This window comes from Danio aesculapii, chromosome 8 (genome assembly GCF_903798145.1).
Source record: "Danio aesculapii chromosome 8, fDanAes4.1, whole genome shotgun sequence".
In the NCBI taxonomy this organism is placed as follows: domain Eukaryota; kingdom Metazoa; phylum Chordata; class Actinopteri; order Cypriniformes; family Danionidae; genus Danio; species Danio aesculapii.
Genome location: NC_079442.1, coordinates 18,329,751 through 18,386,950, shown reverse-complemented (window position 1 = coordinate 18,386,950; position 57,200 = coordinate 18,329,751). Strand labels below are relative to the sequence as shown.

The 57,200-nt window shown below is 36.8% G+C and overlaps 4 protein-coding genes across 5 annotated transcripts; 2 read left to right on the top strand and 2 right to left on the bottom strand.

The window, feature by feature from the left end:
- Positions 1-4,597: 4,597 nt before the first annotated feature.
- On the top strand, positions 4,598-15,780 carry zgc:174931 (uncharacterized protein LOC569527 homolog). Of its 2 annotated transcripts, none has more exons than XM_056463348.1 (7): positions 4,598-4,679; positions 4,837-4,893; positions 5,002-5,061; positions 7,585-7,701; positions 7,777-7,866; positions 13,505-14,003; positions 14,314-15,780. In XM_056463348.1, the coding sequence occupies exons 2-7, from the start codon at positions 4,862-4,864 to the stop codon at positions 14,806-14,808; spliced, it is 1,293 nt and encodes a 430-aa protein (XP_056319323.1). In that variant the 5' UTR covers positions 4,598-4,679; positions 4,837-4,861; the 3' UTR covers positions 14,809-15,780. The 2 variants fall into 2 exon arrangements, with proteins under 2 accessions (XP_056319323.1, XP_056319322.1); XM_056463347.1 differs by having other exon boundaries at positions 4,990-5,061.
- An 11,762-nt stretch (positions 15,781-27,542) lies between these two features.
- Positions 27,543-28,834, bottom strand: LOC130234034 (H-2 class II histocompatibility antigen, A-U alpha chain). The gene is made up of 4 exons (XM_056464310.1): positions 28,757-28,834; positions 28,267-28,539; positions 27,807-28,088; positions 27,543-27,727 (listed from the first exon to the last, which is right to left on the bottom strand). Exons 1-4 carry the CDS (start codon positions 28,818-28,820, stop codon positions 27,606-27,608), a joined length of 741 nt encoding a protein of 246 aa, XP_056320285.1. The 5' UTR covers positions 28,821-28,834; the 3' UTR covers positions 27,543-27,605.
- Positions 28,835-36,676: 7,842 nt separating this feature from the next.
- LOC130233349 (rano class II histocompatibility antigen, A beta chain) lies at positions 36,677-38,078 on the top strand. The gene is made up of 5 exons (XM_056463346.1): positions 36,677-36,755; positions 36,889-37,164; positions 37,288-37,569; positions 37,655-37,768; positions 37,903-38,078. Exons 1-5 carry the CDS (start codon positions 36,698-36,700, stop codon positions 37,992-37,994), a joined length of 822 nt encoding a protein of 273 aa, XP_056319321.1. The 5' UTR covers positions 36,677-36,697; the 3' UTR covers positions 37,995-38,078.
- A 12,343-nt stretch (positions 38,079-50,421) lies between these two features.
- zmp:0000000884 (RLA class II histocompatibility antigen, DP alpha-1 chain) lies at positions 50,422-52,751 on the bottom strand. The gene is made up of 4 exons (XM_056463345.1): positions 52,657-52,751; positions 52,208-52,468; positions 51,248-51,529; positions 50,422-51,167 (listed from the first exon to the last, which is right to left on the bottom strand). Exons 1-4 carry the CDS (start codon positions 52,718-52,720, stop codon positions 51,046-51,048), a joined length of 729 nt encoding a protein of 242 aa, XP_056319320.1. The 5' UTR covers positions 52,721-52,751; the 3' UTR covers positions 50,422-51,045.
- Positions 52,752-57,200: the final 4,449 nt, after the last annotated feature.

The window sequence follows — 57,200 nt, the reverse complement described above, 5'->3', positions numbered from 1 at the left end:
TTGATGTTTACCTTTGATCTAATTCAACAGGATGTTTAACAGCGGATATGAGTTAGGCTAAGAAATTGTTTTTTAAAAATCTAAAAAGCTGCTGGAAGCCCATCAGAGACCCCTTAACTTTACATATTTAAATATTCTGAACTTGATTTGATGAGCTTGGGATCAAAGCGAATCGTCCGCCGGTAGGAAAACGGCTCTTGTTATTCATTCACAAGTCAGTTGTCAACTCCCAATCCATCTGCTTGTTAAGTTTTGATGTGTGGGATACTGTTTCTGGGTTCAAACTTCTACTCATTACAGGAAAAATTGGCTGCGTTTCATATGGCAATATTTTATTCACTTATAAAACATTATGATCATGCTTTTCAATATTAGTAGAGCACACTGAAAAAAAAAAATTCATTGGATTTACTCAGTTTTTTTTAAGGTAAGTGATTGCAAACAATTTCAACAGTTGAAGTCAGAATTATTAGCCCCCTGTTTATTTTTCCCCAATTTCTGTTTAACATAAAGAAGATTTTTTCAACACATTTCTAAACATAATCATTTTATTAACTCATTTCTAATAACTGATTTATTTTATATACTTGCCATGATGACAGTAAATAATACTGTACTAGATATTTTTCAAGACACTTCTATACAGCTTAAAGTGACATTTAAAGGCTTAACTAGGTTAATTAGGTTAACTAGGCAAGTTATTGTATAACGATGGTTTGTTCTGTAGACTATCGAAAAAAAATATAGGGCTAATAATTTTGTCCTTAAAATGGTGTTTAAAAAATATCAGACATGCTGTGAAAATGTCCTTGCTCTGTTATCATCATTTGTGAAATATTTTTAAAAGAAAAGAAATTTCAAAGGGGGCTAATAATTCTGCCATCAACTGTATAGGCTGAATGTAAACAAACAAATTAAGTTGAACATTACTAAATTTAATTAGTTTAAATTCAGCCCATATAAATTGTTTGCAACTACTTGGCTAAAAAAAAACGTAAATCCAATTAATCGTTTTTTTTTTTTCAGTGCGTATATATTGGTATATAATTTGTTGTTAGCTTTTAGCATTTACACCCAGAAACATGATGTCAGATTTAAAAAGCTGTCTGTTTAAGTGTCCTTAAAAAAAGAGAGAGATAGAGAGAAAAGGAAGGTGTAAAACGAGGCTGAAGGACCAATGTTTGTGTAGTATTGTGGATGATTGTGTGTCTGTCCGATGCCTTACTCATGCTGTTTACAGGTCCAGGTACCACCTATGTGATTTACCACACTGATTTGTCTGTGTATCATGACAGGCCAAACACAAGATAAAAGCTGCGTTCATGTCATATTGTGATGTCCAACTAGTAAAAAGCTTTCATGTCCTCGTACATCTTGTAAAGATTGAATCTTATTGAGAGCTACGACTTAAATCTCATGACTGCCATAGATTCAGTTTAGGTGCTGTGTTTGGGAGTTTATAGTGTTGCCATAGACCCAGCAAACACAGAACGTACTCCTGACGTTCCCATGGTTTATGACTGTTTTTTAAAAAGTGATAATTTTTTTTGTTATAACAAAAACTTAAGATGAAGAATGTTGCAGGGAGGTTTTCTAACAACTAAAGGAGAACTTGAGGGTTTTAACCTAGAGGGAACTGTCATGATCACCAGCGATCTAACGACTAGAGTTCGCTGGTAAACATTCACTTTCCATAATCCGGGAGGAAGTGACACTGACAACAGGGGTGAGGATCCAAATGCAGGGTTTTATTGACAGGATAGTCAAGCAAGCACTGATCAACACAGGAGCAAACAGATGTATAAGGGCAATCCAGAGTCGTCAAATTAGCAGGCAAATGGTCAGAAGGCAGGCAGCATACAGGAATGATCAAACACAGCAAAGGCTCAAAACACAGAAGGCAAGGAAAATGCGTTGTAATGTCACTTAACAGATAACAAGACTCAGCAATGAGTGTCTCAAAGTGAGCCGTATATATGCGTGTGTAATCAATACTTGAGCAGCATCAGCTGTGTGTTTGCAATCAGTCAGGATCAGGAACCAGTTGTGTGTGTATTGCATGACTGGGATCTGTAGTGTACAACATGGCGGATTTGTTGTTCGTGTGTAAGTAAGTGTTTACCAGTGAACTCTAGTGGTTAGATCACTGGTGATCATGACAGGAACGTTCTATTTACATGAAACGTTCCTGACAGAACGTTCTGAGAACCGTACACTAATATTTGCAGAATGTTCTGGGAGTTAAAAATGGTTTGCTGGATTAATGCATAATTTTGAGCTGAAGCTCTTGAGTTGAAACAACATGAAAAGTCATCTCAGATTGAACAATGCTAATTATGAGATTACACGAATGCTTCTGATATATTTCGGTTTAAAGCTTGATAATGCTCACTTTTCAGATAGGGAGGTGTGATATTGCAAATGAATATGACATCTCAGTACTTTTGGGTATGTTTTCAATAATCATTATTAATCTTTTGCTGTGTGTTATGATTCCTGGCTTGCTTATGTTTGACATGGATAAATGTGAGCGTAAAACTGCCAGTAGGTGGTGACAACTTCAGTGATTCAAAGAAACATTCATTCAAACGATTCATTCAAAATGGCCGATTCATTCGGAAACGACGAAAGCCACCCTTTTTGTTGTTCGCTATTAGTTTATCCTATTTCAGACCCTTGCATATGAGGAAATAATAAAAAATAAATTTAAAAAGATCCTCCATTTTTAGTAAACGATGGCCATGGTGAAGTTATGCATTTTCTTCTTCTTTTTTTAAAGGGGCGGTTTACCTAAAAACTGTTGAAAACTAATGATGATATTACAAAGATTGCTAGCCATTGACTTCCAAAGTAAAAATAACACTATAGATGTCAAATTTTTCCCAGCATTCTTCATAATATCGTCTTTTGTGTTGAACAGAAATAAAATAACTTAAAATGAGTTAATTAGCGAAATTATCTTGATAATGTCAGCTCCTCCGTCACAAAAACAATAATTACGATAATCATACAGACAATTATCACACACCTTTATTTTTGCTCTCCTGAAGTATTTTTTTAACTTTGTTTATGTCAAGAACGATAACTATTTTAAGGTCCACACCAACAAAGGATGTTTTGTTTACTATTACGCTGCAGTTCTGTGCTCTTAACACTTTAAACACTCCAGATCATTAATGCAGAATGAATTCTGATTGGCTGTAAATATTTTATCATTCATTGTTCCTTTTTTTTTTTTTTTTTTGTGGTGAAGAACTTTTCTTTTAAAAATTGTCCTAATTGCTGACTCTAATGTTTTTGATGTGAATGGGTCTTTCTATATGTGTTTACTGAGAGAGGTGTTAAGTGTCTTTATTAGTTTCTAAACCATGGGTCTCAAACTCAATTCCTGGAGGGCCACAGCTCTGCACAGTTTTGCAGGAGCAAAACTGTGCAGAGCTGTGGCCCTCCAGGGATTGAGCTTGAAACCTATGATCTAAACATTTCAGTTGACACCACAAGGATGTGATCTGTTCATCTTTGGTGTTTTTTATTTTGTCTTGCACTCTAATGTGTGGATTTAGAAATATCCGTTGCTTTAGGAATGCTGCTTGTGCTTTACATTTGTTGTGTACTAAGGTGTCAACTGGAATACATTTGTCCTTTTATTTAGACTTTCGTGATGTCAGATTTAATGACGCCTGTATCAGGACTTTTATTTTGAAATGTTTAATTTTACTACATTCTTTAACACTGACTGGTTAATACTTTAGCTGGTAAAACCGAGACTAGTTAAACCGGGTCTATTACAATAATTTGGTTAATTTGACTTTGATTTTCAGTACTGACAAGCTTGAGTGACACTGAAGGCTGAATGTTATATTTTAAAGACGAGATCAAGTTTCCCATATAGTGTTGATAACTTTTGAAAAATGAACCGTGGTTATATTATAATAAAAGTGTAGTAACCAATGATATGATTGGTCCATTGATAATTTATATAACCACATATTGGCTACAATTACAATGGTTAAGCTGTAGTTTGTGTTGCAAAACTACAGCTAAAGAAATCAGTTTTATTTTTATTTTAGTAAAGCCTTTTTCATAAGGGAAGATCGATTAAAGGTATGTTATATTAATTTAATTCATTTTCCTAATCACAATCTCTAGTCTATAATTCACATCCTGCCAATAGTTTCCAAGGTCAACTCTTTTGTCAGGATTATAGGGACATTGTATTATATTGTGTAAAATAGGACTTTTGTTAAGATGTGTAAGGGGTGTTTTATTTTGTTCAGAAAGGAAATAAATTTGTTTTATAATTTTGTCTTTTTTTCTGCTTTATCCTTTGCTTCACAGCAAACATCAGTATTGTACCACAAGGTGGCAGCAAATGCCCCTTTGAGATTTCATCAAATGATTTCAGACAGCATCTGAACTAGACCATAAATATTGTTTTGCTAATTTATGTTGATTTACACGTCGATTGTTGATGTTTTTTCTTTTCTTTTTTTCAGTAATAAGCTATTATGCCAAGATACATAATTTTATATATCCTAGATGTTCTCTTCATTTGTTTGGATGCAGGCGAGCCCAGCCCACATCCTGGAAGACTGATCTGTTTGGATCACGTGTTTACATAAATTTGATAGGAAGTGATCGACGGATCGTAAAGCAGATTAAGTCTTTTTTTATTAGTTGTAAGTGTTTTGGCTAACATAAATAGACATCAATACTTTGTTTACATTTTTAGACTTACTACAGCTGGTTTGCATCAGTGAAAACCAACAGGTTTAATTTCTGCTTAGTATCAAAATGAATTTGATATCTGTTCACGTTTGTGTTTCACTTTCTCAGGTCTCGGAAATTTACCCGGACAATAATGAGTCTGAAAGAAACGCGTGAATTTAAGGGGTGAGGTTACACGTTCAGAATTTCATCATATCTATTTTTAAATATCTTAAATGCTTTTTAAAAATTGCATTAATAACAAATTATGCTGTAATATAGGCCGTCAAAAAGGAGGAGATCAGAGTCTGATCGCGGCGCTGCAGAACGACGGGCTGGATGCACAAGTAAAAGGTGGAGAAATGTCTTTTTACTTCATGTACAAAGAACAACTTTATTGTATCGCTGAATTGTCTTAAAATGTCTTTTGTTCTCAAACAACCGCCAACTTACCACCTGCAAATTTTAAAATGTGTGCTTGTTTAGTGCCACTAAAAACCGCATGATATAAAGCATTTGTTAGTTCATTTAGCATTTATAAAAAGCGGTTTATAATTACAGCTATAAAAGCAATTTTTTCCACTTATTAACACATATTGATAATGGTATATTTTTAAAAAGACTATGCATTGTTGGTCTCTCGTAAAAATGTTAATAAATTGTTTGCTTTCAAAGAGAACAGAGTGTGCTGTTTAGAGACGTCACTCATATGTTGTCAGTATGCAAATGTGTCGCTTAGGGCCCTGTCCTGGCACCTTTTTTATATTTCTTGTATTTAAATAATTTATGTGATAACACTCCAAACAGAATCTGCACTCTTAAAAGAAATGGTTCTAAATAGAACTATTTTTTGGTAAAAAGGTTCTATTGGCCAAGTAACCCCAGGGTTCTGTATAGAACCTCAAGGAACCCTTTTTTTGCAGATGACACTGCTATTCACTGCTGTGCTTCATCAGCTTTACAAGCAATTTAATATTTAGAGTTTGTGATTATTATTGTTCAGTATTGAGTCATGTTTATTTCAACCAAAGCTGGATTTAAACACTGACAAACTGATAAACTTTTTATCGTTATTATTTAAGTTGAAGCATGTAATCTTGCTCACATTACCCGAGGGGAAAATGGTTAGGAAAGAAATCAATTTTATTTTTGGGCTGTATAGTCTAAATCTTCAGAATCTTCCACCTGTGAGGAACAGCACTCTTTACCTCACCTTCTCAGCACTTTAGTGATCATAAAATAGGCATTAAGTCATCATAACTTTCAAATCCCACAATCGCTACAAATTCAAAGCATGCTGCTTCAAGAGGCTTTACAATAGTTTGTACAGCAGGAAAACCAAATGTATATCGGCTCATGATTGGCTCTTACCTGCTTCGTCACAGTCAGGTTACGACATGTCATATTTTGGGTTGATGTGCATTGAAATCTGAAATGGCACCTTTGAGGAGCAGTATTTTGTTATGAGTTATCAAAGTAATGCAGTTTTCTGAGTAATATTTTTAGCGATTATCAACAAATTGAATCCAAACCTCTCTGTTCCTCTCACTAAACATCAACTACAACACATCGTCATTTGGATTACTTTTGGTACCTCTTGATATTTTTGCTATAAACAAATGACTGGGATTGCAGTCGTCTGCCTGTCATGCTTATATACTTTACATCTTTTTAAGAAATGGTTATGTTTAGGTGTAGAGATATGTGATTATTAAAAAAAAAAAAAGTCATCCATTTAGATGAGCTGAGCTCACAAAATTTGTTAGGATTACAACCTATAAATGGTTAATAGGTGCTTGAATTAATAAATAATAGTAGGAATGCGTTCATTATTTTTGACACACCAATTAAACAAATAATATATGCCTTTGAGGCGATGTGGTGGCGCAGTAGGTAGTGTTGTCGCCTCACAGCAAGAAGATCGCTGGTTTGAGCCTCGGCTGGGTCAGTTGGTGTTTCTGTGTGGAGTTGGCATGCTCTCCCCGGGTTTGTGTGGGTTTCCCCCGGGTTCTCCGGTTTCCCCCACAGTCCAAAGACATGTGGTAAATTGGGTTAGCTAAATTGTTCGTAGTGTATGTGTGTGAATGAGTGTGAATGGATGTTTCCCAGTGATGGGTTGCGGCTGGAAGGGTGTCCACCGCGTAAAAACATGCTGGATAAGTTGGCAGGTCTTTCCGCTGTGGCAACCCCGGATTAATAAAGGGACTAAGCTGAAAGGAAATAAATGAATGAATGAATGAATGAATATATGTCTTTGCAATAAGATGTATAATGTTCACTTAAATATTTTATTAATAATTTACCTATACATTCTATAGGATCTTATAAACCACTGAAAACTCTTTTCTACATTTATATGTAATTTAATACCTAATTTAGAAATGATAAATTGATTATTAATAAATTATTAAAAATACATATATAAAGCACATGCGATACCAACTTATAAGTGAAGATTAAAGCATTTACGGTTGTATTTATAAACCACTTTCTAATGTATTCATAGGGCTAATACTTAATAAATAAATTAGTTAACTATTTACTAAAGCTTAACAAATGCTTTATAGCATGTAGTTATTATAAAGAGTTTCTATCCAAATTTATCTAATAAAAAATGCCTTGCATTTGCAATATTTGCTTACTTTTTTAGAAATGAAATTGTAACATTGTATATCTTTCATACCATTGATAGTTTTGAGATCTAATTTTCTTATTCACTTCATAATTTTGAAAAATCTGTCCATTGCATTCAGTTTCCCTGTGTTTTAGGAATAGAAAGGTGTGTTAACCCAGCAAATTATATTACTCAGCGTCTTTTAAAAAAAATTATAAATAAAAAGTTGTATAGTTGAGTTTGACATGATCTTATCATTCTAGACTAAAGTCAACGAGAGCTTCTTCTCCAACACTCAGTTATATGTCAATGAGGACAGACTGGTCAATGGATCCACCTGCCAACTTCAAAGATGGAGAGACATTTCCTCTGCATTTAAGGTGAATTTAAATGAATAACTTGCTATAAAACACATGTTTGACAGAAGTAGTCATAAAGGCACTGTTTTCTCACAGAGTAAGAGCGGCTTCTCCTTCACCTACTATGAGGACTGACTGGTCAATGGATCCACCAGCCAACTTTAAAAGTGGGGAGATGAATGCCAGGTGATTCTGCCTTGAATATGTTACCTGTAGAAAATTTCACTTCATTATGTTTCCTTTAATATAATTTAAAACTGAGAAAGTGTTTTTGAGCCTTTAGTAGCCATAGATGAAAATGCTCGACCTCCTTTTGTGGACTTTGCTATTCTGGGTACTACCAGAAGCCCTGAGTTTTGAGATCTCAAAGAGTGGGTGGGATTGCAGCGAGACAGAAGGTTGGCTAGATAAACAGGAGCTAGACCATTTAGAGCCTTATAAAAAGCAATATTTTATATTAAATATGGAACTTAACAGGAAGCTAGTGTTAGGGAGATAAAATTGGGGTGATATGTTTGTATTTTCTTGATCTGATAAAGCTTTTAGTAGCTATATTTTGAAGATTATTAATAGTGGATGCATTACAACCAGCGAACAGAGCATTACAGTAATCTATCCTAGAGGTCATAAAAAACATAAGTTACCATTTCTGCATCTAAGATAGATAGCATGCTTCTTAGTTTAGCGATTTATGAAAAAAAAATATAAAGTATTTTAAACAAATCACAACTTTACTCTAACTCACACTGTGAAAATTAACAATGTAATGTTATTAATATCCCTATATGGGATTTAATTAATTTTAAGTCCACCCATATGCAAATTTATCAGCCAGTATGTCCTTAAATCTGCAACTTAACAGCACCCACCATGTCAATTATTGTACGTTTTTCTCGCAAGAGTATCTTCATTGGAACGACCAGCTAACTTCCAAAGATCTATTGAACTTCCATGGTCTAACAGGGTTGTGCTTATTCTCCTAATGAGTTATGGGTGTGTTTTGAGCACAATGTGCATTAAACGGGAGTCTCATCTCCCATTCCCTTTAAGAGTCAGTTGCGTCGCACCATGGCACATTTGCTATTTACTAGGGCTGCTCGATTAGGGTAAAAATATTTCGATCATAATTGTAATCACGATTATTCAAAACGATTATCAGTTGAAGTCAAAATTATTTGCCCTCCTGTGAAATAAAGGTTTTTTTTTTATATATATATATATTTTTTTCCCAAATTATATTAAACAGAGCAAGGAATTTTTCACTGTATTTCTTAAAATATTTTTTCTTCTGGAGAAAGTCTGATTTGTTTTATTTTGGCTAGAATAAAAGCAGTTTTAAATATTTTGAAACCTATTTTAAGGTCAAAATTACTTGCCTAATCACCCTAATTAAGCCTTTGAATCACATTTTAATCTGTTTGTATTTTGAAAAATATCTAGTAAAATTTTATGTACTGTCATCATGGTAAAGATAAAAGAAATCAGTTATTAGAAATGAGTTATTAAAACTATTATGCTTAGAAATGGGTTGAAAAAAAAATCTTTCCTTTAAACAGAAATTGGGGGGGAAAGAGTCGCTAATAATTCAGAAGGGCTAATAATTCTGTCTTCAACATACAGTTATTTTCCTCCCTGTCAATAAGGAAAGAGAAATAAATACAATAGAATAAAAATATGAAACAAGCTATGCTTTAAGTATAACTGTAAGGAAAAAAACTTTAGCTACAGCAGTCATTCAGTCAAGAGCAGTAAGGGATTTTCTCCTTTTGTTGTTTGATTTATGATAAAAACAGGCGGCAGCAGGAATATTGCGCGCTGTCATTTTAGTGGTTTCTCTTTCACTTGTCTTTTGAATCTCAACTCGTTTGTTTATTACACAAATGAGGATTAATATGAATAATCACTAAACACCGCGTTTTGACACCTATTTGACCATTAAAGCGCTCACATTGATGACTTTAGATGTGTGTGCTCTGCTCGTCTCTGAGGTGTGCGAATGAGACACCTCAGAGGCGAATGAGACCGAATGCTGACTGCATCCTGTGTGTTTGCGGCAGCATGCGGTCTCAATCGCGCTTTTAAAAACATGTATGATTTGTGTACATCAATAAATGATGCGCATCCCGTGCTGCAAACGTTACATTACAGTACATGCTTTTAGTCATTTTCATGTGAAATCGAGCATTGGGGAGCCACAAATGTGTACAACTGGAAAGGGGCGGTAAATGATCCAATAATCGTTTATCTCGATTAATGCTTTTTCATAATCGTTAGAAGCCAAAATTTGAATCGAAATCGAATTTTCGATTAATTGCACAGCCCTACTATTTACTTTGCGGACTTTGTAGGTGAAAAAACTGAACGCTTCACTAGCGAGAAAACAGTTAAACAGACCATTTGCAGTAAGAATATAGAGCGAGCCTCCTCCATTCGGCCTCTTTACTTTCTCTTTAGTTAACTTTTTACTCCTTTACATTTGTGGATGAGTGAACGGTGTTGTACACAATCCACTGAAGACATCCATTAGCCTACATATTTAATTTAGTTTGTTAAACGCAAAGATTTGTTTCAAAACCAAGTTCCAGCAAACAAATAAATGAACAATAGTAATGAAGTGTGGTCAAAAAACTGAATTATATCCAAACACACATCCTATTCTTATGCCCCATATGGTGAATCCTACGTCACCAAAACTTGACAAGTGGACAAATCTAAACTTATTTTCATTAAAACAATACGAATATGCATATAATAAATAATACAGCTAAAAATAATAACATTATACAAATGCTAAATTGTCGTGATAAACTGAAAAAAGCCCCCTGACAACAAGAAGGCATGGAGGTAGTGTTTTTATATTTATGTAGAAAACATTATTTTTTGTAACATTTTAATCCTTTCCTTTTTTCATCTGTAAAGATATTTGTGTATTGCTGTGCATCCTGTGTGTATTAAGCAATGTGTACGCATTTAAACCTGCATAGGCGCATAACTAATGCACTCTGCGCTGGACTTTAGACTAGCTTTTTGTTGGTCAATGACGCTGTCTATTTCAGTTTCTCAAAATAGCAAAGTGCCAACAATGTGCCTTAACACACCTCTTTTTTTTCACCGGAACACCCATAAGTCCACAAAGTGGTGCAAATGGATTTACTATTTAAACAACAAGTTTAAATAGTTTACAAAACATGTAAATCAGGGTTGCGCTGGTCTGAAAATAGCAACAAACCTGTACCTCTCCTTGGTGTACGTTTTAGTAACACAAACAACTAATATATAGCTGCGTCCCAAATGGCACACTATGCACTCATGCACTATGTACTTATGCACTTACACACTCAACAGTATAGTATACGTATGTAGTGTCGTCCCAAATGTAGCACTGTTTTTTTACTAAGCGGAAATTTAAACCGGTTCCCTGATGACGTTTGACGGTTGCCAAACCAGTGAAATAAATGACCAAACTATCAAATAATACCTGCCATGAGTAGCGTCGGGATGCACTATAATCACTCTCGTTGAGTGTGTGAAGTGTCATCATTACACACTACATTTTACCGGTTGAATGAGTGCATCATCCAGGTAATTAAAATGCACTTATTATTTTTAGAGTTTTTAGTGTGAACGCACTACTTACACTATTTATACTACAAAATGACGTAGAATACTGCAGAAGTATGTAATTTGGGAACGACCTAATAAAGCCATTACTGTTGTATTGTTCACTGGAAGTATTTTCAATCCAATCAGGTTGAGCAGTGTAGTCGAAAAATTTTGGCTATGTTAACTTCTCTCAATAAAGATTCTTGCATAATTAGAAGATAAAGACTTTATTTCTTCTTAGTTTGATTATTTGCTGTTTCAGTTTCCTTTCTTACTACTCTGTTTTCATCTCTAACTATCTCTATCTCTAACGTTTTTCACCATCTTTTTTTTCATGTTTTCACATAAAGTTCTGCGATCTCATGCTTGCATTTACCCTCATTTTAACCTCTGCTTTATCCACTGTGCACGCGTTCAACTTTCTTTCTTTTTCCTTCTTAAGTCTTGCTGAAATCTCAAAAGATTAAATGCCATCATTGGCTTTGTTAATGTAATATACTGTAATGTTATAATTCAATTCAATTCAATTCACCTTTATTTGTAATAGCACTTTTACAATGTAGATTGTGTCAAAGCAGCTTCACATAAAAGGTCATAGTAAATAGGAACAGTGTAGTTCAGTTCAGTTTAGCTCAGTTCAGTGTGGTTAATAATCACTACTGAGAGTCCAAATATTGAAGAGCAAATCCAACGATGCGCAGCTCTACAGATCCTGAACCATGCAAGCCAGTGGCGACAGCGGAGAGGGAAAAAAACTTCACCAATTGGCGAAAGTGAAGAAAAAAAACCTTGAGAGAAACATAATATAATATGATATAATATAATATAAAATAATATAATATAATATAATAATTATATAACCTTAAAAGGGTATAAATTTAAAAAATAAAAATTTTTATTACTGGTCTCTAGAGCAATGGTCTCAAACTCAATTCCTGGAGGGCCACAGCTCTGCTTAGTTTAGCTCCAACCACCTCCAGCTCACTCCTGCTTAATAGTCTCTAGTAGTCTTGAACACCTTGATTAGTTGGATCAGCTGTGCTGCGCTTTGATTAGGGCTGGAGCAAACATGAGCAGAGCTGCGGCCCTCCAGCAATCGAGTTTGAGTCCTATGCTCTAGAGGATCTGCTGAGTCCTTTTATCGGACTGATTATCAACTTGCTGATCTTTTAGAAGTCACACCGTTTGTTTTGGCCGTGTGACTGCACACACAATCTATCAATCAAGTCAATCATTGCTAGATTTAAAGATTTTTTTGTGAATTTGGTCACAATGTTCTTATTTGGAACATTTAAGAGTAAAATCCATACCTACAAAACACAGAATCTGGAGTGCATTAGAAATTTTTTTTTTTAAAGGATTTTAAAAGTCTTGTTTAAGGTGTTATAATGAGTTATGAACCCAATTAGCCAGATGTAATTATAGCATTACAAGCTTGAAGCAAATACAGAGTCATTGGATTTCTGAAATATCATGGAATTTTAAAAGAGCTGTTCCAGAAATGTAATCTTTTTTTTTGTCCAAGTCATGGAATATCTGGGATTTATGTTTGTCGCCGTTTACCAAAATCCATTCGCGCATTTTGCCTATTGGTATAGTTAGGCTTTTTTCACTGACTTTTTATTCCCTTTTCACTTGTCAACTGGCAATCAATGAAGTCATCTAGATAGCTGTACCTGTTGAAGTACTGTATGTGGCTGTTTTTTGTCAGCTCAGTGCTCAAATACCCTTCTGGATTTTCTGATTGTGTGTTTTTCTATTCATTATAGGTGATAGAAATTCAGATTTTTAGTCAGGGAATTTGACATTTGCCTAATTTGACATTTGCCTTAGAGTCAGAACCCTGAGTACAGCGTTTTCGCAACATTATATGATCCTATCACCCTTAATCTGCTAGTGTTTCAGGTAGGGCGGTTGAAGTTTTCTCAGGTCTGCATGTGAGTGGATCACTCAGATTTCACCACGAAATGGCTTGAGATTCATTTGGAGAACAGCTTATTTTAACAACTCTGAGACTTTTCTTTTGAGAGATAAATAATAACTGTATAAATGGTGCGCTTTCAGTTTTAAAACTCAGCAGGAGGATTTCATACTATTGGAGCTGAGTTATACACTGTATGAACGGGAATTCGCACAGATTCATAGTAGGGTCAATTTAATCAATGTTTCATTGTACTGGGAAGTTGAATTTAAGAATGACTTGAATTGTTATTGTTTTCAGACTGTGGGGAGAGCATCACTTAAAGTGTCCACTGTGTAAATCGATGTTGAAGGATCCAGTCTCCATCACATGTGGACACAGGTTCTGCAGAGACTGTATAAATGTCTGGGACGACTGTGCAGGAGATTTTGTTTGTCCGCAGTGTGATCGCACATCAGAAACGCATCCAGTGCTGAACACAAATCTGCAGAAAACCTTCAGTCCTGCTTCTCCTCCACTATCTTATGCCGGTCCTGATGACGTGGCCTGTGATTTCTGCACCGAGAACCGATTGAAAGCTGTAAAGTCTTGTTCAACGTGTGGTGTATTTCTCTGTGAGACTCACATCAGACAACATTACACAATACCAGCACTACAGAAACACTCACTGCGTGACGTGACCACAGAAAATCAGATGAAGATGAAACTCTTACTGGAGCAACAGAAAACTGTCAATATTTTCAGTAGTGTTACCAGTGGACAACAGAATCTGACAGACAAGACTCAAGACCCTATAAAGGTGTGGTATCCCAATGATATAATATAATACATTAAATAAAGCAGCAGATTTTGCATTTATTTACACTACAGCTGTGACCTGCTTGTCATTTTCCTTCAAAAAATACTAAAAAGTATTAATTCTCACATATTTAAAATAGTTTAGCTCCTGGCCAAGCCACAGTCGAGTTTTTTTTGGCAAATTGCATGGGCGATCAATCTGATCCATAACTAAGATCCAGTTTGTTTTTTTTATTTAATTTTAGCAAACCAGGCGGGTTAATCAATGAAATACTGAATCAATTGTCTTGATGTTTTTCCTTGTTTTGTAGGAGATTGCAGTCAAGAGCCTTTTTGAGTCTTTTTTGAAGAATGCCACGCTTCAGAAACGTCCAAAAAAATTCACCAAGACCTCCAGACCTAGAGCCAGAGATAATAAAGACGTTAGGCGTCTTACACGCGTGTGCTCGACACTTCAGCAAGATATTTCAGGGCTTAAAAAGAGCATCTCAAAGTTTTCAAAGGTAAAGCATACTAAAAAAGCAAACAATTATGAAGAGGAGTCTGGAGAGGATGAAGATGATGATGATGATGGAGATTCAGATGAAAGGAGTGATGATGAAGAGAGCTATGAAGATCACTCTGATGAGGAGCAAGAAGGTTCTGAAAATAGTTGTGATGAGGAGGAGGATGAAGATAGTCGTGAGGATGAGGAAGATGACTCTGAATACAGTGATGATGAGGGAACTGATGACGAGCGTTCGGAAAGTTCTGAGGATCGCAGTTCTGATGATTACTGCACTGAGGATGACGAGGAGGACTACTGATATGACAAATGTGTTAATCTTAGGTGGTGATTTATAATATATTGTTAATATAATGGGCCTTTTACTACTGCATTTTAATTATGGTGTCTTGAGAAAGCCATCATACTGTTATACTACTTAAACTTAATATTCTTCTTCTGAGACTAATTTCTATATGCATCTCCTCCTAGATCATTCATCCTACAACCACCAAACTAACACCAAACCTCCAAAGAGGTCTGATTCGAGTTGCTATATCTTTTCCAACTGATCCCACTTACGGTCCCATAAATTTTAGAAAAGTCCCATTGACTTAACTTTGGACCAAATTTTATGACCTCATAACGTTGCGCCAGACTGTCATACAGACTTAAGGTTGGGCTTGTTTAACTCAGACTACCAATCTGCCAATCACTGATGACTTTTCAACTTACTAGCCACACTGCAGCAAACACTTACGGCACCCTAGAAACTGTCCCATAGACTTCAATTGTAAAAAACTGCCATTGACTTTACATTGGACATACAAACAACATACCAATCCATACTAACAGTATACTAACAAACATACTAATCATACTAGCAACATGCTAATTCATACTATAAACATCCTAGCAACATGCTAATTCATACTAAATTCATGCTAACAACATGCTAGTTTATACTAGAAACATGCTAGATAATATATTGTTAACATAATGAACCTTTCACTAGTGCATTTTTAATCAAAATGTTGCTGTGCATTGTTTACAGCAGTGGTTCTCAAACTTTTAAACCAGCGACCCCCAATGTAAGATCGTCAAGAACTCGCGACCCCCCACTACCAAAGCACATACAAACAATAAAAATAACGTTTTTTTAAGCTGTTTACAATATTTTAACTATATTTACTATACATTATAGGGTTCGAAATTAACATTTTTGCTTGGTAGTACTGGTGCTCCTAACTTTAAAAATGTAGGTGCACCAGCCAAAATTTCAGCAAAATAATATATATATATATATGCATGCATGAGGAAATTTTTATAACATAACTGAGTGACCAAAAGATATCACGGACGGACCGCTCACTGGCCCTGCACGCACTGCTTGACAAGAATTCATTATTGAGTCTGTTAACGATAACTGTGCCGTGTTCTCACGCCTGGTGTCTGATATTGCACAGATGCTTTTGACATACCTTATTATGTGCATTTTAATAGCAATGACGGTCTTTTAATGAGCTGCAATATTAGTTTAATCTTAGTCAGTGCAAGCCCTTTTGCGATGGTGTACGTGATGTTAAATTTTACATATAGCTGCCACTTGTACGGCTGACAGCGTCTGGCGATTAACTGAAGGATTAAATAGAACCTATTGTGCTTAAAATGTGTAGATGTGGCAAACAGTTACCTGAAAATTCCGTCCCACATACTTTACAGTGAACGCTTTAGTTATTTTATAACATTCAGCACATGATCAGTAATCAGATGTGCCATTATTTGTAGCTTTAGGTGTTTCTAAGACAAAATCTGTCAGTGTTGTTTTCATTCTCATCTTCAGCGCTTTACATTTTCGCGGTTGTAGCTCCTCTTATCTGAAGACAGAAGGCGTTGACTGAGTGATTGACAGCTGATTTTAACCAATCATTTGTGTTCAGTTCTTAGAGCAGTGGGCCAATAAGAAGAGCGCGAAGGCGGGGCAAGCGTTGAAGTCTTTGCTTACTGCGGCAAGTTGACATGACAACTGTTTTAAACTGTTCCTGAGCGCTGCGTTTCAAGTACATAGATGCATTCTGCCGAAATGTGTCCTAAATACTTTATGAATCAGTAATGTCTTTTTAAAAATCTGAAAATATTAGCTTTCACTTGTAATACTGAAAAATATTTATTATAATCACTGAAAATTACACAATTTTTAAATCACTCTCGCGACCCCTTGAAATTATTCTGCGACCTCCAGTTTGAAAACCACTGGTTTACAGCACATAAACTAAGGGCTTTTCATACTTGAAATACTGTAGGAACATTTAGGTCTTATAACCGGGTGAAAGAAATCCATGGTTTGTTTTTTTGCTTCATGTTTCATGCTGTTTATAATTAACGCAAGTTAAAGCTCATCGCTGATTGTACTATCAAGTTTATAGCCACATTTTCTGTCCTACAATGCAAAAAGTATCAAGCTGAATTTTCTTGGCTAAATAACTTGTGGAAACTGATTGCCTCAAATTTAATAAGCAAATTAGTTCACCAACTTTGAGCAGATACAACTTACTATTGCTTTATGTAGTTGTTTACTTGTATTGGTCACTACAACACAAGACGAGTACTGGACGTTTGAATCCCATAAAAAGCGTGAATTCGCCTTTTGTCTGAGCGTGTGCAGATATTACCTGCTGACCAAAGTGCGATACTGCTGAAGCAACACAAAAAAAATCAAACAGCTCCAGCCTTTAGTCAAACTTACTTGTAAAAGTCAGTATAGCTAAGTTCTTTCCGTTTAACCACTGGATCCATCTTAAAGTTCACATAACACAGTAAAATCTAGAAAGATTTACAAATTTGCCCAAATTAGTTATGTTTACAAGCATTTTTCAAGTAGATTGTTTACTTTTTACTATGTATTTAGCGCTAAAGCCTTGAAACTTAATCTGCTCCGTTATTGCGCAAAGCATTATTGCTAAGCATCTAGTTGTATAAATCTAACACTACTATAGGCTACTACAACAATATTTGCCAACACAAATGTAAAGTGGTGCAAAACATGCTTTGGATTTCATAACTCATTCATTCCTTTATTAATCTGGGGGTCGCCACAGCAGAATGAACCGCCAACTTATCCAGCATGTTTTACGCAGCGGATGCCCTTCCAGCTGCAACCCATCACTGGGAAACATCCCTACACACACTCATTCACACACATACACTACGGACAAGTTTGTTTATTCAGTTCACCTATACCACATGTTATTGGACTTGTGGGGGAAACCGGAGCACCCAGAGGAACACGGCACTGTAGCATCATGCGAACACGGGGAGAACATGCAAACTCCACACAGATATGCAAACTGACCCAGCTGGGGCTCAAACCAGCGGCCTTCTTGCTGTGAGGTGATTTTGCTACCCTCTGAGAAACCATGCTGCCTGGATTTTATAACTATAAAATAAAATAATTCATTTATCTAGGGTTTAAAGCAGTGTTCAGAACAATGACAGGCAGGGTTATTCTCAATGTTAAAGATAACTTCTTTATTTTTAACATTGTATTACTTGCTTTTGTTTTGATATTACAATCATGAGGGCATTTGTCACATTTAAACTGTGGGGTATTCTGTCAGGGAGGGAAAATGCTGTATAGCAAAATGAACTTGGATGAGGTTTATTGTGATGGAATTATTCAATAAAACTCTGAATTGGCAAGAATTATGCGGACTCTGAGTTTCTTTATGTTCATAAAAACATTATATCAAAAACCTGCGTTTCCTCATGAGACCACAGTGCATGCCCGCGTGAATGAGTGAGTGAGACGTTCAGGGGGCGGGGTGGGGCAAAAGGTGACTGACGCAGGCTGCTGCTCCACACAGCAACAGAGAAGGCTTGGCAGAGCGAAAAATACTTTTCTGCATTACTATTTTTGTTAAATAAATTTTTGTATCTGAACTGGGTTCCAGAGGCAGTTTATAAACTTGTAGCGTACTTAAAGCGAAGTTTGATCGGTATATTATTCCATTACGCTGCATTATTGACGTCTGCAACCTGTTGCTCTCTATTTACGTAAGTTAGCTCTGTTAGCGCGGTAATTAAGACAATAGACTGTAAAAAAAAAAAACACACAATAGACTGTTGACAGAGTAACGTTAACGTTCGGTTATAAAGGTTAAAACGATGCTTATGTAGTTGTGTCGAATTGTATGCTCTAGGAGTTTTATGGTACGTTTAAATTACTGTCATTTGCAGACAGCAAGATATATGCTAAGCTAGTTAACCTTAGCATAGCTTCCCGTCAACTTTTAGGCACCCAAATAGATAAGAGTGAGGCTGCTGCTGAGTCATTCTTGGTCCTCCACCAGCCCCAAAAAAAACTTGCTCTAGTTCTTTGTGGAAGAATTTTACAGTCAGTGGTGCAGCAGATAAAACAGTGATACTGTATGTAACATGTGCAATAGTGAAATCAGCAGAGGCAGAGATATCAAACATCTGTCAGCATCTACTATGCATAATCATTCATTCATTTTTCGGCTGTCTCTTTATTAATCTGGGGTTGCCACAGTGGAATGAACCACCATTTATCCAGCATATGTTTTACGCAGTAAAGCACTGGGAAACATCCATACACTCTCATTCACACACATATACTATGGATAATTTAGCTTACCCAAATCACCTATATTGCATGTGTTTGAACTGTGGGGGAAACCGGAGCACCCAGAGGAAATCATGCCAACACGAGGAGAACATGCAAACTCCACACAGAAATCCCAACTGACCCAGCCGAGGCTCAAACCACAAGTTATTGTATAATGATGGTTTGTTCTGTAGACGAAAAAAAATAGCTTAAAGGGGCTAATAATTTTGAACTTAAAATGGTTTTTAAAAAAATTAAAATGCTTTTATTCTAGCCGAAATAAAACAAACAAGACTTTCTCCAGAAGAAAAAAATATTATCAGACTCTGTTAAACATTATCTGGGAAATATAAAAAATAATAATATTAATTCGGCTAATATATATATATATATATATATATATATATATATATATATATATATATATATATATATATATATATATATATATATATATATATAATTATTATTATTAAGTAGGATATTGTTTTTTTATTTTATTTCTCAATAAATAGCCCACTATAAATTTTAATTATTAATGTGACGATTTATATATAACATTAGAATATGAGTTAGAGTTTGCACAAAGAAATAAAGTTATGGGGATTTTCTTGAAAGTAGTTGTTACTCCATCCCATTTAGAGCATCATTATGGACATTTTACTTTACAACTAATGTAGTTCAAATGATTGATCTGCGACAGAGCAAGTAAAGTTTTGGGAAACACTCGTCACTATATCGTTCTTTTCCCAAATGATGCATTGTACTATGATAGTTCAGCCACGAGTTATGTTGTTGTTTTGGAAATGCACCCCTGTGCTGTTGTGTTGGCATTTTAGTTACTACAAACTCCCCATGCTACCTCATTGGAAAAAAATATTATAAATGTGTTAAATGTGTTTGTAGTTGTGTAAAATAATGTGTGTTTTAGAAATATAAAATTTGTTTTGTAAAGCAGACTGGCTTTTGATTTAGTTAATTACCTATCAGAAGTTAACCCCCGCTTTTGGGCAGCCCTCTTCCGACCTCTTTATGCAGCCCAAAGGACCAAGCCGTCCTGGGAGACGCCTGCAAATACCCAGATTTGGCCATATGGCCATTCAACGCCGGCGCAGAGCTGGAAAGTCTCGTCCAGCCTGGCACCTCTTTGTGCTGAAAAAGGGATCATTTGTCCCGATGGGCTATCAACCAAGGCTGAACCTGGACCCTGGCGTCCCATGCGACACTTTTAACACAGGAGACAGGGATCATTTGTCCCGATTGAAGCTATTTTTCACCACACAGATAGAGGAATAATAAAGACACTGAACACCGTATGACCTTTATCCATTCCCCATTGAAGGCTGCCATGGCAGCATCCTCCTGCTAGTTCCCTCCTGGAGAAGAGATACAGAAAGGCCAGTTAGCTAACACCACACGTCCCTCTGTTGAGGTCCATGTCAAAAAGGAACTGATTTACCAGGGGTGACCCGGGACTCTCTGTCCTCTTGCGCCCCTTCCTTGAGTGGCGTTCTCTGCCCGCTGCCTCCTCCTCCTCCACCAAGGCCCTCTCAAAGAGTCTGCGGCGCTCACGTGCTTGGAGAGGGCAGAGTTGAAGTGCATAGAACTTATGAGGTTGAAGTGTCATGGCACATGAATTGCGCCACCTTCCTGCGATCCTCGGAAGAATGAATTCTTTGCCTGTGTCAGAGACAGACAGACAGAAACTTTTTGGGGTGAAAGCCGCTGGCAGTCATGGGGGTCACAGGGGGGGGGGTTTGGGAGGGGGGGGGGGGGGGGGTACTGCATAGATACTCACGTGCGTCTTGATGGCAGTTCGGACGTCAGTGAAGGTGGGCTTTCCGGGAAGCCCCATGCTGGTCCACGCAGATTGAAAATATTTGTTCAGGGTTCGACAGGGACTGGGTCTAGAAGTACAAAAAAAATAGGAGGCCTGGCTCCCCCCGGGGAGGCTAGCCTGCAGCTGCAAGAAACTCCGGAACCAGCTGTATTCCTCCTTGTTTAGAGACAACTGGGCCGCGCTGAAGGCTCTGTTTGTCTTATCCGTGGTGATCTGGACAAGCTGAGAGAAGATGAGTGAGTGCCTACCACTGGTGGCCCCCACCCGCAAAGTTAAACTCACGTTAATGACATAGGCAGACTCGTCCGGGCTTCTGGAGGCCTACTCGACCTCCTGGATTGTCAGGTTCTGGAAGACCCCACAGCGATGGCCTGTGATGGAGGTCAGGTAGCCGGTCAGAAAACCATAGAAGCGCCACTGCTGTCTGGTGTCTGGGCTGGACTTGAGGCCATCTGATGGAAGGCAGTAAGGGATTAGACTTTTCCAACAAACCTTGTTACATCACGAATGGTTTAACTTAGCGATAGCCGCTGGTGCCCAAAGGCAAAAAGATACTCTGCTCCGGTGCGCCAGCAGCTCTCGGTCAAACGAGCCACGTCAGCAGCGTACCCCCCTTAACCCCCGTTCTCTGTTCGGGGGTTAAGGGGGGTACGCTGACGTGGCTCGTTTGACCAAGAGCTGCTGGCACCCCGGAGCAGAAGAGGGAAGAACAGAAAGGTCAGCGTTTCCACAAGTGGTGGTGGAAACGCCGACCGGCGAACCGAACACTCACCTAGAAGGGCAGGGATTTTTCTTCCAGCGGTCCGGTGACAGCGTAGCAGGGTGGCTTTGGAGATGAGTCGGCCTTCTTTTGCCTGCTTGTTTCTTACCTCGTGTACCACGACGCGGCGGCGTATGCCGCGAATGAGAGCTCAAAGCTCCCTGCGAACCAGCACCAGGGTGGTGCTGGAGAGGCGGCAGGAGGCCGGCGGGGTTTCAGAGAGATAATCTAGGAACTGTGTTACATTCTTCAGGTAGTGCTGCCTCGTGGGTTCGGCCATGCCCGTTTGGCCCAGCAGAGCAGACCAAGCTCGGATGCGCGCCGGTTGGTTGAGGAAAGACAAGGTTTCTGGGTCCGCGTGGCCTTTCGTCATGTAGCCTAGGAAGGCCTTGACCCTCGCCATTTTGGAGGCGACGTTGTTCTGCAGACGGCCAGTGGGCTCGCTTCCCAATTGGAAACCCTCAAACTCTTCCAAAAGCAGGTCTGCAGAACGGGGACGAAAGTCAAAAGTCAGCCTTGATGACATACCCCCAGCAGCCCAACAGAAAAGTGCCATAACCATACTCAACTCAGGGCGCAGGCCTGGTCCAGGTACAGATACTTTGTTGGATCGTAGGCTTCCAGAGGCCCGGAGGCTGACCCTCGCGCGGGGGCCGGGTCGGGGGATGGTGCTGGCGGTGCAGGAGACGAGCTTGCCCGCCTGCTCTTCCTCCCCTCTTCCCCCCTCCTCAACTCTCAATAATGGCAGGTGAATTCGAGCTGGGTGGACCTCACCTTGTCCACCTGCTTGCGGAGGTCTGAAAGCTGGGCCTGTATGCGCTCCGTAGCGAGCCTGCAGCGGGGGTCGGCGCACGGACACTCGGCTTCTGGGCCGTCTGGTACCCGTTCCTCTTCTGAGGACGATGCCAGCCGAGACACCACGGGTACCATCGGTTGAGTGGACTGCAATCACCGCAACTCTCGAGCCACTTTCCGACACTTCGCTCGCCCCATGGCCTCTTTCCTGGCCGAGACGGAGAGCTCGGCGTGCTGCTTTAGGTGTCTGTCTAGGCGGGCCGGCGTCCTTCGACAGCCGGCCACCGGGCACACCGTCTTCCACGTCTCCACGCAGTCAGCGGCGAGCCCCAGCAAAAGGTTCTTCTCATGCGCGTTTGACACCTTGTGGACCGCGGACAGGTGCGGTGAGAGCCGGCCGTAGACGTTGAAGTAGAGTGCACATTCGGCCATAACCGTTAAAGACCAAGGCTGGAGGGAAAGAGACCCACACGCCGCGTGGAGCAGCTTAAAAGATGGCGGACGAGGCGTCCACCACTTCCACGTCATTGATGCTGGTGATCCCTCCCTCTTAAAGGGGAAGAGCGATACCTTCAAGTCTTTTGGTGGATTTTTCTCCAAGGAACATCGCACCGTTTTAGGCAGCTTTACTGTGCCAGCAGTGGGGACTTTTTTGTGCTGCTTTTTATTTCCCTTTTTCCACTTGGCCACTGACCCCCTGCTTCTTTCGCATGACCCAAGGATGAGTGGCCGTAGGCATGCGGGAAATGGACGCAACAGTTCGGGCAGCCAGCCTGACCATTGACCCCCTGCTTCTTTCATATGACCCAAGGACGCCCGGCCGGAGGCATGCGGGAAGCGGATGCATCAGTTTGGATCAACGGCTTGGCTACTGACCCCCTGCTTCTTTCCCATGACCCAAGGACACTCGGGCAGAGGCATGCGGGAAATGGATGCATAAGTTTGGGCCAACGGCTTGGCCACTGACCCCCTGCTTCTTTCCCATGACCCAAGGACGCGCGGCTGGAGGCATGCGGGAAATGGACGCATCAGTTCGGTCAGCCAGCCTGACCATTGACCCCCTGCTTCTTTCCTATGATCCAAGGACGTGCGGCCGGAGGCATGTGGGAAACGGACGCATCAGTTCGGGCCAACGGCTTGGCTACTGACCCCCTGCTTCTTTCCCAAGACCCAAGGACGCGTGGCCGGAGGCATGCGGGGAACGGACGCATCAGTTCGGGCCAACGGCTTGGCTACTGAACCCCTGCTTCTTTCCCATGACCCAAGGACACTCGGCCAGATGCATGCGGGAAATGGACGCATCAGTTTGGGCCAACGGCTTGGCCACTGACCCCCTGCTTCTTTCCCATGACCCAAGGATGCGCGGCCGGAGGCATGCGGGAAACGGACGCATCAGTTCGGGTCAACGGCTTGGCCACTGACCCCCTGCTTCTTTCCCATGACCCAAGGATGCGCGGCCGGAGGCATGCGGGAAACGGACGCATCAGTTCGGGTCAACGGCTTGGCCACTGACCCCCTGGTTCGTTGAACCGCAAAGCCCTCTTTTTTTCACCTTCTCCAAAAACCTGATGGCAGGTCAGAGACAATCGTTGTCAGACAAGTACCTCCAGGCGCAGGACGTCCCGGAAAGGCAGTCTCCCGTCAGGCATGGCTTGGTGGGTTGGGGCCTGGGTCTAGTCAACTACACCGGTGAGCATCGCCACCGGCCGTCTGGACCTTAGAATGACCAACCATCCCCCAAATGGACTTGGTTTCAAAAGCTGGCTGGAAAGACCTACCATCATCCAAATGAGGGTTTGTTGTTCCAATCAATTTTTTTACTTCCTCAGATTTAGGCTTATTAATTCACATGTGATTTAAATGGTGTGAGACACAGAAGATAGACTCAAGCAATTTTGCCATGCTTGAAGCTTAGAGGTGGAAAATAATTAAAGTTAGTTTCTGTGTGCACAGGAGGAACCACAAACCATACCCGTGTCTGCCTGAAAACAGTGGTTGGTGTGCGGTTAACGCAAACTTCACAGTTCACTTAAAGTAATCTTATTTGCACCAAATCATGGAAATGGTGCACGTATGAGTTGGTCAAGCAGTGTATTTATGCATTTAAACACTCACTTTTCTGACACACATACTCTTAATGACCCTCAATAAGCATATCTAATTTCTTATTTAATTATGCAATTCCAAATAGTATTAAAATACAAGTTAATGTTTAAATTTCAAAGGTATACAAATATGTATATGTACATGCAACATATATTTCAAAATTTATCAAAAAACATTTCCAGGTTTTGATGAATAAGCTACTACATGTTAATATTTTACATTTAAGTACAGCAGTTCATTTTTTTGACTTTTCAAGTACAGAGCCATTTTTGATACATTTTTAAAAGCACATTTTAATTTAAACTTTAAATTTTTTATTTATTTTTTTTTTTTAAGTACAGTTAATATTCAAATTATTTCTAATGTTTAAAGTAGCTGACAATAATAACTATTCTTAATAATAGGAATTAATCTGCCTTGTTTTTGAACTGCGCAGTAATGTGGCAGCTTAATTAGGTCTGCTATGCTATGCTGACATTTATTTTTCTGAGGTGAAAAAAGTTTGAGAACCACTGGCCTAAACCCTTGAGCACTGGAATCTACACTGTTGTGATGTCACAATTGCATTGCATTCTGTGACATGCAGGTTCTGGAGTGTAGATTTTAAGCAGATTCGCTCGAGGGGTCGAGGGTATGTCCATGTAAGATTCCCTCATTCACTTGAAGTGGAATGCATTTCACAATGGCTGTGGAGATTCCTTTGAGGTGACATGGTTAGGAAACAATGAAACAAAATACTCTATGGGGAAAATAAATTATCATCTTTCTGATTGTCCTCCGTTCAAAACAGTATACAATTGCTGTACTTGTGGGCAATTGCTGATAAATAGTTGTAATATTATCATGTAATATTCAAAACAAGCACAGGGTACAAATGGAGCAGCATGATCAATATTGTTTTCAAAAAGAACTAAAATTATTCATTCATTCACTTTCCTTCGGCTTAGTCCCTGATTTATCAGGGGTTGCCACATCAGAATGAATTAACAGAATAAACTGGCTGTAGTGTATGGGCATGTGTGAGATTGAGAGAGTGTAGGGGTGTTTCCCAGTACTGAGTTGCGGCTGGAAGGGGATCTACTGTGTATAACATATGCCAGAGTAGTTGGTGGATCATTCCGCTGTGGCGACCCCTGATAAATCAGAAACTAAGAAAAGTTAATTAATTAATAAATAAATATAAATAAAGCTGCAAGTAGTGATGAAAAGGACCTCGCTGTGGCAATGATTTGCAATGAAAGGGTGGCGCTATGACTGACAGACATTGTGTGGCTGAATTATAAGTACTTCCTCCACAGTGGCGAAGCACTGAACATTGTCAGTCTGCCACGGACACGGCCTTTGGCTAAAACTCTAGATCTTCACAATTAATCATCACAAAGGCCTTTGGATTATACTAACAGAACTTGCTTGGAGGAGTTTGTTACAGTGTAAAACATTTCATTTAATGTTGCCAGCAGGTGGCGCTATAACTGTAACTGGATATTGGCATGTAAACGTGTTCAGGTCAGGACTGTTATCAAACAAGTGAATTTTGAGACAGATCAGACAATGCATGTCTGAGTTATAACAACTTCCTGTTTCGTGGTGAAACATCAAAGTTTGTGAGGTCACCACGGACACGCCCTTCTACGAAAACTCTAGATCTTTACAATTTATCATCGCTAAGGCCTTTAGATGACAAAAGCCAATTTTGGTGTCGATCTGATAAAATCCCTAGGAGGAGTTTGTTAAAATACAACGCCTGGAAATGGCAAAACCTGCACTTTTTTGAAAAGGAATTTAAAAATATCCCACTTCCTGTTCACTTTTGGATTTCGCTTCAAGACACTTTTTTGTAGGTTTTGGCATGTTTGATTTGTGTGTTAATTTTCATACGTGTGGGTGAAACGTAGCTCGGGGGCTACTCTGTCAAACGCACATAGGTAGCGCTGTTGAGCCATTTTGCCACACCCACTTCCGAAGCCCATATCAAACGTAAATGTTTGCCACTTTTGGTGTGTGTGCAAAGTTTTGTGAGTTTTCGAGCACGTTTAGACCCTTAAAAATGCTATTCATTAGAAAAGGGAAATTTCCCAGGAAATTGTAAACATCACATCATGGTTAATAGGGACAGTTGTAAAATTTCCTGGGAAATTGTATTGTATGAAAACATCACATCATGGTTTAAGGGGACAGTTGTAAAATTTATACACACGCACATCGTGGTATGTAGGGTCAATTTTTCAAATGCCTAAAAAACTAATAAGGGGCTTTATTAGGAGTCATAAAACAACATAGTGGGTCTCAGAATTACAGGGTCACGGATGTGTCCCTCTATACCATGGTTACCCTGTAAACCTGGTGTTTTACCCTGTAAACCATGTATACAAGAACACACACACACACACACACGGCACGTCCCGCCAATTAAATTGGATTGATTTCACCTGTGCTTCAGGAGTTTATAAGAGAGGGATTGTATCCCACAGCGTCTCCTAACAGACGCAGCGTTGAGTTCCCTGCGGGGGAGTTAATATTATTTCATAAAGCAGATATGACGCAGATTATGCAGAGAAACAGGTTTATTTATTTTTTTTCAATTTGCAATGCAAATATATATGCTATTTGTATATGACAACGGCACTGTAAAAATTCTTGCCACATTCCTTTTCCTTTAGTTTTTAGTTTTTCTAGCCATGTCAATATACGTCTGTCAAATTGACAAAAAAAAATCATATATATAATTACATATATCATATAACTTAAAAATAGTTGAAGCCTGATTAACTTTATTGAAATACCTTGAAGTAACAAAAATGCATGTGTCATGATTTTTGTCATCGCATTTTTTACAGTGTAAGTCCAGAAATACAGTACATGTGTTCTTACATCAATATTTAGTAATCAACATTTTAAGTGGATCAAAATATTTTTCAAAAATGGGTGTTGTTCAATAGTTTTAGGACAACTTTGATTAATGGTTTTGCATCTCTAATGTTGACTAATGTATAATTATATCCATTTTTTGCCTTTGGCAATAAAAATGACTCCAGTGGCAAAACCCAGCAGCCCAAGAGCAAGACCAACTCCACAGAACACTGATGGACCAATGCTGGGCTGCTTTACCTCCACATCTGCACACAAACATTTGGGAAATTCATCATGTGTCTCAGAACTTATGTGTGAAATTGTGATTGTTAAATAAACACTCACCCCATGTTCTGGTCTGAGGTTGTTGAAGAGCTTTGTGCTCTACAGAACAGCTATAAATGTCTCCTTCTTCAGGAATGACGCTCAGTCGAGAAAAGACATTCATTGTTGCATCTTTGTTAGGGTAATATCTGCTAATAGTGGATCCATCTGTCACATTCACATTGTTCTTGGTCCACAACACTCTGACTGGCGGAGGGAAAAATCCAGTCACATGACAGATCAGAGTGTTGTTGACATTTAACTTGACATCATTTCTGGGGTAAAGTGAGGTCCAGGGGGGTTCTGGAAGATAATATAATACTTTTTTGCATTTATTATTTTAGTTTCCTGTGTTTGAATTTTATATGAAAAAATATTTGGACATTACAGATTCTTCGTATTGAATTGGCAATGATAAATGTTCAGACCAGATGTCTTTTACAGTAGATATCAGCTGTGTGGAGTAAAAAAAAAATCTCACCAAGAGGTTCAGTTTCTTGAGATGCATCAAAAGAGAGTGTCTTGTGGTAAATCTCTGTGCAGAGAGCTGTTATTCCAACATCATCGAGGTTTAGATCATTCAAAAAATAATCCGAATTTGCATCCAAAAAGGTGTATACAATATCAGGTAGTGTGATAACTAGTTTCCCCTCTTCTATGTCAAAATACGCAGCCTCTTCAGTATCAACATTGAAGACAATTTTATCATACGATGATCCACTGCATGTTTCAATGAAGCCAAATTCAGGATAACCTAAAGGTTTCAGAATTTCAGAAATGCATAGTATCTACACAAAATTACATCTCTCTTTATGAAGCAATTGTATGAGAATAACTAAAAAGTAAAAAGTATACAAATACTGTCATTTTTAGTTAATATATTTAGAATAAAATATTCATAATAAATAAGTTGCTTTTTACATTGTTAATTACAAATAACACTACATGTTTCTCTCGAAGATTTCACTTACTTTGGCCTTCAGTGTATATCAAACATGAAATAAAAAATGTTATTCCACAGAATGTTTCAAGCATGTTTGTTGACAGAAGTCCAGTCAGAGCTGTTGGATCTTCACCTTTTTGCCACTGTGGTCATAAACTGGAAATTCTTGTTTGATCTAATCTGAAACTGTGACATGTTATGTGTGACATCACGTGTGTTATTTGTGTGTTACATCTTTTGTGTTGATAAGTTTTAATTTAGAATTCCTGAAATTATATAAAGTAGGTCACAACCCACATACTGTAGCAAAATTTCTGGCCCAGCTCTGGCCCACATGCTGCAGTGAATTACAGTACATGACTGGACCAAGTCTGGCTTTCAAACAAGGGCCAAACATGGACCATATCTGGGTCAAGTAAGCATTGCGCTTTAGGCACAATATGGGCATGCCTTTTCTCGAAGAAGACCTGATTGACAGATTTTTTTTCTTTACTCAAAACTACTTTTAATATATTTTTAATTTGGGTTAACACAGGCCAAACTTCTGTGGCCCACATATCAACTTTTAACATCTGGGCCAAATACTACATTTTAAATCTGGCCCAAATCTTGTGTGCCACCTTAAAGACAGTGCCACCTCTGCCAAACCCAGGCCATGTTTGACCCACATGCTGTATGCCAGTGCCTGGAAGAATGCCTGCTGTGAAAAATGTGGGCCAGCATTCTTTGCTCCCTAGGAAATGATCAAGATGATAATTATGGGACATTCTACCAGAAACTGTGACATTATATGTGTTATATGTGACATCACATGCGTTATTCCTTTGTGTTAATATGTTTACACTGTGACATGTTATGTGTTATGTGTGACATCACATGCGTTATTCCTTTGTGTTAATATGTTTACACTGTGATATGTTATGTGTTATATGTGACATCACATGCGTTATTCCTTTGTGTTAATATGTTTACACTGTGACATGTTATGTGTTATATGTGACGTCACATGCGTTATTCCTTTGTGTTAATATGTTTACACTGTGACATGTTATGTGTTATATCACATGCGTTATTCCTTTGTGTTAATATGTTTACACTGTGACATGTTATGTGTTATATCACATGCGTTATTCCTTTGTGTTAATATGTTTACACTGTGACATGTTATGTGTTATATGTGACATCACATGCGTTATTCCTTTGTGTTAATATGTTTACACTGTGACATGTTATGTGTTATATCACATGCGTTATTCCTTTGTGTTAATATGTTTACACTGTGACATGTTATGTGTTATATGTGACATCACATGCGTTATTCCTTTGTGTTAATATGTTTACACTGTGACATGTTATGTGTTATATCACATGCGTTATTCCTTTGTGTTAATATGTTTACACTGTGACATGTTATGTGTTATGTGTGACATCACATGCGTTATTCCTTTGTGTTAATATGTTTACACTGTGACATGTTATGTGTGACATCACATGCGTTATTCCTTTGTGTTAATATGTTTACACTGTGACATGTTATGTGTGACATCACATGCGTTATTCCTTTGTGTTAATATGTTTACACTGTGACATGTTATGTGTTATATGTGACGTCACATGGGTTATTCCTTTGTGTTAATATGTTTACACTGTGACATGTTATGTGTTATATGTGACGTCACATGGGTTATTCCTTTGTGTTAATATGTTTACACTGTGACATGTTATGTGTTATATGTGACGTCACATGCGTTATTCCTTTGTGTTAATATGTTTACACTGTGACATGTTATGTGTTATATCACATGCGTTATTCCTTTGTGTTAATATGTTTACACTGTGACATGTTATGTGTGACATCACATGCGTTATTCCTTTGTGTTAATATGTTTACACTGTGACATGTTATGTGTGACATCACATGCGTTATTCCTTTGTGTTAATATGTTTACACTGTGACATGTTATGTGTTATACGTGACATCACATGCGTTATTCCTTTGTGTTAATATGTTTACACTGTGACATGTTATGTGTTATATGTGACATCACATGCGTTATTCCTTTGTGTTAATATGTTTACACTGTGACATGTTATGTGTTATATGTGACATCACATGCGTTATTCCTTTGTGTTAATATGTTTACACTGTGACATGTTATGTGTTATATGTGACATCACATGCGTTATTCCTTTGTGTTAATATGTTTACACTGTGACATGTTATGTGTTATATCACATGCGTTATTCCTTTGTGTTAATATGTTTACACTGTGACATGTTATGTGTTATGTGTGACATCACATGCGTTATTCCTTTGTGTTAATATGTTTACACTGTGACATGTTATGTGTTATATGTGACATCACATGCGTTATTCCTTTGTGTTAATATGTTTACACTGTGACATGTTATGTGTTATATCACATGCGTTATTCCTTTGTGTTAATATGTTTACACTGTGACATGTTATGTGTTATGTGTGACATCACATGCGTTATTCCTTTGTGTTAATATGTTTACACTGTGACATGTTATGTGTGACATCACATGCGTTATTCCTTTGTGTTAATATGTTTACACTGTGACATGTTATGTGTTATGTGTGACATCACATGCGTTATTCCTTTGTGTTAATATGTTTACACTGTGATATGTTATGTGTTATATGTGACATCACATGCGTTATTCCTTTGTGTTAATATGTTTACACTGTGACATGTTATGTGTTATATGTGACGTCACATGCGTTATTCCTTTGTGTTAATATGTTTACACTGTGACATGTTATGTGTTATATCACATGCGTTATTCCTTTGTGTTAATATGTTTACACTGTGACATGTTATGTGTTATGTGTGACATCACATGCGTTATTCCTTTGTGTTAATATGTTTACACTGTGACATGTTATGTGTGACATCACATGCGTTATTCCTTTGTGTTAATATGTTTACACTGTGACATGTTATGTGTGACATCACATGCGTTATTCCTTTGTGTTAATATGTTTACACTGTGACATGTTATGTGTTATATGTGACGTCACATGGGTTATTCCTTTGTGTTAATATGTTTACACTGTGACATGTTATGTGTTATATGTGACGTCACATGCGTTATTCCTTTGTGTTAATATGTTTACACTGTGACATGTTATGTGTTATATCACATGCGTTATTCCTTTGTCTTAATATGTTTACACTGTGACATGTTATGTGTGACATCACATGCGTTATTCCTTTGTGTTAATATGTTTACACTGTGACATGTTATGTGTGACATCACATGCGTTATTCCTTTGTGTTAATATGTTTACACTGTGACATGTTATGTGTTATACGTGACATCACATGCGTTATTCCTTTGTGTTAATATGTTTACACTGTGACATGTTATGTGTTATATGTGACATCACATGCGTTATTCCTTTGTGTTAATATGTTTACACTGTGACATGTTATGTGTTATATGTGACATCACATGCGTTATTCCTTTGTGTTAATATGTTTACACTGTGACATGTTATGTGTTATATGTGACATCGCATGCGTTATTCCTTTGTGTTAATATGTTTACACTGTGACATGTTATGTGTTATATGTGACATCGCATGCGTTATTCCTTTGTGTTAATATGTTTAGGGTAATTTAGAATTCCTGAAAGTATATACAGTAAGGTCACAAATGATCATGATCAGTGGTGTAGTCCTAAAAAAAAAGGTGGTGTACTATTACCCAACCCACCCATGCTGTATTATAATTTTACCTGAACGTTTCAGCGAGACATCATTCAGTTGACTTCGAAAAACAAATTAAGATGAGAGTTAAAAAAACATTTGGTATACAGTTAAAGGGGATGCAAATACACGTAAATTAGGGAGGTCTAATCAGCAAAACAAGTGAGTATACTCAGGGTATACGCAATTATTGATCCTCAGAAATCGTAATACCCAAACAGACTACACCACTGATCATGATAATTATTGTCCCTGAAGTAAAAACATTTTATCTTTATTAAAAACACTTTAGAAATTGACAAACCCTGTCATTGTCCTTGTCCTCAGCCCAATTAACCTACGGCTTTAATAGGTTTGTTATGCTAAAAACTAAAAAAAAATTGCAAGTTGTTATCATTCACATCAATTGATTAAAAGCATGAAATTATAAATAAATTCTAGAAATAAATATATAGTACAAATAAACTGACAATTGTCCTCATGTTTCTGTCAGTTCTGTCACAATTACAATAAATTTAACATAAAATGAGTGGAATACACGTTTAAGGCTATGACATCATTTGACGGAGAAGCTGACAGTGATCAAAGATGCGTTCTATCATTGAACTGTGTGAATTTATGTTGTTGTTTTTTTTTGTATGATTTTGTGAGGACAGCAAGCTTTAAGGTCAGGTCGTGTCACGTTTTTTATAAGTGAAAATGTACGTTTCTGGTAAAATGTCCCATATCAACATGATAATTGTGCTTAAATGTGTTAAATGTTAATTTATTTAAAAAGTTCTACAGTATTTGTACTCTGTTAAAGTCATTTGTCAAATAGTAAATATTTATTTGTACACCGAAGAAAAAAATGATTAAACTCATCAGTAGAGGGCGCAAAGAGACCGTTTTTTGTGTATTGAAAGCACTACACTCAGAAAAAAGGTACACGGTGGTACAAAAAATTGTTCGAGGACTCGTTTTGTACCTTTGTAAAAAATGTACCTTGTATGGTACAGAAAGACCTCTTATGATACTGTATCTTGCCTTTTATGGTACAACTGAAATGAAGGTGCACAATTGTTCCAACATAAAAGGTACAAAAGTGTTGAACAACTCCAAGTCTTTTATTACAATATCTATGAAAATAAATATGGCTGGAAAGGCAAAGTGGTTTTATGAATATTTTCTATATTAAAACAAGAATCATCTTTTAAAAGCATGTTTTAAGAAACTCATAAACATTAATTATTCAGTTTTATAATACAATAATACAAAACAACTGGTAAAACATAAAGGTATTGTAGACTAAACATTTAAGGCACTTTAATAAATGTTTGGTAAGCATTATTGACACTGTTCAGGTAAAAAGTGTCTTGTCACTGTAGTGGTACCTTTATGGATCAGATACCTTTCATGAAGGTACAATACTGTGTCTGCAGGTTTTAAAAAACAGGTACATTTTGGTTTCCCATGGTACAAAGGTACTGCCCCAGTGACAACATTTCACCATTTCTTCTGAGAGTGTATGTTTAAATGTGCTGTGTATAATACTTATCTTTCATTTTAATTTCATCAAGTTTACACATTTGATCTCAGTAGGCTATGAAAAAAATTATTTACATTTCACAAAATATGTAAGACAAGCCGTTTTAGATGTTTCTTCATTTACACAAACACATTTGACCCCGTGGACTGTCAGATACTGAAATTATATTTATTTAATTTTATTTATTTGATTAGTTTCAAAACAACAAACATATTCATGGCAGACATAAGTTAGATTATTTGTTAAAAACCAAGGAGCTTGGATTTGATACAGCAGGTTTTGCAATGCAAATTTACTTGGAAGTGCATGATGACAGGAAAACAATTGCTAATAAAATTGCTAATAAAAACAGCCCCAGTGGCAAGCCGATTATACTTATGGGTTTAAATGTGAGTTTTTCTTTATCCTGTTGAAAAAATTGTTCCTTAAATTAGATGAACATAACAAAACTGTAAAAATTACAATAAATTGAACATTGGTTTTGTAATCCCAATCTAATTTTTTAAACAGCAAGACTCTCAAGAGAATCACTGTGTTTACTAATTAAAATGTTAAAAAAAGGTTTTAAAATTTAAATAAAATTGTTTTTGTTTACAAAATTAACTGATGACAAGAAGATTTGACTACTATACACTGCAAATGAGGTCAAGTTTTTCTTAAATTAATGCATACCATCCCCTTATTAATCTGTTGATTCTGTAAATGTTTATCCAATCACATTGCTGTAAGGATAAGCACACAGTGGGTCTGCTTAAAATAATTTATTCATCATATATGACTTCAGAACAAAAGGGAATTTCAGTTTGTCCTTTTACATGCAAATGTAGCCTTACTCAATTTTCATACAGAATCAGTACAAGCTAAATAAACTATCTCCACACCCCCACCCCCACCGTCCACCCTTTAAGTTCTCTTTCATATTGTTCTCTAAAATAATAAAACAAAGGTGAGGAAGTAACCAGTTATTTCAATTCAATTGATTCATTTCTGAATGACGCAGGTGACTATTGATGCTGCACCTGAAATCAAATACAGTATTTGAAAAACAGTATACATTCAACAGTCAAAATGAACAGCTCATATTCAAAGGCATTACATATGGGTAAATTTGACTTTACAATTCTTATCAATATACAGGTGCAGCAACAGAAAGTTGATTTATTTCAGTAATTCAATAAAAAAAAATGAAACTCAAACAGTATATTATATAGATTCATTTCATATTATACACTTTACACTTTATTACACTTTAATATATTTATTACAGCCCTTATTTTCAATTACCTTTTTTACTTATTTTTGAGTGCCTTGGACTAATTATTTTCATCAGTGAAAGAGTTTGTTGTTAAGTAACTTAACTGGCCCGCACAGAGTCCTGACCTCAACTTGACAAGACACCTTTTTACAATAAATCAGTGAATTACTGTAACAGCTGCTATATTTCAAATGTTTATGTCTTTTCATTTTTGATGATTATGGCTTACAGCTAATGAAAACCCAAAATTCAGTATCTCAGAAAATGTGTATATTATTTAAGACAAATAAAAAAAGATTTTCAAAACTACTGAACAGTATGAACATGTACAGCACTCAATACTTGGTCGGTAGCTCCATGTGCATGAATTACTCTAGCAATGCACTAGGGCAGTGTTTCCCAACCCTGTTCCTGAAGGCACACCAACAGTACACATTTTCAACCTCTCCCTAATCAAACACACCTGAATCAACTTATCATAACATTAGATGAGACTCCAACACCTGAAGTTAATGGGTCAGAAAAGGGAGACATCCAAAATATGTACTGTTGGTGTGCCTCCAGGAACAGAGTTGGGAAACACTGCACTAGGGCATGGTGGCAATCAGTTTGTGGCACTCTGAAGTCCAAGTTCCTCTGATGGCGGACTTCAGCTCTTCTGTGTTCTAGGTTCTGGTCTCTCCTGTCTTCCACTTCACAATATCCCATAAGGGGTTTATTCAACTTTTTGATGATGTTCTAATTTATTGAGATGCACCTTTAACCAGACTTGACCCATAAAATTATCAACATGGGTTGTAAATAACACCGGTTTAGTGAAAACCAATGACTGGGTGACTCGAATATATTGAAAATCTATTTTGCACAATTGAAAAACAGCCGTCGTGGGTACATTTTATCCCAAGTGGGTTGTGGTATTAATTTTGCATTTATCAATTTGAATAGTGTATATTGCAATTTTTTTGTTATAAAAGAAGTCACAGATATTTTTGCAACATACATGAATCACCTTATCCAATAAATATCTGTAAAGCTTAGTTATAACGATATCTTGAAATTTTTTGCTGACTGACTAGACTGATCTGTTCAGAATTTATTTTTTAATTCACAATTAATGTCTCAGTCACTGCACATGTACACTGTTGCTGGCCTTCAGAAAGCATTACATCTCTCTAAATAGGATTTTATATCTTCTCCAATTTATCATTTTGATTTATTTGTAAAGGCAGAGGAAAACCAGACATGTTTTACAATTATTTCTGATGGATCATGCAGACAAACAGTATGCTAAACAGAAGCAGGATTAAATAGTGTGCATGTGATCAACATCTTTTGTAAAGAAAATTTACATGCACACAATTGACCAACGACAAATGTGCCAGCATCGCATCAAGTTACTGTAGCCAGACAAAAGAAAGACAACGCTAGTATCAGTATACAGAACGACAAAATGCAGTTCAGTCGTCTTGCATGTCTGCCAATGATTTTGTCTGCTTTATTGGAAACAGGTAAGACAAAACACGTGTGTTTAAATTATTCACCTGAACAACACATTACTTCTTTAAAGTTCTCTTTAAAGGTGGTCTAATATTGGGCTGTTTTCTTTTTTACAAACACATTTTTGACTCTGTTATTTTTCAGCATGTGGAAATTACGGCTATCTTCAAAGTCAGTGTCGAGTACTGGGCTCTACTAAAAAAGTTGAGCTCATCTTCTCATTCATCTTCAACAAGATTGAATATATTAGATACAACAGTACCGATCAGAAGATTGTTGGCTACACTGAATTTGGAGAGAAATTGGTTGAAAACTATAAAAATAACACATTTGTACTAGTCCAGGCAGAGTTTGGGGTTGACAACTGTGAAAAAATTGCAAAGGCACTTATCTCTGATGGAACGCTGAATCATGTGACAGGTGAAAAACCTATCCATTTGTTCACCTCAAGTTACTCTTAGAACTTCATTTATAGACTGGTGTTATGGGTATTTGGTTAGATTTGATTTGTGTCTAATTCTTTTCCTTTCTTTCCTTCTACAGTGAAACCAGAAGTCATTATTCGGTCAGTTACTGAAGCTAAAGGAAATCAGAAAGCTGTTCTGTTGTGCAGTGCCTATGACTTTTACCCCAAAGCCATCAAACTGACGTGGATGAGAAATGATAAAAAGGTTACAGCTGATGTGACGTCCATTGAGGAGATGGCTGATGGAGACTGGTACTACCAGATTCACTCCCACCTGGAATATTTTCCTCAACCTGGAGAGAAGATCTCCTGTGTGGTGGATCACGCCAGCTCCCATAGACCCATGATCTATTACTGGGGTAAGAACACAGTTATGCTAAACGTGTCAAGAATCAGCCTGGACATATTTACATTACATAGTTTCAATCCTCATTCCTTTTACAGATCCCTCTCTCCCCGAGTCTGAAAGATCTAAAATCATTCTTGGAGCTTTGGGGCTGCTGATGGGGATCTTTACAGCAGCTGCAGGAGTGATCTATTATAAAAGAAAACAAACAGGTTAGTGTTTAATGACTTCAATCAAGACTTTGTTGCCTGGTCGTGCAAAAAAAACTGTAACTGTGCACTTTAAGGTATCTGTAACATAACTGAGATGTTTTTTTTTTTTTTTTTTTTTTTTTTGCTATCTACAGGCTTTTACAGACTTCCGGTTTATTTACTTCCACTGCAAACAATGAACGACACTGAACAGCACTATGCTGCAACATGTGACACTTTAACATAACATTCAGATCATCTGAGAGAACCAGTGATTCAATATGAAGAGTGCCCATCAATCATATATGCCTCATCTCCTGATTATTCATATTATCTCATATCATGTCATTGTTGTCAGTAACTGTTTAACTAAATGCATTTCTAAATTGTGTGTGTGTGTGTGTGTAAAGTTAACTTAGTGGACAGGTCAGAGTACATACAAAAGGGACAATAACAGTCAATAAATGAAGCAAGTATCATAGATATAAATAAAACAGATAGAAAGAAACCAGTCAGTGGTATGGAGTGACAACAATGCTAGTAATGTATGATAGTAATAATGACAGTAAAAAGAAAGAAAGGACCACAGTAATAATAACTGACAACAACAATAACAATAAATCACAAGTACTACACCAACTACTACTACTACTACAGAAAGTTACTAATGTTACAACCACTACTGCTGCTACTACATCCACAACGACTACTACAATGTCTACTACTACTGATACTACTACAACAATGACTACTACTACTGATACTACTACTTCTACTACAACTGATACTACTGCAACAACATCTACTACTATTACTACTACTGATACTACTACTACAACAATGACTACTACTACTGATACTACTACGTCTACTACAACTAATACTACTGCAACACCATCTACTACTATTACTACTACTGATACTACTACAACAATGACTACTACTACTGATACTACTACAACAATGACTACTACTACATCTACTACAACTGATACTACTGCAACAACATCTACTACTATTACTACTACTGATACTACTACTACAACAATGACTACTACTACTGATACTACTAGGCAAGGCAAGGCAAGTTTATTTATATAGCACATTTCATACACAGTGGCAATTCAAAGTGCTTTACATAAACAGGAATAAAAGAAACAAGTATAAGAGAAATAAAAACAAATAATAGAAATGGTAAAAATAAAATAAAAGCTGATAAAAAGTGTTATAAAAGAATTAAAAAGAAGAGAAAAACATAATAGTTCGATCTGTCGGACGTAGCACAGTGCTCATTCAGTAAAGGCACAGCTAAACAGATGTGTTTTCAGTCTTGATTTCAACGTGCCTAATGTTGGAGCACATCTGATCATTTCTGGAAGCTGATTCCAGCAGTGAGAGGCGTTTTAGCTGAATGCCGATTCACCCTGCTTTCACTGAACTCTTGGAATTCTAGTTTATATGATCCTAAATATCTGAGTGATCTGTTAGGTTTGTATTCAGTGAGCATATCTGTAATGTATTGAGGTCCTAGGCCATTTAGTGATTTATAGACCAGTAATAATACTTTAAAATCTATTCTGAATGTAACTGGGAGCCAGTGTAAAGACCTGAGGACAGGTGTGATGTGCTCTGATTTCCTGGTTCTGGTCAGAATTCTGGCCGCAGCGTTCTGGATGAGCTGCAACTGTCTGACTGTCTTTTTGGGAAGGCCAGTGAGGAGGCCATTACAGTAATCCATCCTGATAAAAGCATGAACAAGTTTCTCTAAGTCTTCACTGGAAACAAAGCATCTAATTCTTGCAATGTTTTTGAGATGATAGTATGCTGATTTACTAACTGCTTTGACATGACTATTAAAACTCAGATCTGACTCCAGAGTCACACCAAGATTCTTGACCTTATTTTTTGTTGTTTGACCCTTAGAGCCAAGGTACGCATTCACCTTGAGAACCTCATCTCTGTTCTCAAACGCAATCACTTCAGTTTTCTCTTTGTTTAACTGAAGAAAGTTTTGGCACATCCAATTGTTAATTTCATCAATGCATTGGCAGAGGGTGTCAATGGGGCTGTAGTCATTAGGCAGTAAGGCTAGGTAGATCTGAGTGTCATCAGCATAGCTGTGGTAGGAGATTTTGTTCTTTCTCATTATTTGGCTCAGAGGGAGCATATAAAGGTTGAACAGGAGTGGTGCCAGAATCGAGCCTTGTGGGACTCCACATGTCATGGCTGTCCACCTCGACCTATGGTCACCTATACTCACATAGTAACCTCTTCCTTCAAGGTAAGATCTGAACCATTTGAGGACCGTCCCAGACAGCCCAACCCAGTTTTCCAGCCTATCCAGAAGTATGCTGTGATCGACAGTGTCAAATGTGGCACTAAGATCGAGCAGTACCAGCACTGTTAGTTTGCCTGAATCTGTATTTAGGCGGATGTCATTGATTATCTTTATAAGGACGCTCTCTGTACTGTGATGTGGTCTGAAACCAGATTGATAATTGTCTAAACACCCCTTGAAGTTTAGGAACTTGTTAACCTGGTTAAAAACAACTTTTTCAATGATTTTGCCAATGAAAGGGAGATTTGAGATGGGCCTGTAATTGCTCAATATGGTGTTATCCAGGTTGCTCTTCTTCAAGAGGGGTTTAATAACTGCAGTTTTAAGTGAGTTAGGAAAAATCCCTGAGAGAAGTGAAGCATTTACCACTTTTAGAAGATCCATTTCTAAACAGGTAAACACCGTTTTAAAGAATGATGTGGGGAGCGTGTCAAGACTGCAGGTTGATGTTTTCATAATTTGCACGATCTCTTCTAAGATTTTGCCATTAATTGCCATGAAATCGGACATAATGTCTGATTTCTTAAAGAGCCCATATTATACATGAAATAGAGTCATATTTAGGTTGTAAGGGTCTCCAACAAACAGTCTAATATGCATGCAAGGTCAAAAAACACTTTGATGGTCTTATAATCTGCATTTATTTTTACCAAATTATCCCAGCGACTCCCATATGAATTGTTCAGCGATTCATTTGTTCCCAAACCCCTCCTCAGCGCGAAGCTAATCTGCTCTGATTGGACCGATGACAGCCTGCTGCGATTGGTCGACACGGACAAGGCTTCAGCATGAGGCAGAGTGAAATTCCCAGCTGCTAATCTACAATATAAAAGTAGTCACAGTGCACACACGCTTCATAGTGGATTTTGGCTGCCAGTGGGTGAATGTAAACACAGACGATGGACTAGAAAATACTGACGACTAACTATTTTATTGAGCAAAAAGTCCAAGAACTGGCGAGGAGGTCACAGTCTTCATGCTCTTTTCACACACACACACACACACACAAACAGGGCCTGCGCGTCCATAGAGGACCGGCTGAATAGAGAGGGCGCGGCGCTCAGTTATATCCGCGAATACCCGTGCGTTACACACACGAGGAGACACACACACACACAGAGGGCCGGCGCGTCCATAGAGGAGCAGCAGAATAGAGAGGGCGCGGCGCTGCGCTGCGCTCAGTTATATCCGCGAATACCCGTGCGTTACACACACGAGGAGACAACGACACACACACACACACAGGGCCGGCGCGTCCATAGAGGAGCGGCGCTCAGTTATATCCGCGAATACCCGTGCGTTACACACACGAGGAGACACAGACACACACACACACAGGGCCGGCGCGTCCATAGAGGAGCGGCGCTCAGTTATATCCGAGAATACCCGTGCGTTACACACACGAGGAGACAATAATATTGAGCTGAAATATTTTGAAACTTGTCCGTTGCATGTGTGTAAACAGCTGACGATCCGTAATCAAAGCGGCACGCGTCGCGTTTTCAACATGGCTTTACACGCGATATGAGAATATAAAGAGTTAACCTGATACAGTACACGCAGTTACAAGTAACAAAACACAACTAAATACAGAATTTGCAAGATAGAGTAAACGAGGCAATAATTTTAATCGCACTTACTTACACTTGTGAAATGGGGGTAGAAACTGATTCATGATCCACTGATCCATGTTCAGACAGTCTTCACTGATCCTTCCTTTAACAAACTGAAGAAGTCTTCTTTGAAAGCATATAGTTTTCAGAAGCACTCAGAACTGCTCAAGGCTGGGCTATATTGCTGATGTTTCATCTTTGATTAGACTGTCCATAATATCCATCTGCACAGCGTGACTTCATTCGACCAGTGTCTGTGTGTGTGTGAGACTTTTTTTCTGTTAGTGGGCGGGGCCGCAGGTTTCAAATCTCCCGGGTTTGCGCGCCCAACTACTTGTGTTTCGTAGCTGCGTCATCGCGAAACACTTAATGACTCGTTATCAAGACGACTCGTTTGAAGCACTATGAGTCGACTCTTTTATAGATGAATCAATAGTTTTAAACACTGTACACTTACAGATTTAAGCCTTAGCTGGATATTTCACTTCACTTAGAGCTGTGTTACACACTACATGGAAGGGCATTTTCAAAAACCCATAATATGGGCTCTTTAAGTTGTGGTTGAGCTAGTCTGACGTCGACACAATTTGGCTGATTGGATGAGCTGATTGCCTTTCTGATATTATTGATCTTGTCAGTAAAGAAATGAGCAAACTCATTACATTTGCTTTCAGAGAGTAGCTCACTGGGAATCCGACTTGGGGGGGGTTGTGAGTTTCTCTATCGTTGCAAAGAGTTTACGAGCATTGTTTACGTTGCTGTTTATAAGGCTTGAAAAGAAAGTCTGCCTAGCAGTTTTTAGTTCCATATTAAAAGCACGAAGACTGTCTTTATAGATATTATAATGGACTACTAGTTTCGTCTTTCTCCACATACGCTCAGCTTTTCGTCATTTGTATTCTTGGGGACATAGTCCAAGATCCCCTTTGCCTGCTAGTTATATTCTTGGCTTTAACAGGAGCAATGTCATCTATGACATTCTTAACTTTAGAGTTAAACAAATCAAGGAGAGAATCAACAGAGTCTGCAGATATACTTGGTGCTAGCGATATGGCCTTCATAAACTGCTCATTAGTGTTCTCATTTATGCATCTCTTTCTGACAGAGACAGATCTGTCTTTAATAGCTGGAGTGATCAATATGTCAAAGAAAATACAGAAATGATCAGATAGTGCAACATCCTTAACAACAGTTGATGAAATGTGTAAACCCTTAGTTATAAGTAGATCAAGAGTGTGTCCACGATTGTGTGTGGGTCCTTGAACATGCTGAGTCAGATCAAAAGTGTTGAAAACAGTTCTTTTACAGCATTGATTTCTGAATTATCAATGTGAATATTAAAATCCCCAGCAATGGTAAAATAGTCGAATTCAGAGGTTACTAATGATAACAGCTCTGTAAAATCATCAATAAAAGTTGGAGAATATTTTGGAGGTCTGTAGATAATGATCAGTAAGATATGTGGAGCACCTGTCAGTGCTATACTCAGATATTCAAAAGACAAAAAGTCACCAAATGACACTTGTTTACACTCATAGTCATCTTTAAACAGGGCAGCAATGCCTCCACCTCTCCTATTGGCTCTGCAAACACTCTAAATACTACAACAATGACTACTACTACTGATACTACTACAACAATGACTACTACAACTGATACTACTGCAACAACATCTACTACTATTGCTACCACTGATACTACTACAGCAAGGGCTGCTACTACAACATCTACATGGACAACATCTACTAATTCTGATACTACTACACTGACAACGACTACTACTGCTACTACTACAACAACAAATCTACTACTTCTGATACCACTATACCAACGATATCTACTACTACAGAAGCTACTACACCTACTATTTCAACAACCCCAACTACAATGCCTACTACAATGGCTACTTCTCTTACTACTACTACAACTACAGCCACCTGAATAAAGACAATGGTAGAAATACTTGTAATAATGATAATGAGGAGATAACAGGAGGACAAGTCAGAACAGTAATAATAATAGTGGTAACAAAGGTAGAAGTAATACTTTTAATGATGATAATAGTGAGGAGGTGAAGGGAGGTTAATGATAATAACAAATAATGACAAATAATGATAATAATATGTAGAAGAAAAGGGAAGAGAAGAAACAGAAGAAGAAAGAGAAGAAAAAGATTGAAATTGAAAAGGGGAAGAATAAGTAGAAGAAAAGGAAGTAGAAAAATAAAGTGCAGCAGACAAAACAATGAGAATAATAAGAGAAAAAGCATTACTATAATAATGAGAATATACGAATAATAAAAACAAAAAGGAAAGACTAATATTAAAAAGAAGAATTTAAGTAAAAATTTGATGAATTATTAATAATAATAGTAATAATAATAATAAAAAAAATAATAATAAAAGATCAAGAGGTGGACAGATAAACGTGATAGCTATAATATACTCACGCTGATAATAATAATAAAACTGATGATAATAATAATAATAATAATAATAATAATAATAATAATAATAATAATAATAATAATAAAACAACAACACCTTTTCAAATAATTTGAGGAGGTGGAAGTTCTAAGATCAGCCTTGAAGTGTACAGTGTTTGTCAGTTGCTTTGTGATGCATTGAAAAACGTATGACGTATAGCATGGATCAGTTTAGCGCAATGCCTAGGCTGCCAAGCCCACGTCACACTTGCCCTGTGAATGTAGTATATGTAAGTATATGTAAGTAGGATTTTTTATTTTTTTTAGCCGTGTATTCTTTAATTTTTTATTCAAATGATTGTTATTTTATTTTATTTTTTTAATCTGTTGTTGGACTGGCCAGGGGAAGAACTGGTGAAACCAGGCCCCACATCACACGCACCTCTACACAATCTCTAACTCTAACACAATCTCTATCTCTAACACAAGCTTTACCTTTGAAGATATCACAACAAAAAAACTAACAAATAATAATAATAATAATAATAATAATAATAATAATAATAATAAATTAATTAATTTATTTGAGAGAGACAGAAAAAGAAAACGAATAGAACAAAAGGGGAAATGAAGAAGTATGTAAAGACCGAATTATATTGTGGGAAAGTACTAATAAATTTAATACTGAATTGTTGTTGTCCCCCCCCCCCCCTTTTTTTTTTTTTTTTAATTTATTTATTTTTGATCAAATTTAATATTAGAGACAGTTTTTTCCTCTACCTGACCTGACGGAGACAGTGGGATTAAGTTGGAGAGTGAGTCAGTAACCTTTTCCCAAAATTATTTATTGAAGTGCAAAACCATAAGGAGTGAAGGTAAGTGTCTTGGGTGTTTTGTGTACAATGTGAACATATATCTGACGTGAAACCCATTTTGAATAACTTCTGCTCAGTTAAATGTGATCTGTGAAGTACTTTATACTGTATAAGTTGTAAGTTAGCAGTTTTAGTCATGGAGAATGTGTTTTTTTGCAAATTTGAGTCCAGAAGGCAGCATTGGGAGTAATGGATAAGTCTTTTTCCCATTTAGCAGTTGGTAGAACTAATGCGTTGTCTGATTTTTATATCATTTTGTATATTTGGGAGAGTAATTTTTTGGAGGAAGATATATTAATAAACGGTCTAGACTGATTGATTGGTTAAGTAATTTTGATTTAATTGACAATTTGATTTATAAATAATCCAAGAAGCAATTACTCCAAATGTAGTATGTCTGGGCTAAATGGGAAAATGGTGCCAGGTTATTATTATTAAAGATATGCTAAAGTTGTGTGATTCCCTAATCTGCCCATGTGCGAAAGTTGAGTGGCTTCCTGTTAGCTAGGAAATCAGGGTTATTCCAGATTGGGGTGTATTTAGATGGTGTGAGTGGGGAATTTGTGATCTGGTGATATTTCCACAAGGCTGTCAGAGTTGCTTCTATTGTCGGCATTTTAAAACAGTGGTGTTTTTTGATTGTTTGACTGTGAAAAGGTAATTCAGAAATGTTAATGTCTTTGCAGATTGATTGTTCAATATCTTGCCATGTATTTTCTGATGGGTTAGGTTTAATCCATTTGCGTATGATTTGGAGCAGATTTGCCAGGAAATAGTTGTAAAAATGTGGTGCTTCTAGTCCTCCTTGTGATTTTGGTTTTTGTAGGGTTGTCAATTTAATTCTTGGGGTCTTGCTTTTCCAGTAGAATTTTGGGACAAATTAATCTAGAGATTGAACCAGGTACGAGTGGGCTGTGTTGGAATCATTGAAAATAAATAGTTTATTTTTGGGAGTATGGACATTTTAGTTACTGATATTCTGCCCTTGATGGATAGTGGTGAATTTATCCAACGTTGAAGATCTATTTTTTTAAGTAATGGAGAATAGTTGAGTGCAAACACCTCTGATAGCCTGGCGGAAGCATTGTATGTGATGTAGTTGGTGCATATATTTGAAAAGGTGTCAATACGTTTTATTGTTTCTTGTAATGATGTTTGGGGATTTTTTAAGTATAATAGTATGTCATCAGCATGAAGACTTATTTTGTGGTTTATGTTTAATGTATGAATTCCTTTGATGTAGTTGTGATGTAATGATTTTAGGGGGCCTCTAAAAAAATAATAATAATAATAATTAAAAAAAAATATATATATATATATATATATATATATATATATATATATATATATATATATATATATATATATATATAAGCTTAATATTACATTTATAAGTAGTAATTTCAGAAGAAATTAATAAAACACACCTGTTTACCGTAGTTTCTATCTCTGTCAGTGACTCTGACAGTTAAATGCGTACAATCAGTAAGTGGTTCTGTCACTGTTTTTAATCTTTTCTGTGCATGACTGTATGGTAGAGTTAAAAATACCAACATACCGAAGATACTGAAATGTTCAATAAGAGCTACTTTTTTCGAGGAAACAACTGTGATTATGAGGTGAGCACTGATGAAACAGTAGATGGGAAACCCGATTGCTCCTCTGTGACATTGGGGTACAAGTGATACAAGTGTATCTAAAGCAAAGAACTGCAAATAAGCAGATATTATAACAATCTATCAATAAACGCACACCTTGTTCTCTCACTCTGCACAGCTGTGGTTTGCTGATCAAATGAAAAACAAAAAACGGTGAGGAGCCGAATTCTTCAACTGTTTTCTTACAAAGTTTAAAGGAGACTGAGACAATAATTTAATGTACAGTTTATGAGCTAATCGCAAAAGTTTTAGGGGGGCTGAGTAGAAATATAGTGGGGCTACAGCCCTCCTAAAATAGGCCTAGCAACGCCCATGGTGGGCACCCTTGTCTAGTTCCCCGGTGTAGAATAAAGCTGCGTGATGTTAGTCCGTTAGTAATGACGATAGCCGATGATGATGTGTAGAGAGTTTTAGTCCAGTTAGTAAATGACTCCCCAAAACCAAAACTTTCTAATGTGGAAAACAGGGATTTCCAGTTTACTTTGTCGAAGGCTTTTTCTGCATCTGCATTGTTTTTGTTTATTGATGAGTGGTGTATTAAATTTACGAGTCTGCGTGTACTGTTTGATGCTTGTCTACCTTTAATGAAACCGGTATGGTCTGGATGGAGTATAGATGCCATGATTTTTTCTATTCTATGGGAAAGTTCTTTAGCAATTATTTTAGTGTCTACGTTGATTAGTGAAATTGGACAATAGCTTGATGGTAATGTTGGGTCTTTATTGGGTTTGAAGAGGAGTATAATTGTGGCTGTGTTCATGGTATCTGGAAGTTTTGATTTTTGTTTTGATTCGTTTATCAACCAGATGAAAAGTGGTGATAAAATAGACCAAAAGTTAGAACTCAGCAGGGAAACCATCAGGACCTGGTGATTTATTGCTGTGCATGAGTTTAAGAGCAGTAAAAATTTCTTGTTCTGATAAAGGGGATTCATAAGTATTTATTTGTGATTTCATTTAGTTGAGGTAAGTTGATATTGCTAAGAAATGAAAGTTATAAATAAGTTGTTGTAAAATTTTTGAAGATCCGATTTATTTCGTCTGGTGAATTGGTGGGTTTCCCTGCTGAGTCCTTAATACCGATATTGTTGTTTTTTCTTCATTGTGTTTGATTTGATTAGCCAGATATTTACCAGATTTACTACTGTGATGGAAGTGTTCTTGTTAGTCTATGAATAAGGAAATGAGTGTGTGCATTAATTAGTTTATTTAATTGTGATTTATATTTTCTTAGCAAATCTTGTGTTTCTTCTGTTGGATTACTTATGTTAATCTCTTCTAGATCTTTAATTTTTTGTTCCAGTTCAACTTGTTGAAACGGAGTATGAAATTACTTTTCCTCTTATAATGTCTTTCCTATTTCCCACATAAGAGATGGGGATGTTTCAGGGGAGTCATTTATCTATAGAAAGCAAGCCCACTCTTTTTTAAAATAGATGTCAAAATCATAGTCTTGAAGAAGAGAAGTATTAAATCGCCATCTAGAACTGGGTTTATGTGCGGTGGTTATATTCAGTTTTAATGTTAAAAGAGCGTGATCACTATGATTTTTGGGTGGATCTTTGATTCAGAAATATTGGATATAATAGAATTACTGGTGAAAAAGAAGTCAATGCGGGAGTATGAATGATGAACTGGTGAAAAAAAAGAGAATGCTTTAAAATATGGATGCTGGAGGCATCAACTATCATCAAGACCAAGATCACTCATGAACTGTTTTATAGTATCTGCAGATTTCCAGATGCGTTTATGGCTGATGTTGTTAGATCTGTCTGTAGTTGGGGTTAAAACTTTGTTGAAATCCCCTGCTATTATGATGGGGCAATTAGAAAGATTTGAAAAAGTTCCTATAATGTACCTAAAAATGTTTCAGAATTGTGATTTTCTGCCTTTCTTTTGATCTTTTTCTCTGAATGATGTATTATTTATTAAATATACTAAACTATGTTACAGAAAGTGTTCAAGATTGAAAATAAAAAGTTCTATGAGGAACATTAAGCTGGGCTAACACTACAGCAGTTTTAGACCAACATACCCAATATTCAACTTCCAAGAATCTGACGATAAAAAATCTTGACCGGTCCATTGTCAGTTCTGATGTTTACAGATGGATTCTTGATCTGCTCTCACAGGCACCCTGATCCTTTTTGTGATTTTAATCACAACTACCTCAGTACTTTTGCCAATAGGAAACAAATCTAAGAAGAATTCTGTCTGAATGGATATTTTTGAAATGGTGATCATAAAACCTATGCTTTGGAGTTTAGAGATGGAGTAAGAAAAACATGATGATATTAAAACTGCATGCTTGAGAGTCAACTGTTAACATTGTGCAGAATCAATAGCCACAGACCTCCAAATTTAATGTGGCCTTCAGAATAGCTCAAGAAAAGTGCACAGAGAGCTTCATGGAATGAGGTTCAAATGCTGAGTAGCTGCATAAAGGCCTCCATCACTAAGTGCAATGCAAAGCATCAGATGCAGTGGTGTAAAGTTTACAGACACTGGTCTCTAGAGCAGTAGAGATGTGTTTTGAAGTGACCAATTGCACTTCTCTGTCTGTCAATCTGATGGATGATTTTGGGTTTGATGGTTGTCAGGAGAACAGTACTTGCCTTACTGTGTTGTGACAAGTGCAGAGTTTGGGGGAAGTTATGGTGTGGTGTTGTTTATGAGGTTTTGGGCTTCTCTTCCGTTTCCAACATGACTGTGCATAGTACACAAAACAAGGCCCAAAAAGACATTGATGAATAAAACGCAAAACAAACAAAAGGTGCTTCAGGGGTCATTAATGTGTTGGAATTCTCAAAGGTATACAAAAAATAATCAGTCCAAGGCACAAGGTAAGTGGAAAAGCCTTTGTCAATTGACATTTTTCACTTATTTGTCAAGTGCCTTGGATCGATTATTTTCATGGATGAAGGAGTTTGGAGTGGAGTAAATTAATTGGCCCAGAGAATCCTGGCCTCAACTTAACTTAACAGTTCTGGGTTGAATTACAGCAGAAGATTGCAAGCCAGTAATTCTTGTCCAACATTAGTGCCATCAAATGCACTTTCTAGAAAAATTATCAAAAAATTCCCATAAAAACATTCAACCCTGAGGAAATCTTTTCCAGGAGAGATGAAGCTGTAGAAAATGGTGGGTCAGTCATATTAAAACTACAGATCAAGATTGGGACATCATTAAAGTTCATGTGCATGTATGTGAAGGCAGATGTTCCAAAACATTTGTAAATAGGGTCTCTTATTTTCTAATTACATAGAAGTTTATTGTTCTGAGTATGTTACTCTTGCCCAGCCCAACTCTTTGTAAACTATTGTTTATTATATTTTAGTAGTTACACAAAGAATACTGAATCTGAGAAATACACATTTACATCTGGATCTTCAATATGTCTAAAAGATGTACGTCACATGATGGATGTTAAATGAATTAGACTGTCATTAAGACAGTGATTCCCGACCTTATTTTCAGGAGACCCCTATTTTAACATTCAAAATCCTAAATGACCACTTATCCCCCCACCTCAGCAATTCCCAGTTTTATGAACAATATTCTTGTTTTCATTAAAAAATATTGGCTAAAATGCCTTAATCTCAGCCTTACTGATACATTTGCCTAAACCAGTATATGGTCTAAAGAACACTTGTAGACAATCTGAAAATATGAAAATGCTGATTAATATTTTTTACATTAAACAAAACCGTGACGCGTTAACTTTGTAAAAGATTGTAAAAATGTAATATTAACCATACAAAATTAAGTTTATCACTAAATGACCCCTTGATGACCCCTCGTGAATTTTTGGTGACCATTAGTTGGGCTTGAAACCCCCAGGGAGGAAACCAATGCATTAAGATGTTTGTAGTTTACAATATTGGCAAAATAAATGTTGTTTATCAAGATGTTTATCAAATCTTTGTAGCTTGTACAGAGTAGATGCTTCCATACCAAACACTCTTTGCTATCTGGAAAACACTATATTGACTATGAGTAACTTTTCAAGCACATTATCAACTATCAATCAGTGTTTGAAGACTGTCTCTCAGCTAAAGTGGGCTACTAAAAAAAATGTAGTCATTACATTAAATAGTATTATAATGTAAATGTATTCTTCCTGTTACCAGACTAAGCTTTTGCATACAATGTGTTCTGCCTGTTTGCAGTACTTTAATAACAATCAACCACACTAAATATATAAAATCAACATATAAAACTGCTAAATTAAATAGTCACAATATTATTACATAATTTAAATGTCCACATTTTATGCACAACTGAGCCAGATTATACAGTACATAGAAACATGAAACTTTTACAGAGCAATGATGTATGAAACCTGTGCATGTCGACAGAGCTAATAAACACATGTGTCAGTGTGTCAATACTATATCCATTTTTTGGCTTTGGCAATGAAAAAGATTCCAGCGGCAAAACTCAGCAGCCCGAGAGAAAGACCAACTCCACAGAACACTGATGGACCAATGCTAGGCTGCTTTACCTCCACGTCTGCACACAACACACACAAACATTTGGGAAATTCATGTGTTTTATAAGTGATTATATGTGAATGTTGAATAAACACTCACCCCATATTCTGGTCTGAGGTTGCTGAAGGGCTTTGTGCTCTACAGAACAGCTAAAAATGTCTCCTACCTCTGGAATGAAGCTCAGTTGAGAAAAGACATTCAAATTTCTATCATTGTTTGGGTAATATCTGCTGGTAGTTGATCCATCTGTCACATTTACATTGTTCTTGGTCCACGAGACTTTGACCGGTGGAGGGAAGAATCCAGTCACATGACAGATCAGAGTGTTCTTGACATTTAATTTCACATCATTTCGGGGGTAAAGTAAAACCCAGGGAGGTTCTGAAATACATATTATCAATACATATATAAAAACAACATAATCATGTTAATCCTTGAGTGACATATGTTAGCATGGATCATAAAACCAGTCAAAGTGTTAATAAAAAAAAATATATTATATGTCATATTGAAGCTGAGTAAATACGCTTTTCATATATATATATGGTTTGTTGGGATAGGAGAATATTTAGCAGAGATATAAAATACTAACCTTCAAAGTTGTCTAAATTCCATTCTTAGCTATTCATTTTACCAATCAAAAATCAGCTTTGAAAGAGTTCTGGAAACACATTTACAAAATGTCTTCATAGTTCATTATCTTGAATTGTTGGTGTAAAATAAACTCTATAATTTGAGCTCGAATATTTTAGTCTGTTCCTAAAAATATACACGTGTAAATAAGATTTTCAGGTTTTAAACTTAAGATTAAGGATTTTATGATCCAGAGTTACTTAATAATAAGCAGACAACTGGATAGTTTTGACTCACAGCATCAAATAATACATTAATTTACACTATTAATTATTATACATTGATACAAAATGAATACATAATGACAATAATTTTATTGATAACAATTCAGATATTAAGTAATTAATCAGAGACATCATCTTAAACATAGTTATAGGTTTTGTTTGTTGCACATGACCACTGTGTAGAGGAAAAATAATATCTTACCAACAGGTTCAGATACATTTAAGTTGAGTGTCTTTTCATAAACCACTTTGCACAGAGCTGTTAATCCAACACTCGCAGGGCTAGCATCAAGTAGGGGTAACTGATAGAATCCAGGATAATCTTTAATAAAATTTGGTACGGTGAGAACAAGTGTCCCATCTACTACCACCAAGTATGCAGCCAGTTCAGTATTAAAAGTGAAGACAATTTCATCATCTGGTGATCCAGTGCATGACTCCACCAGTCCATATTCAAGATCCACTGAGGATTTCAGAAATTAGAGGATTTATTATATGTAGAATATTCAATTTAACGTCCATCTTATATTCATTAATGTAGCATCCAAGAATAGGAAGAGTATTAAAGCTATTATGCTATACATGCCAGGAAAAAACCATTAATAAATAACATTTTAAAATATTACAACTTGCGTAAAAAGTTTTACTTACTTTGCCCTTCAGAACATGTCCAGTAGGCAATGAAAAACGTTATTCTGCATAATAATTCAAGCATGTTTGTTTACAGGAGTGAGTCCAACCATAGAATGGTTTAAGGACTTACACCAACATAGAATATAATACGGTATGTGGTCAGTTATGAACTGGATTTTCTGGTTTGACATTTAAAGTAGCAGTTCACAGGTGTTATTGTCTTTTTTTGGTCTTTGTAATGTTACTCTGCCTTCTAATAAGATGCAAAAGAGCTCTCTAACATGGCAAATACAAGACATATAGACTCTCTAAAGCCATGCATTTATAAAACAATACGCAATTATTCACCTGAGTGAAATACCTATATCACTAGACAAATGCAAAGTTGTCTGAGACCGAATTATTTTCTGGTTTTGTCTTCTTGGTATTAAATTGTCTCCTCCTCTGCTTTTGTTAATACAACACAGATTTGCTTCCAATTAATAATTTGTTTCTTTCGTACTAACATCACAAGCTATTTTTTCCCAAATAGTTTTTTTCTTTTATTCTATCAGTTATGAGACTGATATCTTAATCCACAGGATTACCACCAGAGGTCACTGTCATCTATATTTTCACCGTATACTATATTAGACACTATAGTGGAACTAGATTAGGCCTCTTACGGACTTTTAGATCTTAATGATAAAATATAGCTGCATCATAAGAAGAATCTACAAACTCAGATACCCATCCATCCATCTACACCTCAGATCTTAAGCACAGACATGACTGGAAAAGCATTAAAATTATATAGTGCCATGGAGCATGTGACGCAGCAGAAATAATGTCTACATTTGTTGTTGGCCGTCTGACATCAAAACCCTTTTTATTATTCTATGGATTAAATTAAAGGTTCTTAATTTAATTTCATTAAAACTGTTTACAGTTTTCAGTTTACAGTTGTCCACTTAGAGACATTTAACATTACAAATGAAGCAAAAATAAATAAAAATAAAAAACGTGGTTTTTGTGAAACTAAATGCAAATTAATCATGCATTTTCATTTTGTAGTAAAAACTGAGGATATGGCTATGGTATGAACCTCCAATTACTCCAATAACTACATTTTAAGAAAAAAAGCATGGTTGGTTTTCGTAAGGGACTGTTAAAGGTGTCAGTTTTAGCCTGTTGTGAAGCAAATGCAAAATAACAGAATTTCTATTGACCAAAACATATTTTATAAAACAAATAATTTGCTATTGACTAATAAGACCTGTGAAGTCCTGGTTTACATTGAACTTATAATTGCAAAGGAAGCTTTTATGGCCTTTAGCAGTTATACATTCATTATATTTCCTCTCATGATGGTCCAAAAGCATTATGATGGATGTTGGTGTGTTTATTTAGGTTATATTTGTAAATATTTGATTAAAATATATGTATGCATGTTATCAAGCATTTGCATGAGTTTTTTTTTTCAATAAGAGTGTGTGTGATTTCACAGAGGAACTTTTCAGATTAACACATATGAAAAATTCAGATGCAAAAACCTCTAAGTGCCTTCTGAAATTTCAATTGAAAATGAACATTTTTCTGAGCCTCATTTGTTTATGTTGAGACTGAAGGATTCAGATTTCTACCTTCAATCCATTTCAGCATGGATCCATGTTTATCCTTTTCTCATCATCCTGTTTCTCATTATTTTTTATTAAATATGATTATTTGATTATTTAAATGAGTATTTAACCTTGAATTGATTTTAACTAATGAACAAGTTAACACTCTGCTTTATATAAGAATGTTCAGTGCATCTGCCTGTCTCTTTTAACTATTTTCAGGAGCCATCAAACTAGGTCAGAGGTCACGGAGATCTCGAGTGAAACAGAAGGGCTGAGGACTGGAAACAACTGTTTCTATTGTTATTTTTATGAGTTAATACTATCTAAAATGTCTAAAGTGACATTTATGCTAGATAGACTTAGTGTGTAGTGAGGATATTGTAGCCGAATGTTGATTAAACCAGTTTTGGACCAGTTTGATAAGACAGTCGAATGTACAAGGAACAACCTTGAGTTTCCACAACAGATTGTCTCTGTCGTCTATGTATGATGCCTCCATGGTTCAGTTGTTTTACAGGTCTGAGATCAGCTCTTAATAGTTTAGGGTCAGCCTAACCCCCAAGAACCATGCCGCCATCCATATCTGGAGTTAGATACAATTCTTCCTTGATGCACACGTTTAGGCCATCCATATCTGCAGCTAGATACAATCATTCATGGACGCACAGATTTAGAATTGTCTATTTTTGCTGGAACCAATGAGAACTGTTTACCTGGATCCCACCTTTTCTGGACTTCTGTAAAGAGTATAATTGCTGCATTGTTGTATTGTAAGCAGAGTGGCCTAAGAACTCATTGTGAGTGTTAAAGCTGGCTTCTGCTGATGAAACTGCAAAATATCCTCAGTAAACTTTATTTATTTATTTATTTGAATCTCTCACTCCGGCTCTTCTTCATCTGACCGACTGGTCATTTTTTGGGTTAAAATCGTAAATTACCCCTTACAAGATATTTCAATTAAAAGACCAGGAAAATACCTTATTCTTTGCCATAAAAATGAAATTACTGAACCTACACACAGGAGCCTGATAAAAATGCTAATTTTAGTGGAAAATTTCAGACGGAATATAGAGGTTTTTGTATCTGAACTCTTCATATCAACATTTTTTGAGTTATTTAATGTATAGCCTTAGTGCCTACCATCATGCCCAAAGGAGCCAGATTCAACAAATAAACAGAACAATATTTTAAAAGTAATTGGACTCTCTGTAGTGATTTTAAACCACACTGAACTGAGCTAAACTGAACTGAACTTAAACACTACAAACTGAACTACACTGTTCCTATTTACTATGACCTTTTATGTGAAGCTGCTTTGACACAATCTACATTGTATAAGCGCTATACAAATAAAGGTGAATTGAATTGAATTGAAAAGTAAGGCCATGTTACCTTACATCAGGTGACCTGTATATGAGCAAAAATTGTTTTCATTGTTTTGTGAAATATTCTAGTAGTATATCAACCTAAATTAGACCTCTTCCATGCCTGTCATTAACGGATTACGATGTTTAAATGATTAAAATGTATGCGGCTGGTTTTGAGTTTTACAAAACTTCCAGCCAGTCTCCTACATGTTCAAGAACAGCAATGAAGAGCAGAAGACTGCAAAATATTTTCACCCTGGTGAATCATAAGCTTGAGTTTCCAGGGGTCTCCACAAGGTGGACATTAAGCTACAGATCATAATCTCAGTTTAAAGAGAGAAAACGTATGCCTGTTCTCTGAAATGAACAATGACAATAAACTAGCATATTACATCATAAAATCATTAAAAAGTGGTATATCGACAGGATAGAGCTCGGGATTGTTGTTGTTTTGGGCTTTTTATGCGTATATTTGCCTTCTAAATGTTTAGGGAGGGTTTTTAAAAGCAGCTGGGTTTTAAAGCTTCACAAAGGCTGCATTTATTTGTTAAAAAAATACATTAAAAACTATATTTTTATTTGAAAGTTTTAGCACCACAACTTTTGTGTCACACAATCCTTCTGAAAGCATTCTGCTGCTAGTGCTTAAGAATTATTTCTTATTATTATGAATAGTGACAATTGTTGTGCTGCTTATTTGTATAATTTACCCTATGATACGTTAAAGAAAAAAAAAAGTGATCTATTAAAAATTGGCATTCAAAGGTTAAGAAAATGAATAACGACTAGACTAGACTACAATCATCAGACTGTTTTGATGTCGGGCTGATAACACACAAATCTAGGCTGCCTGATGTGAGGCTTTTGAAAAGCAGAGAAAAAAATGTATGACATATGCTTATCATAACTTTGTCTTTCTCTCCTTCTGTCCATCAAAAGTTTTCTCACAGCCCTGGGACTGGTGGCGTTGGCCTTTGATTTTAATACTGAGAGCATAATTTATGTAAGATGTTTGAATAGCTTTTTGAGTGCGGCTAGATTAAAGAGAATTCCGTGTAATGGAACAAAAAAAGCATCTGCAGATTTTATTTAAATATATTTCAAACCTCCAATGACTTGGGTAAAGTTGACAAAGGCGGAGAGGGGAAAGAGTTTGGGAAAACACTATTCATTCATTGTACTGTATGAGTTAGTCAAAGCAAGCTTGCTTTGTTTCTGTAAATCTTCCACTGACAGAAATGACAACATCATCCACTCATACACCTACCCAACTATTTGTACACCCACCCATCCATTCATCATTGAATGCGTACCATCAACCTATTCATGCACTTCAGCTCACGCATTCATGTGTCTTTCCATCCATCAACCTTTTCATCCATTCATCCATCTATTCATTGCTTATCTATGTTTTCATCAATAAATCCCCATTCACACAATCATCCTTTCATTAATTCATCCATCCCTCCATTGATCCCTCTATTCATTCCTCATTTACCTAATCATCTACCCTGCAATCAATCCATCTACCCACCAGCCAATCCAACCATACATCCATACATGTATCCATCCATCCATTCATCCATCCATCCAA

Coding starts and splice junctions, on each gene's coding strand:
- LOC130233349 (XM_056463346.1), top strand. CDS start 36,698: ATGCAGTTCAGTCGTCTTGCATGTCTGCCAATGATTTTGTCTGCTTTA. Junction 37,570..37,654: donor ACCCATGATCTATTACTGGG/GTAAGAACACAG, acceptor TTCCTTTTACAG/ATCCCTCTCTCCCCGAGTCT. Junction 37,769..37,902: donor TTATAAAAGAAAACAAACAG/GTTAGTGTTTAA, acceptor TGCTATCTACAG/GCTTTTACAGACTTCCGGTT.
- zmp:0000000884 (XM_056463345.1), bottom strand. CDS start 52,720: ATGCTTGAATTATTATGCAGAATAACGTTTTTCATTGCCTACTGGACA. Junction 51,530..52,207: donor AAATGTATCTGAACCTGTTG/GTAAGATATTAT, acceptor TATGTATTTCAG/AACCTCCCTGGGTTTTACTT. Junction 51,168..51,247: donor ACCTCAGACCAGAATATGGG/GTGAGTGTTTAT, acceptor TGTTGTGTGCAG/ACGTGGAGGTAAAGCAGCCT.
- zgc:174931 (XM_056463347.1), top strand. CDS start 4,862: ATGAGTCTGAAAGAAACGCGTGAATTTAAGGG. Junction 4,894..4,989: donor GAAACGCGTGAATTTAAGGG/GTGAGGTTACAC, acceptor GCTGTAATATAG/GCCGTCAAAAAGGAGGAGAT. Junction 14,004..14,313: donor AGACTCAAGACCCTATAAAG/GTGTGGTATCCC, acceptor CTTGTTTTGTAG/GAGATTGCAGTCAAGAGCCT.
- LOC130234034 (XM_056464310.1), bottom strand. CDS start 28,820: ATGCTTGAAACATTCTGTGGAATAACATTTTTTATTTCATGTTTGATA. Junction 28,540..28,756: donor GATATACACTGAAGGCCAAA/GTAAGTGAAATC, acceptor TGAAACCTTTAG/GTTATCCTGAATTTGGCTTC. Junction 28,089..28,266: donor TCAAGAAACTGAACCTCTTG/GTGAGATTTTTT, acceptor ATTATCTTCCAG/AACCCCCCTGGACCTCACTT.